Here is a 72,089-nt window from a genome sequence, read left to right as displayed (position 1 = left end):
TCCTTCCATCCCTTCTTTACATATTTTTTTTTCCTTTTTGGCCGGGTATGATTAAGTATTACAATTAAAGTATAGCTCTTGCTTTTGAAGATGAAAGGGAACTTTTGGTGGGTTTTTTTGTGTGAGAGGGGGATGGGGTGTTGTTTTATTGTTGTCTCGGAATAATTTCCTGTATTTCCACCCATTAGAATAATCGCCTTTCATTCTTATTTGGGGAATTTTATTAGATGTTTCCATCTATTGGAATGTACATGGTTGCTTTAAGTTACCTAATGACTTACACAAAGGAACGTACTCACTCAGATTAAACCTCCTACAAAGGGCAGAAAACTGCAAATGGGAATTTATCCCTGGGCATAGAACTTTAAACTGCTGAAAGTTAGACTTGCTGACTTGGCAGAGAGATTTACATGAAGGACACACAAGTACACAATGATCTCATTGAAAGTTGATGTCTGTTTGCAAGCAGGTACATTTAACACAACCAAACATATCCTTTTATGCATAAGATCTTCTTAGGTTTTCCTGAATTGTCTCAAATTCCGGACCGTTCAGCCCAGCCTACACCTCAATAGCAGTGGAGCATGGCACCAAATCTAGTTATCCCACATTGTTCATGTCACACATTTCATTTGTAAGTTGAAATATTCATTTCATATAATAAGTATTGCTTACATAATACTTTGAAGGTTTTAATGTCCCTTGTGCTGTAGTAAACTTTTTAATCCAATTTTTATCCCTTGGGTGTTGTTTTAATATTTGAACATTTTCAGAATGGTTATTTTCTAACTTAGCCTTTAATAATTTAGCCCATCAAACTATTAGAAAGCATGAGTATGGGTCATGGCTAATGTATTTTAAACTGCAGGATATGTGATAGCATACATACACTGGGGAAAATGTATTTTTTTGTTAACTCTTTGCTCCAGAGGCATTTAAGAATATAAGGTCATTTGTGCCAAGAGGATAAGCACCATTGTATTTACTGTTTTCTTGAATTTGATATGCTGTCGTCAATATAATAAATTCAAAGAAATTATTTGTGTCCCATACAACCATTACCTTTTGAGTATATTAAATTTATATAAACTATCTCTAATTTTATATTTGGATATTTGGTGTTAACAAGCTTTCAGTTTCTTCTTCAAAGACATCCAAAGTGGGAATTTATAAGTGAATTCCTTTCTGATTATTCCATGAGCAGAATGCTTCAAGGAAAGTAAAATCAAAATTATGCTCCTTATTTTTTTTAAAAAAAATGATTCTATATCTGCCTTAACTGGGAATGTGTACCTATAGTACCTGTTATTTTTAAATTATTTAACATGAGTTTACAAACCTTTAATCCTTGAAAGGAATTGAAACCCACATCATTGGCTAATGAATTTCCCACTGTGGCAGGAGTTTAGGATTGACTGGCACCCTCTTTCCGACGCCCTGACTTACAACACAGAAACTCTACACCCATGCTAAAGTAATATTTCACTGCTCTTTGCTAACAGAGAGTGGTGAAGCCTTTTCAAAGGGACCATAAAATAGAGAAATAGACAGCATGCACTACTGAAAATTTAACTTCTAAACCCTGCATCCTGTAGGGAGGCGATTTGCCATCTATAATGTGCATAATCCTTCACAATTTCGCCAAGGTCAGAGACCATTAAAAGAGGAAGGCAGAAAAAGAGAGAGAGAGAAGACATACTCGTTTAATAAGAGGCACAGAGTGGGCTGGATGGGGGAGGGAGGAAATGTACCTTTAAACCCAAGGGCTTTTTGTTTGTGTGTTGCCAATCAATCATGCCATCTGGGGTGGCAAGAGGTTAGTCCTGATGATCTATTTTCACAAGATCCTAAGAGAATTCTAACTCCTAAGTGACTGGCCCTTTCTCGCTAAAAGAGATATATGACTTTTAAAACTCTGCGTAGCCACTTTACAGGAGGCTGTAATAGTGATTCTAAGAATTACTGACGTGCTAATATTTCTCATTTAAGTTATTTCATACAGGGAAACTCCCAAGTCCCAGATATCGGGGTATCCCCATGCAGACCTCCCAGGGGAAGGGGATATTAAAGTTTTCAGGCAGTGTGGCACTGAAATGATGTTCATTTCTAGTTGCGTGCTGTCCTAGCGTGGCACTCCTTTACCTCTATTTGGATATCACCAATGGCAAAGTTCAACGGCAGAGCGCTGCCGATTTGCGGGAAATCCCTGCAGCTGGTCTGTTAGAAAGCTGGCTGTCCTTTGTGCTAGCCACGGAGAGGCAACACAGTCTCAGGATACTTCAATAAAAAGAATACGTTAAATTTCTCAGAACAATTGCTTTATGTAGGTTGTATAAATGGTATTTTGTTTACACTAAGCATCCACTTTTCATTTCCCCCATCCCCTGGGAGCTCACATAAATCAAAACCCCTCAAATGTTTCTCATTTCGATGTGGAATCAGCAGCTGTTCCCCAGAACTCCAGTTGCCACAAAAGTGTGATTTTCCTGAGTCTGGTCACACGGACAATAGACCGAGATCTTGTTACATGTCATGATACTCACTGCTCATATGCCCATTAGAGTGCAGAACAACACAGAACGCCGTTTAACTCACAACCTCGCCAAAGTCAAGCAGATGCAGCACTTACGTAACTGTCCCTATAGCACCCTGAATCATGGTGGTGGAGAAATGTAATCAATTCCCGACAAGCTCTTTTGATGTGCTCCGTTGTCGGCTGACTTAACAAATGACCCATTGAAGAGTGCGGGCTAAACTCAGCTGCTTGGAAGGAAATTGAGTGCAAGTGAATATTTCCAACAGTTTATTTTAAATGTTTATATTTGATGCAGTTCCTAAAGAATGTATAATTAGACTCTCTGCTTAGCCTTCCAGAGGAAAGAGAAGTAGATTGGAAAGCATCGCCTCAACTCTAAATGCTTGCTTTTAGTGAAATAATCATAAAACAAATGTTTTAAACACTGACTGAGCTGAGTGTTCTGCTAGGAGTGTATGAGGTTTAAGACTAGTCACCTTCTAGGATTATAGAACATTTTCAGTTATTCTAGGTTTATGATTTGAAAACCTAGCATTCGTAAGTTTAAATTACCACAATAACTTGTTGTGCTTTACACTTTATAGTTAAGGCATTTTAGCCTAGCTGCAAAGGCAGAAAACATGTTAAGCAGAAAGACGATGGCAGACCATCGTCTGATTTAAGGTCCATGGTTTGATAGTACACACAGTTGCTTGCTGAGTATTTTTTAATTCTAAGTTTTTCCAAATGGACTGCTCCGCATACCACAGGACAAATGCTGAAATACAAGTAGAAATTTTATTTGGAACTGAACTGGTCTCCTTTAAGTCATGTAAAGTAGCTCCATTTCAGCTGGAGACTTACATTAGTTCTGTGTCCAGTAGGTCCATCCATTTCAGCTGGAGACTTGCCTAAGTTCTACGTCCAGTAGGTCCATTTCAGCTGGAGACTTACATTAGTTCTGTATCCCATGCACTCCATTAACATGTCCAGGATGCTTTAAACTAGGTTCAACATATCCAGATCGGTATCAGGTCACCCCAGTGAATATCCTTTTTCTTCTGGACATAAAATGGTGATAATAAAGTCATTTTTGCCTACTCTATACAGTAATTGTAAAATTAATCACTTAAGGCTGGTGTATCTGGTAACTGTCCTGCTACAAAATTAGATTATATAAAATGTGACTTTATAGATTGTGTGCTCTAAGAAAATTAATTATTAATGGACTCTTTTTATTTACCTTTGTATGGGATAAGTGTACTCATGTATCTTACACGATATTTGTTAGAAAAGAGTATTTTACAGAAGAGGGTTCCCCCACCTACAGCCTTCGCCATGAATTGTAAAATGTGCGTCTCTTCTTCAACAGCACTGCCTCAGTCTCGCCGTGCACACTGTTTAGATAGATACAATGCTTAGTTACAGCTTCTAGTCTGGCGTATGTGGATTTCATGTTTGCTTCTGTCTTTTATTCTCTAGGTAAGTACATGTTTTCAAAATCAGTTCAATACAAAAGGCTAAAGATTTATAGAATCCAAAGGGAAACCAAAGTACAATCACTTTACTTAAAAATACCAAGATGGTTGGTGGGGTGGGGGCAAGATGAGGGGAGCAAAAGGAGGGGGAGGACTAGGAACTGGGACTGGTATATAAAATGATAAAAAATTGTTTTTAAAAATAAATAAATATAAGACATATTGTAAAAAAATAACAAAATTTTTTTTGTTTTGCCTTTATCTAACTCCATCAAAGCCTTGGTGTTCATAACTTATTTTGTTCTTTTTATTATTTTTAAAAGATTGATAAAGGATTGTACTTTGTTAAGAGCCAAATCAATTGGTTTTGTTTGTTTGCTCTATGTTTTTATTGATAGAGGATCTCATGCAGTCCATTCTACCATCAAAGGGTCTACTTTGTCTACTCTTTTCTTGCGCTCCTATTCTTCATGCTTCTAAAGCACAATGCAACAAGTGTCTTTTTGCGTTAAATTGATATAGGTTTTTTATTTTATTTGTGGATGTAAGTACTGATGAAATGACAATAAAAGACATAGGAATGCAACTTTCATTTTTTAAATTATGGTCCTGGCTATTATTTAATCATTTAGCCATCTTTCTGACACCCATTCACAAAGCCAGCATTTTGAACATTCCAGCCTGTTTGTGGGTGATTGTCTCCAAATTACCAAACTCTCTCTGAAATCTTTGCTTCATTATGATTTGGGATATGAAACTAGCAGATCATGATCTATCCCTGCTCCAGTACTGAATATATGAACACAAGTATTCTAAGTCTATTATTAATTACCCAGTACCAGATTTGCAAATTGGATCAGTATCACAGCCAGCTTTCAGTTTGTCAAAATTAGATATTGATTCTGTTTAGAAAAAACATAGTATTTCTTACAATGAGCTCTGAGGGACTAGGTGTAATTTTTGGAGATTTTAGTAAATTTCAACCTGTAATGACCTTTCTGGATGTTTGTGACTGTATTTCAAAAGCAATCAAGCATCATGAGCATTTACTAGGAGTTGGATTTGTTTATCTTCTGACAGCCCTGGGAACTAGACCAGTCACAGAAGATAAGATGTGTATACCCCTTATTATTGAAGTCTTATATTTCCCTGAAAGATCCAGTGGAAGAAGAGGGCTGCTGTCAGAAAAGAAATACCAAATCTTTAGTAAATTGATAAAAATGTAATAGAATGAACAGTGTTAAGGTAAATTCCTTGAGACAAAAAACAAAAAGAACGTATATGACATGCTCAAGAAAGAACGGAGGGAAGAAATATTGTGAGAGTTGACATAGAGTTCAGTTGGAGCACTTGCATAGCACAAGGAAGTCTGATTCCTAGCACTGTAAATAATGATAAACAGTACAAATAATATAATGATTTAAAATATCACTGAAAAATGTGAAGAGGGAAGGTTGAGTGGTAGAAGATGAGGCTGAATTTAATGTGGGAAATGTTTTTTTTTTTTTTTTTTTTTTGGTTTTTGGTTTTTCGAGACAGGGTTTCTCTGCAGCTTTTTTTTTAGAGCCTGTCCTGGAGCTAGCTCTTACTGAATATCTTAGTATACATTAACAGATACCAACATAACATAAAATTCTATCATAGGAAATATAATAGAAATTAGCTAGAGGAAAGTTTAGATATAAATGAATTAGATATAATACCAAAGTTCAATGCTGGCTTTAGGATTATAGTACTTTGAACTCGGAAACTAAGGCTACTGACAGCTTTCCTGTTGGCTGTTGTAATTTCCCAAGAAAATTTCTGCAAGTAAAACAAAATCAACTAACAACAACAAACACAGTTCAGTATGTTTTGTTGAAACAAGGAGAAACAAGGAGAAAATCAGAGGACAACAATGGGAAATAAGAACCAAAATTGGGTAGAAGATGATTTAAAAGGAAAAGATGTACTCAAGAAAATGGTATGTCAGAAGCAGAGTCATGAAAAAAAAAACAATATAGAATCGCATCTTACACACACAGAGACCAAGGAATATATAAATTCAACACTCTTTTTTTCTTTATTTATGGGACAGTATCATATCAGATTTCTTTGACTGACTTTGAACATTTGATTCTTTTACTTCAGGAATAGCTAGAATTATATCCCCATGTCCCTAGGCCCAGCTTCAAGTTTTCTTTTCTTAAAAAAATATGGTCAATTGGTGTGCTTTTCCCTTGAGAAGATTATTTACCCTCATCTTAGCATTTCTTAAGTATATATAATTCTTTGTGTAGGGTTAAGGCTAAGTAACATACAGATTAAACAGGCTGTGTTTATGAACTTATAAAAATATGTGTAAGAACAAGTAATTTTTAAGAGAGGCCATTAATGTCAAAGAGAGAAGCATGGGGCATTTGATAAGAGATACAATATCAAAAAATAAAAAAATAATTTTAAATAGAATATAGAATTTGATGCTCTTTGTATAGAAATTTCTCTTGTATAATGCTAAAGATACCATTAAATGATAGAGTATGAAGATGCTTGTAAGCACTTTCTGCTCAAGTATGAGGAAGATTTATACCCTAATATGATGCATAATCACACGAAAGATTCAGAGAGAAATGTGTAAGTGCATAGTTACTTATTTTGCAGAGGTTACCTGATATGGCCTCTAGGAATTAAATAAGGCTGGGTTGGAGGGGCCACAGCACATCTGAGACTGTAGCAATTTTACTGAAAGCAATCGGACTTTTATATCTTTATCAGAAACAGAATAGTTGCCAGGATACAGTGAAGTTTACAAGCCTTGCAGGGTACACAAGATTAATATCTAAGACCAGTTGTCCCATTAAGTTTCCATGCTTCCTTGACTGCTAACATAGGGAACATAGAGAGAAACACATGGTGGCCTGAATACTTCACGGCCCGAAGGAGTACATCAGTCTCTTTAGAACTGGAAGGCACATTGTGCCCCAGTAGCCATGGACTCTAACCTGAAAACCCTATGACTCATGATCTCGTGGCAGCTAGGTCAAGCCAGCTCTATGGTTCTCTGCAGAAGCACAAAAAAAGCCAAGCAATAGATTTTAAAAGAGAACACATAGTGTGGTCTCCAAAAGAATCAGGTTACACTGAGCAAAAATCCAAGCCTTGTAATAGGAGAAGGCAACTGAGATAAGACAGTCCTAATACCTAATATACTAGAGAGAGACAAGTATACCTGGGTACCAATTTTAAACACCATCCATAGCCTTAGACGACTTCAAGCAGAAGGGAAACAACAGTCAGACAAGAAGAGGACAAGTGTGGGGGACCTTCTCACAGTTGTGTTTTCTGTTAGAATATTAGTGGCAAGGTATGGGACATTGCTCCTTGGGCAGTGGCACTTTCTGCTCAAGTATGAGGAACATTGACACCCTAATATAATGCATCATAACACGAAAGATCAGGTTGTTCTGGAAATTTTCTGCCTGCAGTCATGTAAGGTCATGTTATTCTTGTCCACTGTCAACTAGGAGAATGACAAAAATTTAAAATGTGACCTAGACAGGTCATCAGTTGAGCATTACCTACAGTATTAACATCTCACCTAAATCCAAACTGTACCTCTGTAGATTCAGCCACAGCTGTGCCTGAATGTCTTGACTGAAATGGGGAAGATTGTTGTTGGAGACTGCTTGTTTGTTTGCCAACCGCTCAGACTCCCGAAATATTAACACAGAAATCTGTATTAATTGCAATACTGTTTGGCCAATAGCTTAAGCATATTTCTGGATAACTCTTATATCTTAAATTAACCCATTTCTATCCATCTGTGTATCGCCAGGTGGCTGTGGCTTACCAGCAATGTTCTGGTGGGCTCCGGTGGAGGCGTCTGTCTCCTCTGGGCAGCTACATAGCTTCTCCCTGACTCTGCCTACTCTCTCCATATATCTCATTCAGCCTGGCTTTACTCTGTTAAGCCACTGGCCAAAAGTAGTTTCGTTATTAACCAATGGCAATAAAATATATTGGAAAAAACTAAGGAAAATTATAACTATCTAATATTCAACTCCATGAAATACTCCAGAAGGATATATAATGATACCTAAGTAAACAGGAAGTGCATTGTAAGCAACTTCCAAAACTCGAGAATTGACAGCGACATCTCCTGCCTGGACAGTCACCCAAAGTTCTTCTGTAACATTATGTGCACCCATCTTCAGACTGCAGGCCCATAGTTTCCAGAATACTTTTCCATGAAGCAGAAAATTTCAGAGCCACCTATATTGGCAGTTTGATGGGATTTAAGAATAGATAGTTATAGTTATAGTTTTTCTTAGTTATGGTAAATATAAAGTGAAATTCCCCTCTGCCTTTCCTCCATCCTTCTCCTTCTCCATTTCTTCCACTCATATTTTACTTTCTCCTCATTGACTCTATCTCATCTCTCTTCTGCACAACCAGGTAAACACACAAACTCTCTCTCTCTCTCTCTCTCTCTCTCTCTCTCTCACACACACACACACACACACACACACACACACACACACACACACACCATACTATTTTTTCTGTATAAAACTAATTATCATCTTTACTAAGTTCAAAAACAAAACAAATAATATAAGTTATTATGTGAGGACATAGTCTTAAAATTAGGACAGGTAATGTCACATAATTAATTCTTTACTATAATTTTTATATAGAGGAGCCTTTCTCTTTATCTTTGCATTTTATCTGCAAGCACTGAGAACTTCCAAGGAAATTTCTAAATAAAATCTCCTCCAGTCATATTCCAATGTCTGAATATTTTTGCTTCCTTTTTTTCTCCAGAAGATTTCAGTCTCGTGGGAACAGAGAAAAGTACACTAATAGTCAGACTGTCCCAGTTTACAGTTTACAGAAATGCACAACTTGTTTGTTGTTGTTGTTACAAAAGAACACAAACCCTCGTCAAAATTTAAAATTATTTCAGAGAAGACAAAATATTAATAAAGCGTGTCCTTTAGGCATAATAGCTACTATACAATTAAGAAAATTGCATCAGTCATTTTACCAGAGGTTTTTCTAACACTGAGTGCTTTTTGAGTAGTGGGTATAAATAACTATGAAAGAACAATAACAGGTGACATAAACAAAATGTTCCATGTTAGTAATAATAAAATAAACTGGCACCAAAGGCGTGAGGTCATTTTGCAGGGCAGCTGTGGAAGACTAAAGGAAGCTTCACAATAACAGGGCTTTCAGGTGCACGATTAGATTGATTGTTCAACCGGGTCCCTGCATCTGGTCTCCTGGATTTCAAACACTTCCAGATTTCTATATAAGATCCCAACCAAAAAACCCTGTAGGCCAATTACAAAATACACAGGAATTTAGGAATTAAATTAGGGAAACCCAAGCTCATGGGGACACACAGACAGACACAGCAAAGTAGATTGTGGGCTCGAGGAGCTTACAGATGGAAGAGCTCTAAATGGGAGCTGAGATGCTTGTCTCCTTCCTCCTTTAGCCACGCTGTCAACTCGTACTTGAAATTTGGGAGCACATCTTTGAACGTACTGTTAGGACTCAAGGTCCCTCATTAAAGACAGCCATTCATAAAAGAACCTAAAAAAATGAGGTCATTCAAATGGATTTCTTCGTATTCAGAAGTGGATTAATGATAGGAAATTGTAGGTATCATGGGATGGTCTCTCTGGACTTTTAAAACTTTCACTAGGAAAAAAGGAAATGGAGAGGTTTTTTTAAAAGTGTGTTTTTACCAAGTGCAAAGATTGAAACATTGAAGAACGTTAGAATTTTTTATTTCTATGTAAAATATCTTGAAGTATTAATATTTTAACTCAACTTCAAAATTTTCTGTGATTGTTTAGTCTTTAAGAAAATGTAGCAATTAAGAGAAGGAACAGGGAGAGAGGGGGGGAGATTTGAGAAAATGTAGCAACTAAGAGAAGGAACTGGGGGGGGGAGATTTGAGTGGTAGTGTTCTCAGTCATTTCAAGCAACAAGAATGAACTTATTTTATGGTCATCAGAGCACAATTTAAATCAGTATTATGCGTTAAAACAAGATGATCTTAAAGGAAAGATAAATATACCTGTAAAGAGCTATCAAAGCCAGTATTCTATTAATTGAATCTAATAAAAACTTAGAACTGTTTTCCTCAAATCAAATATTTATATGTTTGATCTACTTGTGCCTTCTTTTGTAATTGAACAGCTACAAGGAAGTGATGAGGACAAAAGGAAAATTGCTAGGGGCCTCTCATGAGTTTGAACAAAGCATTACTGCTCTCTGAATGGAGATGGAGGAGAAATGGATGGGGAAGGGGTAGGTGGGAAGGGGGACAGGTCTGTAAAATAAATGAAAAAAATGTTATTTAAATGAAATAAAAACAAAATGAAAAAAATTCTAAGGGAGAAAAATTGAGAAAATTAAGACATGCAAAGTACAGAAAACCAGAATTATGGATCATGAACCTAGGAATGAGATATGTGAGGGTAGGAGTTTGTTTGTACCACCCTGATAGTGCTTACAAAATAAGAACTCTCTGAAAGATGGGGGAGAACTACTTAGTCACTGGGCATTCTATTTTTAGCACTTGTAAAGCACTCCGGCAGATCAAAGTACCTATGAAGTGAAAGGATCTGTCGGCTATCCATCAAGCATTATTTAATGTGTTCATCAACATAGAAGAACACAAGGAAAAAAAACTAATGGAAACTTGGAGATGTTGCATAGTTGAGGGAGGACTAGAGACTGTCTCCTGTGCCATGTGTGTGCCTCACTTCGATGAGGCTTGTGACCAGGAAATGGCAAAAGCAGAGAGATTGATTGGTTATGCTATCAGATTGAATATCAACCTTCTAGACAAAGGACAAAGGGCATACCTAAAATGAAGAGCAAAACTACATGAACCAAAATATTTCTAAATGTAAAAGTTGTATATATGTAATTTAATTCAGATGTGGAATTGGTCTGCTATGTATCCTTCTGAAAAAAATAAGTTGGTGTTACCGCTCTATGATGTCATATTCTTAAATTTTATATAGTGTTCCAGTGATTCACTGTGCTCTTGAAAGTTTCTCAAAGTTGACATACATAAAAAAAAAAATTTGGATAATGATGTCACCAGATGCATGTAAAAGATGAGGAACGAACATTTGTACCTGTGTCATACTGTGAATGAAGTTCATATAGCAGAATATAAAATGGCTTATAGTCATCTTTCAAATTCATGTGACTTGAAAAACATTTCTCATGTAATGAAACCCTTATGTTGTTCTGGAATTTATAAAATTAAAATCAACTGCAATTGTTTCTGTTGAGACTTGAATTGTGGTACTATTATTACTATTATCCCAATTACTCTTTTGTTTCATATGCCCATGTGTATCCAACCAGCATACACTTTGAAATCTCACACTGCTTCCTGGGCTGTGTTTTTTTGGAAATTATCCCTGGTAATTAAAAATATGTTGATTCTTCATATTGTGTTTATATTCTTCACCACATTCAAATAGGAGCTTAATTGCATTCAAGCAAGTTAGAGTTGGCTGCATCTGTATACCAGGCATATTACTGTAAGGGGAAATAATGTCCAGTCAATTGTTGCTGAATTGTACTTTCATCTACGTTTGTATGGCATTTGATACAGAAAAAGTTCTTAGTAACTTTTAGCCAATTGGGTTTTGTTACCTTTCCATAGGCTATTTCTACAAACATAAAACAGAGAAAGAGAAAATAATAGGAACTTCAGTAGAATAATGCCAGATTTTCTGCAGAGATTTCATGGGAAGGTTGAAACTCCTTTTTAATTATCTAGCAAGGCATAGATATGAAGGTCTTAGTAGGTGCCAGTAAGACTTCTCAGGAAAATGGTAGTGCACATCTGATAAATTCAGGAAGCATGGTATCATATGATTTCCTTGAGTCATATTTATCATTTCATATCTGACTAGCTCATTTAAATTTTGCAAAAGTATTATAAACTATCACTTTGGTGTACATTCTTAATTAACTTACCATATATCCACCAAATAAAGCAGGATATGCGCAATTTTCTACCTCCTTGCCATTGTTTGTCTTATGTTTCTTCTCTCTGTCACATGTGCTAACTTTAACTACTTTTTAATTTCATGTAGCAACATTTCCTAAAGTTACATTAGAATTTTAAAAATAAACAGATATAACACATTTTAAAGCTATTTGCCTATCTCTCACATACACACACACACACAAAAAAAAAAAACTGTACAGTAAGTTTGCATTACCTGACTCTTTGGAATGCCCGGGCTCACATGTGTTAGGTTGTGGGGAGACACAAGAGTTTAACAGTCTTTGCAATATATTGCACAATTTCCTGTATCCTCTCCCGTAGGATGAATTTCAAACAGTTTTGCAGAGCTAAGGAAAAAAACGGGAACTTTGATATGTCTCATTGGTCCTGCTTTCTCTCTGTTTCACAGCTTCCCTAAATGGTCCCATGGTTTAGACTGCTTTTGTGCCTCTGGGTAGCCGGCAATTCATGACCATGACAGACCAGATAGCATTCCTTGCATTGCTAATTTTAGGCACAGATTGAGTGTATGCTTAAAATGAGACACTAGCATTCTGGATTTAAAGGGCTTTCTATGTGGAATAAGTCTACAACCTTTGACCTATTTAGTAATGCTTTGGGAAATTACAACTATATACAGGTGCAGGCAATATGTTAAGAGAAAACATTGCAGGCCTTGGTTTGCTTTCCATGATTTCACATTCTTCCATGGGGGCTATAGATTTTAAGTCAAGTGAGTGTGATATTTAATAACCCTTTCTCCTTTATGCTTTTTTTACAAGTAAAATATTACCTTGAACAGCTAGCCCTATAGACTTCTGAAAAGAGTACTTTTGAATGGCATGCCCATTTATAAATCAATGTGAATACTGAATTATAATTTTATGTGTTCATTTATCAATATTACCAACTATAGTAATATAGTGATGTAAAAAAATCTAGTCAAGCTTGTTAGCACATAAATTTTTTCATCGAAAATATTTTAAATGGAAATAAAATTTAAAAACTGTTGTTGCAAAATATATGACTAAAGAGTCCCTTTTCTCAGTCATGTTTTCTCACCTGCTCTAAATGTTTTTAATAATTAAATTTACTTAAAAGCAGCATTTCATCACCCTTATCGAAAGTTTTGCTCTTCAACATCTTATTGCTGTTACAAGCGAGAATTCACAGTTTAGATTGGTGAATTAATAATTTATCATTTTGCTTATATTAAGAACAATCTCCTCTCCTTCTAGTACAGAAGTATTTCTGGTTTATCTTGGTGGTGTACAGCTTTACTAATTAAACACAAAGTCTGACATTAACTTTACATTAATTCTAAGTAGGATTATACTTTGAAACTATTCCCATCCTCAACACGTCTTTACAGAGTTATGCCTTGGCAGTCACCAAAATGTGTGAGAGATGGTATAATGTTGCATGGAGTGAGGGATTTTCACTATAAATATGGAGTTTTTTTAATCATAAAGAATAATTCCCATATAATGGGTTTATGTTCTTTATAAATATACATTTAAGAAATATGCTGTGTCATTGCATAAAATTCTAGCAATCACTCTATGTACCAAGAAAAAGTAGACATATGTTAAATATATTGATTTAAAAATGTCATGCTTTTCCACTGTGGTCACATTCTTAATTGATCATAAATCAGGAAGAAAAATTCAAACATCTATCTAGAGCAATAAAATGGATAAATATAAAAAAATATTTTTCTGGTCAGGACAGTGCATGCTTAGATTATTTCAAGTTTAAGATTATATATATATATATCCAAATATGTTCATGCACCATATGAAAAATCATACCAATGTTTAGAACTTCAGACAAATTAGCTTCTTAATAACTTGTAATTAAGTTACAATATTTTAATAAATAATAATGTTTTCATATCCATCCTCTGAAAAGTATGTAGAGTTTCTTCTCAAAGGTAATGAAATGAAATTGAACAGAAAAATCAAAACAAGAATATTTAATTTTTTTATTTAACATAGTAAATGTGTGTTTCATTTTGTTGGCAGAGGCTGCTTGTTCTTTCTGGCCACCCAGGCCCAAAATAATCACACAGAAACTATGTTAATTCCAACACTGCTTGGCCTATTAGCTCAGGCTTCTTAATAACTAACTCTTACATCTTGAACTAACCCATTTCTATTATTTTATATCTTACCATGAGACTGGTTTACCAGTAAGATTCCCATGGCCTCTAACTCCTTCAGTAACTACATAGCATCTCCCTGACTCCATCTTCTTTTCCCTTCTATCTCTGTTTGGAATTCTCACCTTGGTTTATTCTGTGCTGCAACAGACACAAAGCAGCTTCTTTAGTAAACAATGGTAATAAAACATACTCACAGCAAACAGAGGGAAACTCCACATCACCTCCCCTTTTTTGTATTAATAAAAAGGAAGGTTTTGACTTTAACATAGTAAAATTGCATATAATAAAACAGGATCAAGCAAGAATTACAGTTACAATATTTATATCTACTTTATCTTTTATCATGACTAAGGAAAACTATAGCTATAAGTTCTTCAACTCCATCAAAGACTCCAGAAGGATTCATTATTACCTAAGTAAACAGGAAGTGCATTATAAGCAACTTCCAAAACTCTAGAATTGACAGAAACATCTCGCTGCCTGGACAGTACCCAATGTTCTTCTGTAACATTGGGACATCCACCTTCAGCCTACAGGCCCATAGTATCTGGCAGACTTTTCCATGAAGCAGGAAATTTCAAAGACAGTTCTTCCTATATTGGCAGTTTGTCAGCCACTTTCTTCTGACTATTATAAATGATTATATCTTAACCTATATTTCTTAATTATATATTAAATTTGTAAATGAACTGCACAAACATAATACCTTAATCAAGAGCAGAAATATACATATAATTGACTTTAATTTTGTAAACCAAGATCCATACCAAAGCAAAGTATTCATCTCTATATCATATCCCCCTTTAAATGTAACCAAAATTTATAAACAATCATTTAGGGAATCTGAGCTTTGTTCCCTAGACTACTTCCTACTGGTTGTGTGCATCGTTAATCCGGTCTTTCATGGGTTATCCTGAGTGGTAGGTCCATCTCAGCCAGCAGTCCTGAAGCTAAATTGTGAGTGTGTGTCTCTGTTAAACATTCTCAAAGCATAGCAAACTCTCAAAACCTCTAAAATTGTTTTCTTCTTCTTTCCTATTATGTTTCCCTGGCTAGTCTGGAACTTGTTATTTAAACAAGATTGGCCTGGAACTAACAGGGATCAGCCTGCCTCTGTCTCCCAAGTGCTTAGATTAAAGGAATTTGCCACAACATCTGACAATTCTACATTTCTGATGCCACATCTTGTTCTTTAACATCCACGCATTTCCCTGGGGGGAGAAAAAGACCTCTGGCTCCTGTTAGGCTTCTTGTTTTTCCCAATGCATACAGATCTAATCAGTCAAAAGCATGACACATCTTACTTATGAACACATTCTTATCTTCCACTTCTCCTGTCACTTCCCCTCTTCATGTTCCCATTGAATCCTTCTTGAACATTGCTCTCACCATGTCCTATCAGGAAAGCTCTTCATGAGCAACAGACTCTTATCGGTCTCATTCACTCAAGTTAGTCCTGAGAACATACTAGATGCCCAGAAAACATTTTGATTGAATGAAATGTTGGGTGGATAATGAGGATGGTTCTATTTCGGGTGCCTGCACTTATCTTGCTTATTCTGTAAACGTTATCTTGAATGTCCTTTATTCTTCACCATTGCCATACCTTCTAAACAAGATTTTACTACCCACAGAAATTCCTCTCTGAATATTTCTGATGAACTAAATGTCTATACTGTAGTAGTGCATGCTATACATATTTAAATGTGAGGCACATTAGAGGTTCTAAAAGTGATAGATATAAATTAGGGATTGCTATTAGAAATTGATAAAATATATTTGCTATACATTGCTTAATATCTTGATATTTGTTTTAAAATATGCTAGCCTATGCTCTCTTTTAACATACTTTTCATATAAGTGTTTTGGTAATATATTTTAGAGTGCATGTGCTAAACTAGGTTTATTGATTTTGAAAGTTTCATCACCAAATTCATAAAATTTTAACTGTTGTTTATTCAACCATTTTTATTCAACAACTCTTAATTTAGTAATATTAATGACCAAGTTATTTTATAAATGGTGTTTCTTTGCATGATAAAAAGAAACTACTGGAATGTGTGTTTCTATGTGTGTGTGTGTGTTACACTGTGGTGTAACAGGGAAAAGAGAAACTGGTTCCCTTCCATGGCTAATAAAGATTTTGAACAAGAGGTCGTATGTAACTTGAATATTCATGGGAGTTTTCTCAGGAGGAAAGAGGGGAAAGCCATCCTAGGCTGAAAGAAAGTGAGCAGTGTTACTTTAAGAAGTTTTTAATTATAGCTTTATTTTCCTTCTTGATATTTCTATTATATAAGTTTATGCCAACTGTTTTATGAGGGCAAGACGCTTCTGATCCAAGGGGATTGTTTTACTTGGCCAACTCTGGGTCAGTGCCAGCTAAGGAGTGAGCATCTTACAGGCTTACCTGTAACTTGAAGATACCACTGCTTTTATGGCTAGTGTGATACTATTGTATCGCTGTTTGATGTGCTAAAATCCCCATTTCAAAAAAAGAGGAAAGACAACTTTTAAAAATTCCTTGGAAACATACAACACCCATATTCTGAAAGAGAGTAAGAGAGAGAGAAAGAGCAAAGAGTGAGAGACAGAGAGAGACAGAGACAGAGAGAGGGAGAGAAGGGAGGGATATATAACTTATCCAGATTCCTTAGTGGATATCAATGGTACTTGTATGTGCAGTCTCATGTCTCCACAGTGGTTTGTTATCCTTTAGGGAAGTAAAATGAAGCACAAGGTGCCACACAGTTACATAGGCATTTTCAGACACTGGCTGTGTCATAATTAATGTGCTCCTTCCTTGGCAATTTAAAAACTAGTAACTTTCAGATAACTACACTTTTTAGAAACTATTTAGATATATTTATATCTATATTACTGAAAGCACCCCATAAACACCAGCAGTGTATAACTGAAATATTTTTTGGTAACCATGCTGTTTTGAATATAGAAATGTAAGTGGGGATGGATCTTTCACTGTTTATGGAAGATGTTTGGTACCGCGTCTCTTGCCAGAGCAAACACATCTGCAGCTTTTAGTATACAGCATCTCATGAATAAATAGTCTCGAATTTTGTTATAATCCAGGACTACTTTTATTTTTTCTTCCATGGATTCCCTTGAGACTTCACAGATATATTTTTAATTTTCAATATATCTTCAAGCTTGCTTATAACAAAATGGAGAAGGGTGGAGCTGGGGAGTCTGCTCAGTGGGTAAAGAGTCTGCTAAACATACCTGAGGACCTGAGCCTAGATACCCAGTACCCAAGTTAACACACCATGTGGGTGGCAGCTTCCATGTCCTTCCTGGAGGCTGGAGACAAGTAGGTCTCAGAAGGTCATTGGCCAATCTATTCAAACTGACAAACACTGAGTTCAGAAAAAGAACTCTATCTCTGTTCCAAGGGGCATTCTCACACATAGAAATCAGCAAATACAGCATACACACACACACACACACACACACACACACACACACACTAAATGTGCCATTATAGAACCTCAAAAATGTTCTGAAGATCCAGTGTTTTCAGAGTCTTTATATTATCAATATTAATTTCTCATAAATGCTATTGTTCTAAGAACTAGCCTAACTACATATTTCTTAAGCAATCTTGAAACAATAATAACCTATGTTTGCTTATTATTTGACTATACTACATAAATGAATTTAAAAGAACTACCACGTTGCTCCATAAGTACAAAGAGATCCATTTGCTGACTAAGTTATTACATGTACTCTGAGACAAGTAGCATACTAAATGCTTAAAATACCAAGATGAATGTGTTATTAATTCTGTCCTCTGGGTGAGCATAAAATCCAAACAAATAATATAAATTACATTATTTAAGGCTTATTTTAGATGCCATTTTTGCACATACCTGGTTTAACTATTTGGAAGGAAGGCCTGTATCCTTATAACAATCTAGAATATTACTAAATAAATTAATTATTGTGAAAGTGGTTAGCATTACAAAAAAGGAGGCTAAATATACTGTAGTTCATACATAAGAGAATAAGAGTTAATGAAATGCTACATAGTATTTTGAAATATATATGAATACTTAAAAGGTTAGATAATAGACATTTATGTTGGCAAAATAGCTATTTTGAAATAAAAATATGTCATATTCTTTTAGCCTATATTCAATCCTCATATTATTCAATTTTCATATGCAAATATGACTTATTAAGACACTAGGAATATCTTCCAAGTAGTTAGATGCAGTACTAGTGAACAGGGTATATTGTCAGGATAACTCAGCTGTATGATTCTCTAAACACACACATAAACGCAGAGAAAACAGTAAATGTCCAATCAGAATACATTGACTTGAACTGTATCAAGAAGCTATCTTTCACTTGACTCAGACATGAACTGAGACAAAAGAGTAACTTTAAACCAAAGATAATGTGTTAAGAGATATAGAAGTCCAAACCATCAAGGAAGATGTTTTGACCAAATCTCTTTGACTACATTCATTAAGTAGCACAGTATAGTAGCACATTAAGTAGCACAGAAAAAAAAAAAGCAAAGTCATTCTCTGTGTATGTGTATGTGTGGTGGGAGTGTGATGTGGATGGTGGTGGGGGACTGTGTGAGGTGTGTGTGTGTGTGTGTGTGTGTGTGTGTGTGTGCGCGCGCATGTTGGGGTTAAATCCAGGATCTTACATTTGGTAAACAAGTTCTATACCACTGAGTCACAGCTTCAGACATGACAAATATTTAAATGGATCAAAGTTTTTCCAGATTTATTTATAAGATTGGATGTTTGAGTTTGAGGCTCATGCATGTCTCATGTGCCTGTAAAAGTCAGACAAGAGAGTTCCGTTTCCTGGAACTGGAGTTGTAGCTGCTTGTGAATCACTATATGGGTGCTGGGAATTGATCCCTGGTTCTCTGGAAGTTGGAGAGCAGTCAGTGCTCTCAACCACTGAAATATCTCTATAGCCTCTTAAATACCTTTCTGAAAATTAAAATATATAGGTCTTAATAACCCTTAATATCAATTTATATGCAAGTTCAAATCTAAGAATTAGAGATCTGGTATCTCAAAATCCATATTTATATATATGAATGATGATATAACAATAAAACCAGATCATAATAAAAAAAATCTCCTCTCTGTTCATGATTTGCTGCCAGCTGAGTGAAAGATGTCAATCATCTTCAAACTGAAAGGCACAGTAAAGTGGCTTTGCTACTGTCTACCTATGATTGATTATTTTTTCTTTGAACAAGATTTTTTTTGTTTTTGTTTGTTTGTGTGTGTTTGTTTTGAGACAAGGTTTCTCTGTAGCTTTGGTGCCTGTCCTGGAGCTAGCTCTTGTAAACCAGTCTGGCCTCCAAATCACAGAGATCTGCCTTTCTCTCCCTCCCGAGCACTGGGATTAAAGGCATGTGCCACCACCACCCAGAAAGATTATTTTAATTATTATATATTATTATAATAATTATTATTATTTTGTTTTTTCATAAATAGTCAATGACCATCATTCTCTTAATTTATCCTAAATCTGATTTTAACAGGAGTGACATGTAAATCATTAATTAGTTTGCATTCTTAAATGAGTGACTGGCACTTAACAGAATTTTATTTGCTAATGCTTGCATTCTTACATCACAACAAACATTAGGTCATATCAATTCAAAATTATATTAAAAAATAATAAACATGATGATGGAAGCCACAAATCCTGCACTAGTTCAGAATTATGAATAATAAAGGGTTATTTATTTAGGGAAGAATTACAGATCACTGTCCTAGAAAACAGTTCTCTGAATGAATTACAACCAGCATAAACAGTATTAAGCAAGGAACATATGCTAAATGTTTTAATAAATATTCTATCCTAAGGAGTCTAAGTCTTGTATTGGAAATAACTTGGCTAGATCATAAGAGGATGGTAACTGTGACTATCTAATCTTTAACCCCATTGAAGGCCTGAGAAGGTAGATAATATCACTTGAGTAGGCAGAAAGTGCAATCAAATAGCTTCCAAAGTGAGCAATATATGATGGAGACAATTAGCTACCTGAGCAATTACCTGAAGTCTCATTTGCAACATTGAAGCAACCAGCTTTGGCTAAGGCCTAGCATAACTGACAGACCATTTTCAGAGGCAGGAAATTTTTTACAACCATCTTATCCTGTCTTGACAATATTTGACAGTCTTTTCTCTTGTGTCCTGCTTATCCATTTCTGGATACCATGTACTTTGTCAGTGGTAGGGGTATGGGCAGTTCCTTGCCCAAAGGCCAATTGTGCCAAGAAGAAAACAAAATCTGAGTGGAGTGTCTTTGGTGCTCAACATTCTCTCAAGAGTAGATTGGTGCTGTCAGGAGTAATCATGTCTCATGTCAACAGAACCCTATGTTATTTAAATGCCATGTTCTAAAGATCCTTGAAGTGGTTGAAGATTACCTATCTAGACAGAGTACAATCTCTATGTATCTAAAGAATCTAATGATCTGACTGTATGTACAACAAGCATGAACAACTATTGACCTATAATAATTAAGACTTGTATAACTTAAAGACAAAAATTGCATGTCAGAATATTGAATAATCTGTAAACAAATGTGCAACAAATGAGGACAATGACCTCAAAATGCAACCAATGTATAAGTATGTTGATCAGAGGTAGGAGTAATATATATTGCAATATGAAAATATATCCTAAAAGTTGTATCAATATACAAAATGCCCTAAACAGAGATAGAAGCATGCATATATACAATCTGACAGAATAACTTTGCATAACAAATATAATTTACCAATGTAAATTAGCCATAATAATAGCTTACAAGTATTCACTCTATTACCCACTATTATTATCCCTTTTTAAAAAATACAAACATAGTTTTCACCCCAACCCTCTATCAAGTACAACTAATAATCAACAACCATTTAATGGTATTCCCAACCTGAGGACAAACTTTTGGGGGGGGATAATTTCAATAAAGGCAATACAAAACTCAAAGTGATTAATTTTGCACGCAAGCTTCCCTCCATTGCCTGCCACACTTTGAGCAGTCTTGTCTATGTTAGCAGCTTCCATACTTTCATTATCTTTATAGCATTTATTATTGATAAGAAAGAAAACTCAATCACAACTTTGGTCAATGTAAAACCCTCTGTCAGTCTGAAGCAGCTCCTTGTCTATTCTTGATCACTTTATTTCTAGAAGGTATTTCTGTTAAAAAAAAAAAATAGTTCAACTCAGAACTCCATGGCAAGACTAACTAAAAGCATTGCAAAAAAAAAAAAAAAAAAAAAAAAAAAAAAAAAAAAAAAAAAAAAACTCACAGCCATAAGCAGGACAGATCACAAATTTTGTATGTATTTCTCTGTATCATATGTAGCCTCTCAGAACAAAATCCTGTAGAGTATTTTGTAGTGGTTGAAAAGTAGAGTCACACCACTAAATCATTTGAAATAGCCTGTCGCTACATAGTAAAATGAAAAATTTACGTTATATTTTTGTCACTTAATGAAGCATATATGGAAAGTGGCTGCCATGCTGGATGAAGTTAAGTATATAGAGTTCACTTCCTTATCTTCTACCATCAAGAACCATAGAAACACATAAAAAGTGTACATGAAAGAATGCATTATAGAAGAAACTTCAAGATACATTAGAGGCACATTCATTTGATATAACATGGGCAATAAACACCCAAATAGTTATTCATTTTAGCAGTGTGTATGTAAGATACCAGAAGTTGAAATGTTTGGCTAAGTGAACACAAGGTTTATATTCACTTTGATGGGGCCACTATGCTTAGGACACCCTTTCAAACAGAAAACCATGGAAAGACTATGACTTCAGGCTGTTGTTGTCATTCATCGTTATTGGACACCAACCAAACAGCACAACTTAGTTTTGAGAAGCAACTTATTTTATAGCAGGTAATAGTAAAATTATATTAATACTGATATATCATTAGTAGAAAATAATCCTTAGCCTTGATTGCTGTGCCCATGATTAAATACATCATCTCAATTCTCATACACTGTGAAATGTTTAGGATTCTTGAAACAGTTAACTACAGCAGCCACCATCCCTAGGAAAGAAAACGAATGCACATATCACTATTTAGAGGCTAAAGTGATATTTACTGTCTGCTGAAGACTTATTCCCACATGGGAATGCTTACAACTGAATTTAATAATTATCACACTGCGTAATAGGATGTGATCATGACTTCCTTTCATTTTGCTCTGGTCTAAGCAGAATTCTTATAGATACAAATTACATGGATTTGAGCACTCACTTGGTTCCATTCTATTTCACGTGCAATTTACATCATGTATCCTTCAGAAAAATATCTGTAGCAGGAAGCAGATGTGTGAGGAGAGCTTCCAAGCAAAGAGAAAAAAGTATTATTTATATACATATGCATATATTAGTCTATACATTAATACATTGATTTGCAATGGTGCATTATAAATAAGGGCATTCTAAACATTAAGAAGAAAACAGCAACATTTTATATTGAAGGGGCGTGGTTGATCGGCAGTTATAATTAACCAGACTAGCTTTAATATATAATATTCAGCTTTAATAAAGGAAAGAAAAGGGAACTTACAAATCCAAGGTTACAGCGAGGAGCTCAGGAAAACAAAGAGAAGGCGGGCCGCATGCCCTCAAGATTTTATAAGTAAATATTAGCCTAAGGGGAATACGCCTTACAAACAAGGTGATTGGCTGGGCTTCCCCTTCATTATATCTTTATCACAAGCCTTGCACACATTTTTAAATCACATATTCTTTGTGATATTTTGCTCTTTTGCCATGGATTAGTGTAAAGGTGCATTTTGTTATATTGTAAAATATGAATGTCATGATAACAATATATAGAACCATTGAGTCATAAGGTTTTTAATTCAATAAAAAATATACAGAAAAACAATGACCTTAGAATACATTATTTATAGGCCAAGCACAGTAGCACAAAATTTTAATGTCTGCACTTCAGAGGTAGGGAAGGGCATATCTCTGTAAGTTTACAGCCAGACTGGTCTACATAGGGAGTTCCAGACCAGTCAGAGTTACATAGAGAGACTTTAATATTTACTACAATTTTTTTTTTAAAAAAGTAGTTGAGATAATTTTTCTAAATGATAACAGCTATTCTATCCCATAAAATTTATTACAAAACCCATTTATATATTAGTTTTGCAACTAAAGAGAATATTTGAATGAACATTGATATATTTTATTATTTTTATTACTATTATCACAAAAAATATTCTAAAAGCTCTTCCATTAGCCTCTTTAAATTTTCTGTAATCACTAAAATACCTTTCTTACAATGTCCTTAATACAACTTATGACAATTACACATAACTGTTTGTGTGTATTTTTACACATTTAACTTCTACCTCCCCTCTAAAAACTATACTTCACTAAAGCAGGAGTTAGGCTTGCTTCAGTGATGTTAGCTATTTCAAAGACACCTAAACACCTATATCTCAAACCTTATAATAGTCATGAATATAAAGACATAGTTTCTTTCTTATTTGGACCTTAAATATACTGAGGAAAAATAATCCAAAGTTAATAAAAGGACAATTAAATGGATAAAGAGAAAGACATATATGACATAAGCATAAATTATAAAAAACACAACCAAATAATGCATTATAATGAGGATATGAACAGAAAATAGGACCTCCAAAAATTTTAAAAGATATATTTGAATTTTACAAGACTGGATTAAGATGGATTAAGATGTATTTAACATACAAAGGAATATACATGCGAAGATCCTATAGTGAAAATATTTGTCATGTTAAACTATATCCAGCTAATGGAATGTGGCTATAATACTGTAAAAAATGCAATAAACTTCCATAACCAAAGCTTGGTAAAAAGCTTAGAGTTACAAGATGCCAGCTTTGTCATTTCAAACCATTATTGTTTGTAGGGCATTATGGAAGCCTGGGACTACTTAGTGTGTATAGCTGTCATCTGGACAAAAGATGGTTCAAAATGGGGAAGAAGGGTTTAGATTTTGAAAGTAGAAAGGCAATAACTTCATAACAAACAGAATATAGGGAGTGAAAGAATTTAAGTAATTAAAGATTACTAACGGGCTTTTTTTGTTTCTTTGTTTTGTATTTTTCTACCGGTTGTGGTGGACTTTTGTTTATTTGTTTACCTTGTTCTGTTTGTTTGTTTATTTGACTGTCACAACCTCATGGACATGATATTGGTAGCTATCACTTGCATTATTTATTAAATAACATTTATATGTTTATTTGTAAATTTGTAGTTAAGAAGAGAAAGAAAGCAGAGTTGAATAGAGAATACAATGAGAAGGAATCCACTGGACAGATATCAAGAATGATAATGGAGAAAATAGTAAGAAATACCAGAAACAAAATCCCTGAGCAAAGAAGAATGTCATTAAGTACATATGTGGAGAAACCAAGAAACAAAGAAAATTTTCTTTGTTATAATATATATACATGCATACATATATACATATATACATACATGTATATATATGTTTATATATCACATTTTGTTATAACAGGAAAAGTTCAAAAGACAAATATAGAATCTTTTGAAATTGGATTCAAGAAAATTAAAGTGTTCTTAAATTATTGAACTCAATTTTCTCTAAGAATTTAAGATAAATTCCTAAACTGAGAGTACACGTTAAAAGTAGTTACAAGAAAATGGAAGACATTGAGGCCTTGTAATCAATACTATTGAAGGGTATTGAAGAAATCCTACTGAGAAAGCAAACTAAACTTTTTAAAGACATGGAATGTCCATTTGGAATCTTGAATTTTAAGCACTACCGTCACTAAAGCTGGAATGTCTTTTACATTGTCACTGATCATTTTTTGACTCAAACTATGACTTTTACAATGGCTGGTATCATTTAATTTGATGGATTTCCCCACATTTAACTTTTAAAGTTGAATTTCAAATCTTCCCTCTTCTTTCTTTCCCAAAAGAAAAAATAAATTCATATTTTATTAGCTTATCTTATATTAATATTTCTTTATCCTTCAAGTATAAAGTACATTTATTTTTTGTATTGAGAAAATGTTTGCACATAGGACCTTTTAAATGGAACTATTTCTGTTGTTTGAAGGACCAACTTGTAGTGAATCCTATCCAATCTATTTATACTATATATATGTATAAATGTAACATATATATATGTATATGTTACATTTTAAAACTTTTTATTCCACCAGCATTCTCCCTTATGAAACAGTTTTCTTTTTAAGAACAAGTTTCTTAATGAAGCAGCAACATACTGCATCAAAAATCTTGAAACATTGAAAAGTCATCTTTTTGTACATGTCAAATTCTTATCAGCATTTTTATACCAAACATTTCAATTCCTTAGAGTTTCAAGCTGATAACAGTACAACTTCAATGTTAGGAAAGTTCAACTCATCTACCAAAATACTTTTCCTTCCCATTTCTGATTTCAAACTTTGCTTATGTGAGTTAGATATGTACTAATCTAGTCCCTGGTCATTTTATAGAACAATGACTTGAAAGAGAATTAAAAATCTCCAAGGGGGGGGGGAGAATGTCAAAGGGCCTATTACTTAGAGACTTACTATGTGTTACCAAAGAACAGTATTTTTTGGCAGCATTTGTATTGTTTGTTTCATTTAATATTATTGGGATTGTTTTTTCTCACTCAGATCATAAACAATGCAGCATTTCAACCAAAGAGACAAAATTTTTAGAATATGTAGGTCCCATATAATTAAATTAAATCTTTTTCTCTGATATCAAAACTTCATGTTTATCCAAAGAGTGGACTTTCTAATCCTCAATAGAATTAGCACTAACCTACAGGGTCAACTACAATATGAAATAACTGTGGAGTATTCTACTCAACTCATACTCAAAGTAGGTGAAAGGGCACTCATCCAGCAACATGTTTTGGGCTTATACAGTATTCCAATCAACTTATATTGATTCCCTTTTGAGTCTGAAATGAAATAAATACCTCTTCTCTCATAGAAAGGGAGATCCATAAGAAATATTTGTGAAAGAATTACAATTTTGAATACCACAGCAGCCTAGCCAATAATACAAATAATTCAAATCAGGCAGCCTCATATATATCTATATCTATTATTTAGATAGATGATATATAAATATGAATATAGATAATTATCTCAATATAGATATGATGGGATGGAACTATATCCAAAATAATTAATACAAACTCAAGAAAATGGTTTTCAAAGTACAAAATGGAAAACAAGAACATATATTCATCTAAGTTGGAAAAAATATTTTTATACAATCCATTTTTGTTTTATTTTTATTTTATTTATTTTATTGGTTTTTCAAGACAGGGTTTCTTTGTAGCTTTGGAGCCTGTCCTGGAACTAGCTCTTGTAGCCCTAGCTGGTCTTGAACTCACAGAGATCCGCCTGCCTCTGCCTCCGGAGTGCTGGGATTAAAGACATGCGCCACCACCACCCAGCTTGATTTTTATTTAAACAACATTTTTTTTCATTTATTTTACATACTGACCTACTGCAGTTTCTCCTCCCCTCCTCTTGACCTGTTACCCTACCCCTTGCTTCCCATCTACCCTTCCTACTTCTCCTCCATCTCCATTCATAAAGGGGTAGGCCTTCCATGGACTTGAACAAAGCTGACCCATCATGTACACAAATCATTTTAAAATCTTAATACTACTCACTTTGTATATCAACCATCCATTTCAGCCAAAAAAAGTAAAACAAATGTTACTGAAGCTATTCTACATAATATAAAAATGGTTCTTTGGAAGATTGTATTTTGACCTCCTTTATTTATCAAAGTAACAAGGTAGAATTAAGGGGAAAAAAACTATCTTGCTTCCTAAAAGTAATTGAATTTGTAAAATCAACTACAATACATGGAGATTGACTCACTATTTCCTTGGGTCTGTGTAGTCGGAGGCTGTCTATTTGTTCCCAGATGCCCAGACCCGAAATAATCACTCAGAAACTATATTATTTGCAATACTGTTTGGCCAATAGCATAAGCATATTTTTTTCTAGCTCTTACATCTTAAATTAACCCATTTCTATTATTTTATATTTTAACATAAGGTTCATGGCCTACCAGCAAGGTTCCAGCTGGTGTCCTGTGTCTTTCACCTCTGGCAGTCACATGGTGTCTCACTAATTCCCCCTTCCTCTTCCAGCATTCAGTTTAGTTTCCCACTACTCTGCCCTATCACAAGCCAAAGTAACTTCTTTATTCATTAACCAATAAAAACAACATATATGCAGAATGACTACCCACATCAGGTCTGTTCAATGGAGAAAAGGTCAGCTGGTAAAGCCTGTGAATAATGGCGATTTTAGACTCTAAGGATTGTGGTCCTTGATTTCTGTTCTATTTCTTTCCTTTTCAAAGATTTGTTCTTTATGTGTACATGTATGTGTGTACCTCCTTGCAGGTATATGCAGGTGAGTGCAGGTGATTGAGGAGGCCAGAGCCATCACACCTCAAAATAGAGTTCAGGATGGGATGAGAGCCTCATTTTGTGGTGCTGGGAACTCACAACTTATCTTCTAAAAGAGCAGCAATTGTTCTTAACTGTCGATCCCACTACTTTTTAAAATATTCTATATAGGAAGTCTTGTTAAGCTAAATATAAAATTGAATGGACATCATTTCAATTGAGTAGATTATAAATTCATGAGCACATTTTAAAATTTATTAGAATGAACTTTATCATGCAACTCAGATGGAGAGTTGATTGGTTTTGAAGATCAAATTCATGATTTGGGTTACAGATAATTCAATGAACCACTTAAATGAAAAGATAGTTTTATGAAACATTTCAGTAACATTGCTCATAGTTAACAGAAGGCAGAATGGGTCTTGTTAGTGTTCTAAGTGACAGCTGATCCCAGTGGGCTGTCTCCCTCCTCTGACTCATGTTTTAAGAATGTCGGAGAAGCTCCTAGTGAGTGGGCAACCAACACTCTCTTACATGTTGTGAAGACATTATGTTCAGTAGGTAAGGCATACTAAATACATTTTACTTACCATCTATAGAACTCACTGTGTTTTCTTCCGGCTGTGGTCCTGTTATAAAAATTGGCATTTCTCTATAGCCTCTGTAGAATGTTGGACTGGGGCTTGGCTTTGACAATTTTGCAATGACAAATTCTGTGCTTGTCTGTGTTTGCATCTCCCTGTGGAAACTGAATATTTAATATATAAAAACACTAGCCTGGGGAGCTGAGTAATTGAATCTCAAACTGTACCTCAAGCCAAGGTAGTGATTAATTTGTGCAGGAATTCACACTGAAGCTCTGTGTCTCCTTCTCCACCACTGTGATATGACACAAAATTTTTTTTTTTTTTTTTTTTTTTTTTTTTTTTGGTTTTTCGAAACAGGGTTTCTCTGCAGCCTTTTTAGAGCCTGTCCTGGAACTAGCTCTTGTAGACCGGGCTGGCCTCGAACTCACAGAGATCCGCCTGCCTCTGCCTCCCGAGTGCTGGGATTAAAGGCGTGCGCCACCACCGCCCGGCTATGACACAAAATATTAATGTGAGTATGGACAACATTAAATTAAAATGTTTGTGAAAAATTTTGTATTCAAAGTCAAACTGAGATGTTTACAATATGCGTAAATTAGATCAAGATGAGGTAACAGGGAATAACAATATGAAATAAATTACATCTTAAGTTTTTAACTGGAGAAACAACACACTAAGTCTATATATGTCAGCCTCATATTTGCATACCTGGTCCTAATTTAAGAATGTAAATAGATATTTGCTTGTGTTTATGAAGTAAAACATATTTCACATATGCACACTACATTCTTTCTGAGGAGAAAGTATTTAATTGACAGCATTTAAGTCAAGCATCAAATGTTTGAAATAGCAACAGCAAAGATAAAAGGAAGTCAGTTGTATGTATAAGAAATAGAGTAAGAGTATAAAATTCGATATGCAGAGAAAACTTTTTCTATTTAATTTGGCATCTGGTTGAAGTTGTTGCAGCTAAATGTTTAAAGATGGTAAGCACATTTCAAGGAAGAAGGAAAAAAGCAGAGTGAGAGAAGTAGCTTGAAGGCAGAAAATGAGCTAGTACCTACCTGGAGTTCAGATTATGGCCTTATTGCAAACCAGCATAACAATTAATGTGAAGTTCAACCTATACTTTTAATAAGATAGAGGTCAGAAGTTAATGTGGCTGCATCTATATCCTAAACTCTTGTTCCAGTCATCATCTGTGGCTTAGAAGAATTAGTCCGCAAGTCATCTGATATAGAAAAGGAACATTGGAACATAGCATTAACAAAAGTACAATTGAACCAGGATTCTGGTGTCGGTTGTACCAGTGCCTCATAAATGACCTAGTGGAAGTCAGCCTTATCATCCAGCCCCCTTTTGTTACTTCTATGTAATAAAGGACACATTTCTTTGCTAGCGTGTATCTAAAGATCATTATGGAATCAAACCACTAAACAGATTTGACAAACTTCTATAAACTAAAAGCCAGCCAATCAATAAAGAAAAAAGTATTACACTAGACCAGACTAACCAAGAATTCACTGCAGGCCTATAACCACACTGGTAGAAAGAGTGGTAGGTTCCAATTTATATGATTATTTCAAGGTCTGTTCATATACTCCATCCCTGCCTCCAAGTCAACTTCAATTTGTACTTTTGAGTTGCACAGAACATTTCTACCAAGTAAGAAGGTCTTGGGGCATTTCCTTTCCCTGGAAATATAAATTCTAACTTTCTCTGTAGTGCACAAGATTAATTAGAAATCAATCATAAATCTAGAAATCAAGTTATATATTAGTTCACCTTTTGCCAAAATCTACAGAACAAAGATTTAAAAGTATTTTTAAATAAACACAAATTACTTCAAGTTGTGTTTAGCATTTGTTTATTAATGTATCATTCCCCGAGGACTGTTATAAAAAAATGCAACTTCAAACCGTTTTTTTTTTTTTAAAGTGACAGAGTTTCTATGTTCCTTCAGCCTTGGAAAGTATAATTTGAAAAGGCATAACCTATTTAGCTCAAACACCATATGTGCCTACAAAGAAAGAATGTATCTAGGAAATAAACGACTGATTTAGCTAAAACTAATAAATTCCAAGTAAAAAACTTTGAGTTAAAATCTAGAAAAGTCAATTTTATTTTGACACATTCTATTACATTTGGACTTGTTGCCAACAGCAAACATTGCCTAACAAAGGTGAAACTTGACCTACTTCATCAGAATAATCTGGACTTCAATTACAAATGAACTACATTTTAATCCCAGAACTCAGGAGGTAGAGGCAGATGGATATTTGAATTTGATTCCAGTCTGGTCTACAGAGCAAATTTCAGGACAGCCAGGGCTAAACAGACAAACCTTGTTTCAAAACAAAAACCAGACAAACAAACAAAAACAAAAACAACAACAACAACAAAAAAAAAGCCTAGCTTTAATGAGACCAGAATCTACCACTAAAGCTAAACTTCCTTGGAGAGAAGCAACCAACAGACACACCCAGCTATAATGCCTAAGATCCGCAAGGACTAGCATGGCAGAATAATCCTAAGGATGTGGTAGCAGCAGACAAAACTTGGAACTAACCAACATCTTTCTACTTGAACTTCAGGCAAACTCAAAAAGAGGAACATTATTTCTGATACTGGAAACCTAGCCAACTAGGACAAGTGACTCTAAAATCTTGAAGGAGAACCTACAACTACCACTTTACTAAACCATAATAATCACTAATTAAATTGTAGATATTTATCATTAAACCCACGGATATCTGTAGTCTTCATCCTGCATCATTTTCACAGAGTTCACTTTAGAAAACCACAATCTACTGAAATGCAATGTTGTAGAGCCTGGTTCCATCTGATAAGTCTACAATAAAACTGCTTCACTAAAGCTCAGGAATCATTGTGGGAGAGTATGGCAGAGGGATTTTAAGAACCTGAGGAACAAGATTTTGATGTCAGATCACATAGCCTGGTAATATCAGAGAATCTATATACATAAAGTCTAACTAATATAGATATCTAAAGATGAATTGAACAAGGATAATACTAATAGACGTTTCAATATGGAATGAGGGATGATCATGAGGTTTCAACCCTAGACAAAGAATGGCAGGCACGTAAGGAACACTGAAAGCAAGAAAAATAGTCTTCCCCAGGGAATATCACACCTACTTGTTATCCAATATCGCATTGTTAGCCCTGAAAACATACATACCAATAACATTATATGGACTCTGCAGGCTGTATTTCTATATTTAGAAATACACACACAAATGCATAAAAAATTCAAGAAAAGGAGACCATGAATTTGAATAAGAAGAGTGGCATGGAAGGCACTGGAGGGAGAAAAAGAAAAGTGGGAAATGAAATAATTATACTGTCAAAAATCAAAATAAAAAATGGCACATTTCCTTTTATTAGTTACATTTCTTGTTGCTCGGGCAAAAAAAAATTGCCTGGCAAAAGTAACCTATGGAGTCAAGGATTTGGATAGTACGGTCAATCAAAGGTATTATAGCAGCATTATGAGGTCACATTGTGATTATAATCAGGAAACAAAGAGACATAGATATTACTTCTCAGCTAATTATCTCCACGTTCAGTCCTAGACCCTGATAACTGGTTGATGCCACCTGCATTCAGGGAAGAACTTACTCTTCAGTTAAAGCTCCCTGAGAAAAACCCTCATGGATACTCCCAGTGGTATATTTGTTATATTCTAAAATCCAGTTAAGTTGACAGTAGATCACACAGACATATACAAATAAAAAACATGATACTGGCTATTTGACATGTGGCTTTATTCCAAACACTAGGGACACAGAGGCAGGCCGATCTCTTTGAGTTTGACATCAACCTGAGCTACGGAGCGAGTTTCAGGACAACTAGGGCAACACAGAGAAAATCAGTCTTGAAAAAGCAAAACAGAAAACAAACAACAACAACAAAAAGATATTGATGGTTCCTAGCCTCCATTGCTAAATTACCATACAAATTTAAATTCACAAAAAGTAAATACATGCTATGGCTTTTGAAAAATCAAGCCTAATGCTGAAGTCATAGAATTCCTTAATAAGAAAATTTACCTGAAATCAAATGTTGAGTGAGTGAAGATCCTGACACCTTTATGGATGGTAATGGTTGTAACTGCCTCAATGATGCTCAGTCCATTATCCGTTAAAAATGGACTGCTAACTCTTCCTCCCACATCCTAATACATAAACAAAGAGATCTCTTTCTGAGTCTATGGAAGATTTACTCCTTTCCTTCACATTACATGTTTGTTAATACCATCTTGTAGGCAGTTTTCTGGTGGTTTTAATCAATTGCATTAGCACGGTCAGGCTGTTTCCATTAATTATGATCCCAGCCCTGTCTCCTAAACTGCTTCATATTGTGAGGTTAGTAATGGACACATGTGCCACACACCTGCAGGCTGAGGGGAAAGGAAGACTCTTCCCAATTAGGACCAAAGAGAAAGAAACAAAGTTTTATTTAAAAAAAAAAAATCCAGAAGGGCATTATTTAAATCAGTGAATGGAAGCGTCTTGTTTTAAAACATATGATTTATCATTGTTCGTGTTTAAAGGAAAATCTATTATAATGGAAATTGTATGTGTTTCTTAGAAGACTTCACTCAATGCAGACAAATAGTGTGCCAAAGGATGTTTGCTTTGATACCTTTTCCACGAGAGTATACATCTGATGTCCTGAAAGAGCCCTCGGGCTAAACTGTATGCCTCTCTTCTATTCCCTAAGAATGGCTCCTGCTGAAGAGAAGATCCAGCCTCCTTTCTAACCCAGCTTTCTGGCAGATGTTAGCTCACTTACAGGGAAACCTTTCTCCTAATGCTCTTCTTCCTGCTGTCAGTATATTACAGGGAGTGGGATGGGAATGGAGGAAGCTGAGAAATGATGAACTTCTGACATTTTGCAGTTTTTAGTCTAAGTTCAGACTACTGAAATCTTTCAAAGGCAAGGCTAAAAAACTAAAGTGTTGTTGTGGGTGTGAGCTCCTGTGTGTGCACTTGCCTCCATTTCAAGAGCAGTAATTTGCTCGTACTTAATAACTAGGAAAACACAAGGACACTAGTGATTAAGATGCAGAAGAATTTTGCCTTGCTTAGATAACCACAACTTTATTGACAATACAAATAGATTGCCTAATACAGCCATTATGTGTGGAGGCACACATTTGCTTGGCTCAGCAGTAAAATCAACTGCAAAGAACAATGCCATTTTGCCTGAAGACTAAATTGCATCTGGGTTTGTGGAAAGGAGCCTGACTAGGAGACCGACTAATGAGGGATAGGCTGCATTTGAGTTGTGGCTTCATGTGGGTGAGGGGTGAATGGCTTCAGGTATTGTAGTATTCTCTGTGTGTGAAAAGAAGATAGTACCTCTGGAGGGTATGCTCTGTTTCTTGATTACTCTTTAAATGAATATAATGATATTTTACCTATTTGCTATTCTCAAACTGTAGTCAAATTATTCTCTGTGTTTTCACATGCTATTTGATTATCATTTAATTATCTATCCCATGTGTAAGTATCACAGTGTACACCTACAAAAGAAAGAATGAGGTACATTTATTGAGAGAAAATAGAAGGGATAATTGTGTGCAAAAAGAAATGACTAATAAATGAGTGCTCAGGTATTTCAAAGATAATACGTTCCACACATGTAACAGATGAAACCTCCTGAGCATGTATAATAGTTTTCCAGAAAACAATGATGTCCTTTTCAAATCAAGAAAAGCATTTTAAGAAAATCAATAATGTTTTTAACTCATTCCAGATTTTCCAAACCAGGTAAAAATTCCTCCACCAGGGGCACTTGAGAGTTGGATAATTTCTCCACCAGGGGCACTAGAGAGTTGGGGGAGATTCCTCCACAAAGGGCACTAGAGAGTTGGGGATTCCTCCACAAGACACACTAGAGAGTTGGGGTAGGGATTCCTACACAAGGGGCATTAGAGAGTTGAGGGGATTCTTCTACAAGGGACACAAGAGAGTTGGGGGATTCTTCCACAAGGTGTCCTAGGAAATTGAAGGGATGTTAAACCACATGGCAACTCAAACCACATAGTGAGACAAATGACTGATCTGGAAATACTTACTAGTCCCACTTGGCTTTAATCACTTGAAAAACAATCCAGACGGCTCACACATGTGAGTTTTCAGTCATTCGTAGACTGCCTAGGAAGGTAGAATGCAGAAGGTCTAGGTTTTAGAATCTCAGGTGTATTCTTTAATTATACCCTCTTCCTATCACCTTCATTAAGATTTAGCACATGCAGAAATTTTGTATCTTAAACAAGTCTATTCACCCAGAATATATCAGTTTGGTCCCTGGTTTGCCGAGTCCTTTTAACTGTTAATATTGTTTTCACCAATCCTTGTTATAGCCTACATAGGAGATTATGACTTTCAGAAGACCTTAAATTAAAGGACCATAAGTAGAAACCTTTAGTATTACAACAAATCCAAACTATAGGTGGCTAGATCAACACCTCCTTACCATACTTCAATAACTTTTTTCTGAACATGTTGAATGATAAGTCAGAAGATATGCTCATGAAAATTAAATATGTTCTCATGATTATAAGATCCACCCATTCGTTCCAAAGATACTTAGAATCCTTCTAAATGTCCAAGCTAGTGAAGGCTTTCCAAAAGTTCTTTCCAATGGCAATATTGAAGGTTGTTGCTAACTAAGAAATCATGCAAACATATTTCCACATTTTTTCAGGCTGTGTACTTAGACACCATATGGTTTACTTTAATACCTATGAAATTTCATCCAAGCAATTTTTTCTTGAAATGAAAATTGAATATAAATTTGTGTTGAACTATTTATTTCATACTTCATTCATAGGAACTCATACTATGAATTTTTCTACACAGAAAACAAATGTATTTAACAGCTAATAAAGTGTATACTGTGTTCATAACTACAGTGTTGCAGACCAGTTTCATGGGCCAATAAGTTTGAGAATATGCTAATTTAATGTAAAACTTTTTCTGTGGAGAAATGCAAAAAAATACACATTGGTGAGGTGATTTTGCATGTGTGACTGTTTACATCTACACCTGGGGGATTTTATGATCTACATACTGACAATAAAAATTCAAATGGGGACAGACATTTGTGCTACATTTATGCCATGAATAATGCCATAAATAATCACAATAAGAATGTTTCACGTTTTCCTGAATATAATACTTTATACAGTATGATTACTTAATAAAACTCTCATTTCTATTATTGTCATAACTGTATGAGTTTCTTGAGGCTGTCATTACAAGCTCGGTGATTTAAATGACCGAAATGTTTTCACACAGTTGCTATAGACAGATATTTTGATTCAAGGCAATAGAAAAGCTATAATCCGGCCCCTGCCCTCATCCCAATGGTTCCTTTCTAGACACCAAAGGCTGATGCCAGTACTTGATGTTGCTTTGTTTGTAACAACAAAAGTCTCTGCTTCCTTCTTCATTTGATGTCCCTCCTCCATATCTTGTGTCTCTAACTTCTTAATTCTTAAAAAGACATATGTCTTCATTCAGTGTAACTTCATCTTAAGTAAATTTGCATACCCCTCCTTCTTAATGAGGTCATATTCACAAGTTCCAAGTAGACATCAATTTGGAAGATTACTTCCATTCAACCCAATGCATACAAGCTGTATGTATCTTATTTCTAATTAATTTAAAGATTTGACTGTAAATTAATGGAACACGTGTAGCTATGTGATCCAAATGATTATTTTTCCATGCAGGTCTCCATGCTGAGATACAGTATGCCCACAGAGTCAGTAGCCTGAAGAATACCACTTAGTCTTTCATGTCTTTGACATGCTCCATTTTTGACCTGGACCGGTTCACCCCTCCTTAGGGAACATGGTGGTCCCCTACTCCTAACAGGTTACCATACTGATGCTAAACTTACTGTGGACACCCTGTAGGAGTAGCATACTACAGCCCAAATTACCTTGATTCAAGCAGTGCTGCTGCCTCATCCTCCCCAGTTGCTGGGGCTAGAGGTGTATGCCACTGTACCTAGATTCTTCTATCTTTAGTATTTCATTAAGTACTGAGTCTCTTTAAAATATCTAATTCTAGCCGGGCGGTGGTGGCGCACGCCTTTGATCCCAGCACTCGGGAGGCAGAGGCAGGCGGATCTCTGAGTTCGAGGCCAGCCTGGTCTACAAGAGCTAGTTTCAGGACAGGCTCTAGAAACTACAGGGAAACCCTGTCTCGAAAAAAAGCCAAAAAAAAAAAAATCTAATTCTATTAGTCACTTGAATTTTTAATGTACAAAATGTTTGTGCCCAATCTGTATATTTTTGCAGTTGCCAGTTATGACTCTGAATTTCTCTATAAATAAGCAAATAAGCAATTACTTTATTCCATTTTATGCACTATTTCAAAAAGTACTAATGTTTAAGGAGCAATACACTGTATCCGTGTTACATTTTCCCAACCCAAGAACAGGAAACCATCAGAAATATTTTCACTTTAAAATAAGATAGTGATTTTGAAAATCACTGGTACATGTATATTAGAAACTGTCACTCAGAATACATAAATAGTAGTTTATGTATTTAGCATAGTAGATTTTCAATCTACTTTTAAGGTAATTATTGATAAATATTCAAATTATCCTGTTAATTTCACATTTTTTCTAAATGTGATGATAAAATTAGTACAGTATAGATTGATTTTAGTATTTAATTTAAATAAACTTAATACAATGAGATACTAATTCTCCATACTGGTTGGTAGATATTGCCAGATAACTTTCCTTAGACTGGACAGTTTCGAATCATATTTCAACATCTAAACATCAGTTTCATCCTCAGAAGATAAGGAAAGTACAAAGAGCCTTTTGACTTAAGAAAGGACCCCACAGCACTACTTACAAGGAATTTTTAACTTTGTAACATGACTGTTTTGAGCAGTTCTGTCTTCCCTTGAAAGCTTAGTTCATTTTCCCTTAGCAGCTGCAGGATGTGTGAAACAATGCCTGACATTGTAAATCAAACAGAACAGGACTAACGTCCTAATAAGTCTCTTGGAGACTGTTTGTCGAAGATTCACCACTGCATCTAAGTGCCAGAAGAAATGACAAGATGAACATTAAGCTATTGTCCATATTAAAGCCAATGTGAATTCAGTAAGGAAAGATTCATAATTAAGTCTGAACTTAGTTTTCTCTGTACCAAACAAATAAGCAAACATAATGCTATATAAATGTCAGTTGCCATTTGTCATCTACTTTAAAAAAATCATTTTTTGAGATTATAATTATATCATTTCCACTTTCTTTCCTCCCTCCAATGCCTTTCATGTACTCCCCTTTGCTCTCTTTCAAATTCATGTCCTCTTATTTTATTAATTGTTGTTATATAACATATAACATATATTATACATAATTATATATAATTAACACATAAATATACCCTGTTCAGTCTATTTCATGTTACTTGTATGTATATTTTCAGGGCTGACAGTTTGGTACTGAATACATTGTCAGTGTGCTCCTCTTTGTGGAAGACTATTTCTCCTGCTTTCAGCATTCCTTAGTTACCTGTAACTCTTTGTGTAGTGTTGAGGCTTCTTTGTGGGTTTTTTCTGTTCTGTTTGGCATGTGTATTGTCATTCTTGTTAAACTCATATTGAGGCAGTCATGTTAGTAATCCTTTATGAGTGTAGCTTCTGACATTCGTAGGAAATATAAAATTGTCAATACTTTTAAAAGTCTTTCCCTACGTGCACACCCAGCAGCTCTGTGGATACCTCATGTGTAAAAACCATATCATAGGATCACTTTTCACTCTAATGAGAAGGACAGGAATTTCGTCTGTTTTAATCGAGTCTATTTTGACAACTTTACAATATTTGTTTTCATTTTGTGTATGGGCCCTGGGAAAGTATTGCCACCACACAGGTGTGGAGATGAGAGTGCAAGCTTTAGGATTCTGTTCTCATCTTCCACCATGTATACTTGGGGACTGACCTCTGGGCAGGTCAGGCTTTCTCAAGCATTAAGTCCTCTTGTCCACCGGGCAATCTCATCAGCCTTTTTGGTAAATTTTTAAAAGACAAGCAAGTTTCAACTACAAGGAAATATGTCCCTTGTGTTATTGTTGTTGTTGCTGCTGCTGTTGTTGTTGTTACAGTTTCCATATAACCCTCTTGTTTGAAACTCCTCCTGGGGAGGTGTTATTCACCCCAGCTAGGCAATTGATGGCAGAGCAGATTAAGTATACCACTAAAGTCCAACTTGATGAAGCCATGGACTTTACTGGACTTACAACAACTTGAGGGAAGGGTTACTTACAGGGGCAGAAATCATAAAAAAAAAAAAAGACAGCTGTACCACCAAGTACATACCCAGCATGGCTGATGGCCCAGAAAGATGAAAACCTGGACTGCACTGCATGACCTCCAGGTCAATAGACAGTCAGAAACTACCTTCTCCAGGAAGATCCGCTGTTCTCTGCCTCTTCCAAACAGTACAGCTAGCCTAGGAGTGTCTTTCAGCGGTCCTTACTTATATGTGTGTGTGTGTGTGTGTGTGTGTGTAATCTGTAAATATGTGTGTATATATATATATATATATATATATAAAATCTTAGATAATAAGAGCACTAGTGAATCTGCCAGTTTCAGCTACTTCCTTAAGCTATTAAAAAGTTTACTTCCTGAGCCTAAGAAGTTACCTTGCAAGATGTGCTACGTCACCTTTATTTTGACATCTTGTATCTCAAGGAACTTCCACTAAGATGCCAAGTTATTTCTCAGGAGGATATTGGTACACACCACCCAGACTGGACTTAACTCACTGTGAGGCTGGGTGTGACCTTAGACTTCTGCTCATCCCCTCTGTGCCAACAGGTCCATTCCATACGCTGCTGACAAACAAACCTAAGGTTTCAGACATGTTAAGCAAACTTACTATTTATGCTGTGTATCCATCCCCCAAATAAGTTCTGCCAATATTAGGGTCTTGCAGATTGAACTCAAATCAACAGGCAGTGCAGCAACTATATTTATGCCTTTCTTACTGGCATCAAAATAAATTCTGACAATAAGACTAGAAAATCTTAGTGTATCCGTGAGCATATATAATTTCCTATGGGGGAATATCCTGTGTCTGGAGTTCAATGTGCTTTAGGTGGAATCATATCCCTTCCACCTTCTCCCATACCCGACTCCCTTAAAATTCAAACTGTTCCTCAGACATAGTTATAACATTATGCATTATAGAAACCTCAGAGTGGTTATGATTTGTGCCTTTCCATCGGTCTCAACACTGAACATGTCAGCAAGTCCTGCTGATCCTCTGAAATGTTCTTGAATTAAAGGTTTATCTCACTCTATTTTGTCATCTGACTAGGGCCAGCCACCCTCAACTTTTTGTTCAGTTCACTGAACCAAAAGATTAACTGGTCTCCATGCTCCCACTGCACCCGCTAAGCTTCATGCTTCCACTATACCCCGAAAGCTCCAAGCTCAGTGGTTCATCTTCACCAAAGTGATCTCTATTTATTGAATAACAATATTTCTCTTTTCAATCCTCCCAATAACTTTCCATCTGACCTAAAATAAAATTGAAAATAACTCTTCACGGCAAAGCTACACACAGCATTATTCAACAGACTTTCTGTCACCCTTCTGCTTGACCTCTTCTTACTTCTTACAGAAAAAAAAAAAAAAAGAAAGAAAAAGAAAAAGAAATTATTTTTCTGTCTTACACTTTTCCCCCTTGGTTGCTTCGTGTCCCCTTTACAATATGAATTAAATTTATCCCAAGAAATCTATCAATGAATAAAATTCCTAAGCTCGTAAAAGTAAGCAAACAGGAAAACAGGACCAAAAAGTCTTTCTATCTTATTTGGAAAAATAAAGGTGAGAGCTGATGTCGGTAACATTTTCTCCAAAAAATCGTTCCAAAGTTCCCTTGTGGCCGTTTCTTTATCCCAAAGTAGATCACAGCTTCAGCAACTGAAGTGGACCCTCTCTTTCAAACCACCAGGAGAGCATCGTTAATGTTTAATATTTGAGCACAAGCCAGGGTTTCTGTTTGTAAGTCTCAGGAGGAAATCATTTTGATAATTGAATGATTTCCGGCAGGAGAGCACACTCCCAAACCCACATGCACTCGTATCTGTTCCCGACTCCACTGCCAAGATGCTTATTTATTCTATGTCTGGGGTTTTCCAGTTTAAATAAGTCCTTCTGCTTCGCTATTATGTCCACTTGTATTTGGTGTACAAATTATTTTCTCATTGACTCCATGCCGTGGTGTGCTCCTTGAGGAGTAAGTCTTGCAGCTCACAGGAGTCCGGAGGTGTCTGTGAGCACTGCAGCATGGAGTCCTAAATCAAGTTTCCTGCTGCGGACTGGAGCTTACAGAGCAACTTAGGCTTCGGATGATGAGCAGCTGACAAGCTTTGGTGGGCAGCAAAGGCAAGTTGGTTAAATCCCCTTTTTGCTCTCCCTTCTCTGGCCACATACAATAATGTTTATTTTGTGTTGCTTAAAGCAGGGTTCGCTCAGTAAATGCTTTTCCCTACTTACTTTTGCAAATGTTGTGCCTGCCAAGCCCCCAGAGCTTTTCCCTCTCACTACACCGGGTATTTTCCTTTCTTCTTAAATCTTCCAAGCTTTCTGAAAAGGAGGCAATTAATTAACTGCTACAGATGATTCGGGTATGGAGCTCACCAAACCAACAGCAGAAAGCTGTTAGCGTTTTAATATTGACTATTTTAGAGCATATGCACCTTGGAACAATTTTGCTGCGTATATATAGGAAAAAAGTCTATACTACTTTAATACTCTAATGTTTTCAAAATTCTGTCCTGATTCTTGCAAAAGCTGAACAGGACACAATGTTTTTATGTAAAATTTTCCACAATAGTATAATGTGCAAGGTCTACACACATCACAGGATAAAAGATGATATGAGCTGAGGACTGGCCAATAATAACTGGCCTGCACTTACTACTTTCTGCCAGATAGTATTCTAAGTTCTCTATATGAAAATGCTGGTCTCATTCTCACTGAGTCTCTGTGGGATTAACTCTGTATGTGATATTGTTGATTTTGCATGATTCAATGAGACACACAGGACTTAACAGTGGCTCAGAATCAGACAGATCATGTGGAACCAAGCCTGGCTTTCAGTATAAAGACTGTTAGACCTGAATGAACAGATGGAAGACCTTAATGGCTATGAAACTGTTGTCTGAGGCAATAGAAAAGTTACTAATAGAAATACAGCTACTGTTCAAAAGTGCCTAGTGAATGCCTGCTTTTCCAATGGAATCAAACAGTATAAACGAACAGTGTGACATAACACTGGCAGAATTCCTAAGACAGCAGCTGACAGCTAGCAAGATGGAGAACATGCCCAAGATAGTTAGGTGAGTAAGGAGATTTCTTGTGTCCTGGTGAGGACAGCACAAGATAGACAACGTGAGCTTTCAACATGTGGAATGGTACACAGCTGAAAATTTAATTTTGAAGCATTTCTGGAGCTTTCCACTTCATGTGCTTATAGTCATAAACAGAAACATTTTTAGAAAAAAATCATAAAGAACATATTTGCAAACCAGAATGAGGTGTTAAGTGTCTTCAACTCTCTCAAAATCCATCAGAATAAGAACGAGTATCTCTAGGGGCAAAACAATTATTATTAATAATATTAATTTGGATATAGGAGGAGCGTTGTTCATACCAGACTCCACAACTTAGAAGTCACAGTCTCTTAACTGGCCTCAGTTTTTGTATCTGTAAACTGGGATCGTGTCAGAGTCTGGCTCACAGTGTTGAAAGGACTTGGTAGGCTTAGAAACATAGGAGTTTGAACAACACCTCACACTTGATTTCTTAGCGTTCTTATTTCCAAGTGTGAAAACTGAAATCATTTGAATCAAGTCTGACACTTGTCCTCACAGGTTAGCATTGGTGACTGTCATCACGCTGTTTATAAAGCGTAGTCGCCGTATTTCCAGTATCTGGATCCATAAAGAAATTTTTAATTAAACTTTTGTTGAACTCATCTCTGGGCCTCAGTTAACCTAGCAGCAACTGAATCAAAGGCACAACCAGATCTTACTGAAGATTGGAAATACATAAGACGTTATCCCATGATGATTACAATTCTATGACTGAGTCTGGGTTCTACAAGGAACATATTATCTGCTAATAAAATATAAGATTCTTTCATTATTGTTTCAATCAATTTAGGATAAACCAATCTCATTTCCTTTGGCTTCTGTGTAGGTTGCCTGTCATTTGGCATGATAAAGCGCTTCCCCCAAGGTCTCCAGGACATGGAAACGACAGTTTTCATAAGGAATCGTCTTGTTTTCTGTGCCTTCTACACTTGGCCTTTTTCCCTTTGCAATCCCTTTCCCACAATTGGTTGGAGCCAGGACACAGTTTTTTGTTGGTGGTGATTTCTTTTTAGCTTCATTGTTCTCTATACTATCTTGCTCAGCATTCCTGCCCCCAACCTATTCCAGTTTTATGTCTGAGAAAACATTAAAAAAAAAAAAATAGCTGGCCCTCTATAGCATAGTCAAATAAGGGACCAGGCTAACCAACACATCCCTTCACTTAGGTAGGCAAATGAATAAGTGCGCCCTGGGAATGACACCAACGACTTTGCATTTCTGGTCACATTCACATAACCCTAGTATAATTTGAAACGATCCAATACAAATCCTATATGAAGTATAAATTCAAAAGAATATGTAGATGTCTCCCAGTAGTTTTCCATGGGAAAATATTTTGTTTGAAATTCAGTACTAAAGAGTATCTGGAGTTAATAAAAAGAAAAATTTATTCTGTACAGATGAATGAATTTAAAACCAAATTTTCTTACTAAAGAATAACAGAGTATATGGTCTTTTGGAAGCTGTGTTAAATAGATCCAGTGGCTTTAAAAACATATCTGTTATGACTAGTTGAAAATTTTGCATATTAAATTCAAACATGTTCATCATGCATGGTAGTTAATGTAAAATTCATCTGATGGGCAAATCTCTCAATATCATCATTTGTTATAACCAAACTGTATTCCAGAATGCTATCATTTATTAAAGGAGTACAGTGAAAAGAATTTTTAAAAATGATAAAATAGACAAGAAATGGAAAATAACACATTAACCTTTTCTATAATGCACGTGTGTGTGTGTGTGTGTGTGTGTGTGTGTGTGTGTGTGTACATATATAACTCTTTATTCAGGTACAGAACACAGTAAACATTTTTATCCCAGTAATTTATATTTATTAATGTCATATATAAACTTTTAGTATGGGTACCAAAGTCCTTCCAAACTGTCCATTAAACATGCCTGGCTCCTATCTACTTTGAACACAGGTATAATGTTTATGGGTATGCTAAACTATGCCAGTGCTGAAGACACATTTTTTCTTTATCAAAAGCACATCTGACAACACTTTCTATGTAACCAAAGCAGAGCAAATTTACTGACAGATGAAGGATTTTGCAGTAGACCTCCTGATTTCTAAAGACCACACCAAGGATGTACGTTTGTGTATTGCTTTCAAGTTGATTCTCTTTGCAGAGGTGTTCTTTCCAATGGAGGGTTGCCGGAGCAAAATTCCTCTCGACACCTTCTTTCTTGTATCTTTTAAATTCATATAGTTCATTAAGTGGCAATGCAAGAAATTTTAAGGGACTCATAATTTAAACTATAATTAGGAAAAATGATAGTTAAATATATTAAATAACTTCCCTGATACCCCAAATGGGGGGTGGGTAAGAAAAAATCAGCACATGGCAAAATATTGAACCCAGCCGAAGGAGCTCATCATTGTACCTGCAGGACATCAGGGAGTCAAGCCTGGGCTGATCTTATGTACAAGACTTCAGAATCGTTACTTTAGCAATCAAACACAGGGGATTTAAAACATCTGAAAAAAATCACACCTTAGTGTAGTGAGAAGCAGCGGGGCTGCGTCCCACCACCCGGCCGCCCGGCTAGCTTTACACCCGAAATAATTACACGGAAACTGTATTCTTTTAAACTGCCTGGCCCATTATCTGTAGCCTCTTATTGGCTAATTCTCACATCTTTCTTTAACCCATATTTAGTAATCTGGGTAGCACCACGAGGTGTGGCTTACCAGGAGAGATCTTAACCTGCATCCATCTCGGAGAGGAGAAGCATGGAGACTCACTATGGCGACTGCCTGAAGCGTCTCCCCATTTCTCCCAGAATTCTGTTCTGTCTATTCCACCTACCTAATTTTCTGTTCTCTTAAAGGGCCAAGGCAGTTTTCTTTATTAATTAACCAATGAAAGAAACATAGACAGATAACTCTCCTCCATCACCTTAGTCCATAGTCAAGGGGAAAAAAACATAACTTGTTTAGATAAGAAATTGTTATATCTGAAATTGGGAAATCTCAAATATACTTAGAAACTTTACTAATGAAATTTAATTTTATGGATCTCTGTCACTTTGTTTCTATATTTAATGGGGCTATTTTCAGATTTTGGGGTGTATTTTGGGGGTGTGGAAGAGAAGGCCCAACAATGCATACATCAAGAGGAATCAGGTTTATAATGCTATTTATTGATCCGTGTAGTCTTGCTTGGCAGAGACAGTGCATTCTTGACTCAAGGTCTTGGTGATATTCTATCTCAGAGTATGTGTGTCTATCATTCCAATTCTTACTCCGTAGGCATTCTTTTACTGTAATCAGAAAAACTGAATAAAGGTGTTCTTGTTGCTGCCATTCTTTGGATCTAAGGATTGTAGCTGATACATTTTTTTTCTCAGCAACATTTATTCACTTTTAAATCTTTGCAGTTAAAAGTAGCGACAGACTACTCCTCAAAAGCACCTGACTCTTTAACCTCACCTGGTAGAGTATTTGGCAAAAATGAAGTGTGTGATTCAGACAGAATGATGAACACTTGCAAAATTGACTCTAGAACTTTCAATAATGTCTAAACATGAAGACAAAAGTCATTTTCATCAAACATAATATTTTTTCTTTTGGAGCATTTTTATTTTCAAAGACTTCTGCTTCCCTGAGGGTGTTTTTTATTTTTCAAATCATTTTCAAAAACATTATCATAAATAAATAACATAGTGTGTTCATTTTTGAAGTTCCACATTTCATCTCTCCTGTTGCCTGTTTATCTTCCTGGTTCTTCAAGAAGACAGTGGTGTGGGAGGTACTTCTGTCTGTGTTGCTTTTATTGCTTAATGAATTAAGAAACTGACTTGGCCTGATAGGGTAGAACAGAGCTAGCCAGGGAAACTAAATGGAATGCTGGGAGAAAGGAGGAGGGGTCAGAGGAGAAGTGATGGACCCACCAGAGACAGAGGCTGGAACCTTTAGCCAATATGCCACTGTCACGTGGTGATACACAGATTAATAAAAATGGGTTAAATTAATATGTAAGGGATTAGCCATAAGAAGCTAGAGCTAATAGGCCAAGCAGTGTTTTAATTAATACAGTTTCTGTGTGATTATTTTGGGTCTAAGATAGCCAAGAGGCAGGGAACCAACAAGCTGCTCTCTCCTACTACAAGACAGCAATTTTATTCTACTTGAGTTTGCTTTGTAACCTTGTTTTCTTTTCTAGCACTTTTTGATAGTGCTCAGACTCATATTTTTAATAACCAAGCTGATGCCAAGGAGGATTCCTGACACCGTAGTAAAGTTTAGCATGTATCCAATATGCTTTCCCCATCTGTTTTTATTTAACTTACAGTGTCAGACAATTGAATATGAACAGTCTTTAATTTCAAATAATTTATAACGTGCAAATTTTTCTGCTCTCTCATTACTACTCCTTTTTTCAAAGAATTGAGTTTCTACATAGCATAGATGTTGTGTTATGTTTTCTTTTTAGGAGGATCTCTTTCCAAATACAACAAGTGGGTACATTGCAATCCTTATTCCAAAAATATTTTCCCTAAATAATATCTAAAAGACTAACAGCAAAGTGACCCCATTAAAATGTTATTTGTCTAATGGCAATTTAATCTGTTGTTGGTCAAAAAAGAATTCCCTTTTTAATCTAATGGCAGTTGAAGGCACTGAGTTAGGGTTCTATGCATAATGAAAATTAAAACTATCAAATACCCATGTCCTTTTGAGACTGAGTTGGGGAATCAATCATTGTGTTACTAAACTGGCAATATGAACCTGAATTCCCATGATGCAGTAAACACAAAAGGATCAGGAGAAATAACAAGTAAAGGAGTCAAATAGAGAATATTTATGCTTTAGATATACTTTGAAACAGAGGCAAATCAGTAGATAGTCATGATTTTCTGGGAATTTTTATATTTTAAGTATGGAAATGAAATTACTTACATATTATTTTTATTAATCTTTTTGTTTTTATTAATTATTGTAATAGTTATTCTTATCATGACTGCAACCATATTAGAACAAAGTACCTTAAGAAAGGAAGAATTTACTTTGACTCTTGGTTCAGGATGCTGCCTGCTGATATCTCAGTGGAATAGGAGGAAGCCAAAGAGAATAACACCATTTGCTTGCCTTTCTCCTTTTTTCCCTTCTTATTCAGTTCAGGAACCTGTCCCACAAGTTGGAACCACCCGTATTCAAGTCAGGTCTTCTACATAAAGTTAATCTTCTCTGGAAATGCCTAAAAGACACACAATTATGAGCTTCAGTAATGCCCTATATGGCTCTTCATTTCATCAATTTGACAATTAAAATTAAAATCATAGGTGTATGCATATACTTTTAGAAAAGACCTGCAATTTAGAAAAGGATGAAATATACCAGAAAGATACTTCAGTAAAAAATGATCAAGTAACCAAATAAGCTTAGAAGCAGAGGTCTCATATACAGCATTATAGGGAGGAATGGGGGAATGGGGGTCTGTACTGTGGTAAGGGGGAAGGAAGAGAGGACTCATCTTAAAAAACACAAATCTGTAGCTATGAGGTTAGTAATAGATGCAAGAGTGCCTTCTGTTATTTCTAAACTGATGCTTCTGCTCGTAAATGCAAAATAAACAGAAGCAGTCTGAGAGAGTATCAGAGTTTAGAAGGGAATGGGATATACTGGAAGCAGCTACGGTGAACATGATGTAGTAACCTGTACCAAGTTATCAGTACCCAAAGATGGATTTACTTTTCAAGTAAACAATTTAAATTTTACGAAGACACTACCATACACACACACAAATATATATATATATATATATATATATATATATATATATATATTACATATTATGGGGAGAAAATCTAAGAAAGTACAAAATAAACCTGATGTGGGATTTCCCTATGTATGCTGTGATTACCATTAATGAAGGAAAAAAAAACTAGCTTGGCCTGTTCATGGGGCAAAATTTAGGTAGGCAGGGAAAACTGAAAACTAAGCTGAATGCTGGGAGAAAAAAGGGTGGAGTCAGAGAGACACCATGGAACTTCTAAATAAATAGTGTTCTCAGAACTGGAAGCTACTCTGCATGGTGCTGCATGTGTGCCTTTTTCTGCTCCTTTTCTTTTCTTCTATTCTTTATTTTAGTTTAGTTCTTTATGTTCTTTTTAGTAATAAGAAAAATATATATTATATTCAGAAAAAAATAGGATTTTCAACTGCTTTCTAATAAAACATTATGCTTTCTGTATTTCTCTTACCTTGTCAACTTTCTATTAAAACTCCTGGACTGAAACTGGTTTCTTTTTCCTACTTTTCTGTTTTTGGGTTTGGGTTTTTTGTTTGGTTGGTTGGTTTGTATGGGGGGGGGGGGCGGGTCATTTTTTTGTTTTGTTTTGGAGACAGGGATTCTCTGTGTGGCTGCAGCTGCCCTGGAATTTACCCTATAGAATAGGCTGACCTTGAACTCTAGTGCTGGGATTAAATTTGTCCACCACCAATGCCCAGTCCAGGTTGACTTCTGAATGGGGATTTCCTTTTTGTTTTCTGTTTGTTTGGTTTTCATTTTCAGGGCAGGGTTTCTGTAGATTTGGAACCTGGCCTGGAACTCACTTTGTAGACCAGGCTGGACTCAAACTTACAGAGGTCTGCCTGCATCTGCCTCCGGATAAAAAACTAAAAGCGTGTGCCACCATTGCCTAAAGTGAAGTTCCTCTTTTTGACTAGTATTTGTTCTCCATATTGTTCACCTATCTTTAGAGCATAATTCATCAATTTCTCTTTCCTTCTTTACTTGGGTAGTATTTTGTTGTGTGCCTCTTATTATCTTCTCATTTCTTCATCTGTTCCTTTATTTTTGCTTTCTTTGTACCCTCAAGTAATGCTATACAAAGGTAAATGTGAGCAAATTTTTCAAGAATATTTTATCTTAAAATGTCCCAATGGTTGATTGATGCTTTGTGTATATTAAATTTTCCTAGTTACTATTTTCCCTCCAAACTTAGAAGACAATGCTTCATTGGCATCTGCTGTGAAACTTACTGTTGTGAAATTGAACCACCTTTTGTTTATAGATGCCCCTGCCCTGGATGTTTTTAAGGTCTCCTGTAGAGTGTGTATTGTTGGTTCTCTACTTAAATCCTGCTGGATACATCATAACAATTTCAGGCAATGTGAAGTGTAACATTCTTTCAACCCTAAGAACTTTGACTCCAAGGCTTTTTTCCCAATGAGTATTGTCTCTGATCTGATACAAAAAAAAATCTTTCCAATCAAATCAATGTCTACTCAAGTGACTCCCACTCTCAGTTTTCTCTCATATTTCTAGATTATCATTTTACTAATATAGCTAATATGTTGCCTAAACTCTGTCTTCACATCACCTCTTTATCTGTTTTTTTATTTCAAAGTCTAGAAAATTGCTTTAACTTACTTTACCAGTTTTCTGTGTGGTAGAAGGAAGGAAGCATTTCTATAAAATGCTTCTGAGTGTCTTTCTTTCATTTAAAAGAATGGGGAAAACAATACCGTCTGCAGCTCAATATTTACTTGGGAAAAATCTATTGGTAATCATGGCAATTCATCTAATTCACCAAAGCCTAATGACTCTCAACAACAAACTTTACCTGACTCATGTCTTTGCAGTGATAAATTTGCTCTAGGTTGTGTCTCTGGCCTGGATAAAACTCAGTTGGTCTTAGCGGAGATCACTAGAGCTTCATCATTTAGCTTGGATTTAGTGGAATGTTGTTGGTGTCTGATAACTTTCTCTAGTGCTGTTACAGCAGCACTGGAAGCAGAAGATTTTATCCATCAGCAACTTCATCATTCTGCTGACTCCCTTAGGCTTGTTTAGATGTGTGGGCTGGATCCAAGAATAACTAGAAAGGCTTAACCCACAGGAGAAACAGTTTTTCATCCTTAGTTTACTGAATATGTTCTATTGTCACAGTGACCAAAGTAAGTCATATGGGCAAGCTCAGGATTAGCACGGAAGAGACTGAACAAAGACCTGAATAGAAAAGAGGCATAGGAGATGTTATGGCTTACAGTACCTTTACTCAAAGACTCTACTGGAAAGATATATAAGAGCACAAATGTGTTATATAAGAGAACAGATAATAGAAGTGCTGTAAAATGTATATAAATTCATGGGAAATCTGTGTAAGATTGAGTATGTGCTTAAAAACTACAGTGCAAGAAATAATGAGTATGAAAATCCTTGGCAAAGCTTTATATGAGAGATCAGGTTTTAGCAGGCCATTAAAGACAGTAGGTGAATAGGGAAAAGCCAAAATACATGTGGAGGAGTGTGGGTAGGTTTAAACTATGAGCACCCACGGCTCAAGAAACATCATAGAAGACAGGGTGGAAATATTGTGAGAGCTGGAAGGTCACAGAGTTTGCTGTGAGATTATATCTCCTAGTAATAGAAGCTAGCCCCATGAAATTTCACCAGTAGAACCTGGCAAACCATGAGTTGAACAAGGGTGACAACAGTGACCCTGTCGACGTGGACGGTGAAAAGCACTTGAGGCCTGAACCCTACACAAAGAACTACAGGCAACTGAGGCAAGCTGGGAGCTGGAGAGGTGACCTTCACCAGGAAAGAGCATACCAGTTGATTGTCCTGTGCCCAACTTTAAAGCATTCATTCAAGTAATATGATATTGACTGAACAGATTAGAGGTGTGTGTGTGTGTGTGTGTGTGTGTGTGTGTGTGTGTGTGTGAGAGAGAGAGAGAGAGAGAGAGAGAGAAAGAGAGGGGGGGGGCTGAGAGAGGGGGGAGGCCATGAATTTGAAGGAAACCAGGAAAGGGCATGTGGAAGATGTTGGTGGGAGGGAAGGGAAGGATGGAAATATTGTAATTATACTATAATCTCAGGACTAAAAAGTAGAGCACTAAGCTCTTTTGGTCAAAAACCAGATGAACATCTCAATGTACTAGGGCATTACCAAAGCTCAAATGATTTTTTTTCAGCTGTTCGTTAAAGTGAAACGTAGCCCTCCTTGATATCATTCACACTAGTACTGTGTCTCCTGCAAACCATTCAGCTCATTTCATTTATTTATGAAACACGGCGGTAGAATTATGATTAAGACTAAAACCAACTAAAATAAAATACAAAAGAAATTTAAATTAAAATAATCTATCAAAAATTATTAAAATGTTTAATTTATAGTGACTAAAATATAATTATTTCACTGTAAAACAACAAATGAATAGTAATAAATTATATGATAAATAAAGATAAATGCAAAATATAACTTAACTCATTATAGAAAGAATAGGTTGGATTTGTCATGTTTTACCTACATCATGGCTATTTGGGGATCTTCATTTAAGTTAGAGTTCTGAAAATATGCCTTTCATGATGCCAACTTAAGATTATTGGCATGAAAACTGTTCTGAATTCTAAAAAACCATTGGTTTGGAGGTTTGCAGGAGTTCATCTCCAAACTGATATAGTTATTAACTGATTTAGTTCTGAGAAAACTGGACTGAATGCTGGGAGAAGGAAGGCAGAGAGAGAGAGAAGTCACATATGCCCTCTGGAGACAGATGCTGGAACTTTAGGCAGTAAGCCACAGCCACGAGGTGATACACAGATTAATAGAAATGAGTGAAATTAATATGCAATAGTTAGCCAATAAGAAGCTAGAGCTAAGGGGCCAAGCAGTGTTGTAATTAATACAGTTTCTGTGTGGTTATTTTGGTTCTGGGCAGCTGGGACGAACAAACAGCTCACCCCAACAGCAGTCTTTGAAAGGATGTGTGGTACATGAAATACATAGTTAGAGAACCTCTCTGTGTATTTCCTGAGTCTGTGTAATTAGCAAATCATATAGTTAAAATAATCTGAATTACTGTCTATTTTCAGGCAGAAAACTCAACGCTCTCTTCATTTGGAGGAATATCTGTGGTCACCCATGACATTCTGTGAAACCATAGCTTTTATGTATGAACAGATTGTTTTCAGTCATGCTGACAACTGCAAACACTAGTAATCTCCTGCAATAAATCTTAAAGCATAGCAGAGTTTTATCTCACAGTCTGAATGTTCCACATACAGCCCCCAAGGGCCCTTTCATTTTTTTCTTGTCCTTATCTGAAGACACAGGATACTCTACATTTGCATGAACTGCATACTTTTTAGGGTGCTGCTGCTTCAAACAGTTCTGCATGGCTTTACCTCCTTGTCTGCACTTGCATAACTCAAGTTCACCCTTCAGAATGTAGAATCCACTATAATACTTGTAAAAATCACCCATTTGTGCTGTTGACCTGTTTCTTTTCTACATCTTTCTTACAACTTCCAATGGGTTCTCTTGTCCTTCAATCTGCCCTCCTCCTCCTTTTCCTCTATCCTTCTTTATCAAACACTCCCTTGCATATATAACCACATGCGGCACACAGGTAATTAATAATAGTGACATTCCTCTCTTGTTCTAATAGTAGTGAAATTTAAAAAATGGCTCATGAATCACTTACTTTAATTCATTTAAGAGTTAACAAAACAGCATTAGATTGTCAGAAAAAATAACCTTTGTCAACATAAAACTAAAGACCTTTATTATATATTATATATTTTTATATTATATTATATATGTAGACATTTATGTAAAGAATAATAATGTACTACATCATTCCATAAATAATTAATTTATATAGATAAATAATTTATATAGATATAAGTTTATATCTATATAAACTTATATCTATATAAATACATTTATATATTTTACATACATTATGTTTATATATATTAATATATTTATATATTTTATTTTATATATTCATATGTAATATATTTTATATATTTATATATATACACACACAGATATATACTTACTTCACTTGAACACTGACTTTTGAAGTATATGTAACAAACATTAAAATGTAAATGTACAAGATTTTGTGTTATTATAAATTAGTTAAAACTAAATGAAATTTGAGCTGTTGATTCATGCCATAGTCCCAGCATTTGGGAGGCATAGACTGGAGAATCACCTATAACTCAAGGACAGACTGATTTACATTCTAAATTTCCAGACCACACACTACATAGTGAGTCCTTATATAATTGAACAATTTGAAATTAAAAAAAATAAAAAAATATCATCAGTAGAACATGTTCCTTGAATTTAGGATGAATGTCAAGTAAAGGAATCTATGAGATTGAATAAAATCTCAACAGAAAAAAAATGTTAGTTTTTCTTCTATTTCCTTGAATATATAAGAATAATTAGTAATAAATTTATATAAGAAGAATAATATTTTATCACAAACTACATACACATAATTTACATTTTATATTATGCCAAAACCTGATCTAATTAATATAAGTATAATTTGGGGAGTCAAGGTGACACGATTCTGTAATGAATTGAATATAGAAAGTGAGTCAGATGTCAAAACCAAGGATGACTGCTAAGTTACAGGTGTGAATCTCTCAATTCATGATGTTATTCACTAAACCAGCCAAGGATAAAAGACCAGGTTATGTGGAAGAGGATCAAGAATTGAGCTATGACAGATTTTCTTCCTACATATTTGGAATATGGTACTAAATCAAAAATTGAGACATAAAGAAAAGTTTGAGGTCGAAATGATATTCTCGGTGTAATTTATTTGATGATATAAGAAATCTTGAGTGTGGAACAAAGTTCCCAAAAAACATTCTAAAGAAAATTGAGAAAAAAATACCAGGATACCAGGCATTAGTAGCCTACACCTTAAAGGATTGATGGATGATTAGACCACCAAGACACTTAGAAGAAACTGACCCAAAAAAGGCGGTGTAAAAGCACAGAGAGGTATCTCAAAGAATAGGAAAGAACATACTTACCAAAACTGCGAAATAGTCACCACTTCTAGAGACTGAGATGAGGACAAAGCAGCTGAACATGAAAATGACCTTGTGTTACAGTGTTTCGGAGCTGTGGTTTTTATTCAACACATTTTCTTGTTAAGACGAATGTGAATGACAGACTGGAGTGTAGTCTTGAGATAACTGGTGGTGAGAAAAGCAAAACTCAGGGAAATGTTTTATATAATGACTGCCGAGAAAAGATGAGTAGCTGCAAGTGAAGTTGAGAGAAGCTTCGGTTCAGCTGAAAACATCCTATCAGAACTACTTTAACAGCCCGTGGAAAGCATTAAGCAGAGAAGCTGGGTCTGAATGTATGCATGTATGAAAAGCAGAGGGAGGTGGTCACCAAGAAAAACGAGAAGGGCTTGTAATTCACACTAAGAAGATACCTGTGGCCTCAGATATGGAATCGACCTCATGTCATGGTTTTGAGGAAGAGGACAGAGAGGATCCTTAGTGCGCAGCTGCAGACTTGGAAGCAGAGGTTCAATAATTGTCACTGTTAAAATATCTTTCTAAAGTAGACATTTTGCATTTCAGTGATAATCTGGGATTGTCACAAGAGCTCAGCAAAGTTTTGCATCTTAAGAGTCACAAATGGGAAAGAAAGGTCTTTCCAACACTGTAGAGTACCTCTCATGTTTGCATATGTGAGCATGCACAGTGTCATACTGCAATGATGGGAATGTATGACTATTAACCAGAGGCCCCAAGTCATGTGTCTTCCTCTTTCATATTCCACCATATTTTTTTTGAAATACAGTCTCTCACTGAACGTGGAGCTCACTGAATCAGCTAGTCTGGCTGACCAGAAAGTCCCCCAGAGAGCCATCTATCTTGCTTCCATAAAGATTCCAGGCATGGTCCTGGCGAGAATAAAGCTCAGGTCTCACAATTATGGAAACAAGTGCATTACTAAAGCATCTCCACGGCCTTGCATAGAGTCTTTTGAGATGGAGGGCCCATGTTTATATCGAATGTTTCTCAGAAATAGATGTCTGTCTCAGAACAAGCTCGAGAATGGAGATAATTCACAAAGAAGTTTGAAAAAGCTGGTCTGATACAAAAACAGGGGTGTCAATAATCTAACAGAAATTTTGAAATGATGGCTCCCTAAAGACAGGCTGAAGACTAATGGAAATGGATGTCTAAGAAAGGTGGGTTGAATGAAATAAAACAGACGTTGTTCTGATTGGATGAAAGAGTTCTCATGAACTTTAAGGGGAGAAAGATTTGTTTCAACCTCCATTTTTAGATAGACAAAGCTAATGCGGCAGGAAGAGAGCAAGGCTGAATGGTAGAATGGAATTGGAATAAATGTCCCCCATGATGATACCAAGCTCCTAAGAGACCAGGGCACATGGCTGTTGGAAACACCCCAAAAGGAAGAGTAATTGTAGATTGTGAATATGTGGAAGCTATTGCTGAGAAATTTAATAAATACGTTAGACACATGAGTAAGGCTTTCTGTTATGCTCTTGTTCACTTTCAGCATAAGGACACAGAGGTTATATAGTTTGAGGTGATAAAGGAGAGTACGGAGGAACCATGCCCTAGACAGCCCAGAGATACATGGAGCACTACAAAGTAAATAGGATGCTACAGGCAGAGTTCAGTCTGCAGGAGACTCATTAGAGAAACAGTCCCTGTACACTGATGAGTAGGAAACCCAGAAATTGACGACCTTCTTATGACAAAACACTGAGTTGTCCTGTAGGGCAAGTGAATTCTTTCTTACTGCCTAAAAATGAACTGCTACCTTTCTGCTCTATTCCTAGTTTGAATTTACCTCAAATAACCATCTTATAATTCTGTGCATTTTCCAGAATGTTCTTGCATAGACTCCTTCTTTAATGGCTCACTCTCGTACTGTCATCTTCAACACTTTCTCAAGTGACAGCCTTTCAGCAGAGGTTCTTCAGAAACCATCCACTTTTGAGAATTTGCAAGCCCCCCCAACTCCATTTCCCTCTCCAACACTTTTGTTCCCCTGGTGTTTGCTTCTTGCTTCAGCTCTCTCCTCACTCTGAGGGACAAGAACCCAAGTACCTAGTTTTACATCCATCTCTGATTCACAGCCTTATTATCATCAGCAAGAAAGAGACCTAAAACATTGTGGGGGTCAATAAATAACTGCAGAAAGACTGAGTTAGTACATGGACAAATTAATAAGCAGAGAGATGTAATAGAGTCTACAGACAATTCCAAAGAGAAGTTATAAAAATATCTGGATCAATGAATACATTGTTGAAATAAATGTGGGACCCTCCAGGGTAAGAGGGTTCAGTGCACATGTGGATGAATAAATTGTACTACGAGCAGTTTAAAGTGGGTTCTTTATTTCAGTCACCTCCGGATCATAGGATGATTTTAATGTCACTTGAGAACTTAATTCCCGATCAAGTAGCCCCCTGAATAGTCTCCTTTTGGTTTAATTTTCAAACCCAAATAAAGTGCAGTGCTGTTTCCCTGCATGAGCCTCGCTGCAGCTGGGTGCCTCAAGGCGTGTCAAGGCCTGGACTTGGACTGACTGCCAGATCCTGCAACTGAAAAAACTAAACTCCAGGAACTTTGAAAGCCTGAGGATTGAGGAAAGCAAGGCTCCCTTTCACAAAAAAGGATCGCCATCCCACCTGGAAGGCAATTAAAATTCCATTGATTAAATGGTGGTATCAAATACACAAATACTTTTAAAATTATTTTTAATTGATCCACTCATGGTCAAGGCATTTTCATCTCAGTGCTCACAGTGACAGATTCTGCTTTTTAGATTTACGATCCATGTTGAGATGGTTTCCCTGCTTTTTTTCCCTCTCATTTTTATTACATTTAGTTCACATGTGTAGGGAGCAGTCTGGTAAAGCAAGGTACAGGTGTAGAGGTTAGAGGACATCTTGTGACAGTTTGTTCTCTTTTACCATGTAGTTCCTGGAGCTCAAACTCATACAAGTCCCTTTGCCCACTGATCAGTTTCATTGGCCCCATCTTCTCATTTATTGTTTGTTTTAAAATTATATCAGTAAAATCCACACATTATGTTGTTTGTTTACAAGTAACATACATGCATACCTACGGAGAAAACAAGGTCATATACATCTTCTGAGTTTTTCAAGAAACTATCTCTATCAAGAATCATTGGGTTTCATGAAATTGCTGACTTGTTATACAATGTTCCTTTAACTAGAAAACCCCTGAACTTCACATCCTTTAGGAGAGGTCTCCATAACCCTCACTGATGTTAAAGTAGGAGAGAGCGTAGTGATGGTAAAACTATAATGATTGACATCCTATCTTCCACCCTAGCCTCAGACCTAAGGAAATAACCACCACCAATTTCAAATTTTCCTTTGAAATGAGTGGTACTAGATTGTTAGCATATTGTGTGTGAATCAATATGATGTCTTCCCCAATTATGGGAAGATAAATATGGATGAGTCTGAGGCCATCAATCATTCAGCAATTGATTTTATAAATATGTGGACTTAGGAGTTTTTCAGAGGAATGGGGATTGGTCCTAAAATACACATACTGCTATCTTTACTCTTCATGAGTCAAGGGATAGATGATACTCTACAAATTTGCCTATAGAGAGACTGAAAATGTACCTAGACAGTTTCCTCCAGATTTTACTAGAGTAGTCACCAACAATGATTGCCAAGTTGAAGGGGGAAAAAGAAAAGAGGAGGAAGTAAACAAGGAGAGATGATATAAACTTCACATTTAGGGTGGAGCATTCTCTTATTCTATGCATGTTGATCACTGGCTACTTAAAGTCTTTCTGTTGCTGATTAAGAGATACACTAATCTATGTGTATAAAGACAAGTACCCAGGAGGCATTTGAACACTAGGTCCATTTAGCAGAGTAACAAAGGCAGGTTCCCTCCTCTCCAGTATGGCCTATTGGCATTAATAACTGCTGGACGAAAGGTTTTCTTGACAGATACAGCTCCTGAGAAGGTACCCATATTCCAGCAGATGGCCCTATCTGTGCCGATACTAGCACTAAGAAGAACTGAATGAATTACCTGTTGAAGGAACACATAAATTTGAGAGGGAATAATCATGTGGAAATAAGTGAATAATTGAAGAAAGGGATAAGAGTTGATCAAAGCACAGGATATGCATTTATAAAACTTTCAAGCAATAAGGGAAGAGGAAGGTGGATTTGAGATGCATTCAGGTCTTTGAAACTTCTAGCTTTGCAGTATTCAGATGGATATGCTCCCCTCAGAAAGCCCAACTATTCCTTTTGTATGGCTTGCTTCCTGGTTGCTTCAAGGAAAGTGCTTGAAGGTTTAAGAAACTTACCTTTCCAGCAAAATTCACAGTCATAGTGGGAGGCAGCTTTAAAATAGACTAAGTTTCCTTCTTGGTGTTTTTGTTCCTCTTCCTTTCATTATGGACATGATAACATGTTCAGTTTGCCACTTTTATAAAATATCTCTGATTCTTGTGTTAGTCTATTTATAGATAATAGCTGAAACACATTTGGAGAGCAGAAGGTAAATCGGAATAACAGCAATAGCTTCCAAGACTTAGAAGATTCTTTCTGATCAAAAGCAGCTCTCATTTTATCTCACTAAGTATGATAATTTAGTGTGACTTTTGAAAAATTATTCACAGTAACACCCAAATACTTTCATAATATGTATAATGGTAACAACTCTATTCACACATGGAATGTAATTACATTGGGCTTAGAAATATATTTCTGATGCATATATACATATACATCAGTGTTGCACTTCAGAAATAAAGCCATGTATTATGTTGATGATAGAAGAGTGTATGCTTCTGAGTTTTATTAAAAGTCTTTTAGAGTTCACAAATCTAATTGTTTCAAAAGATAAACTGTTGGAAAAATTAATGCCCCAATAAAACTGTATGATGCTAAATTTATAGTAAAAGTCATTTTATATTTTATAATAGATTTTATATATACTTATATGCTAATATGTTACTGTAATACCTTTATGAAGGGAGAAAAAAGTGCCAAAGTAGTCATTCTTGTGAATAAGAATTTTTGCTCTATTAATTTTACCCTACTGCTGAATGAAATGAATATTAATTTCTAGGTGCAGCTTCGTCTTACGTATGAAATCCTGAAAAGGGGTATGATTTGATCATTTTCATGTGTCATAGGTGTTTATATCAATATGTAAAACTTCCTTCACACTCTTGGGAAAGATGCAGAAGCAAGAATAGCTAGAAATGGTGATGATGATGATGATGACAATGATGATGAAGATGATGAAAGGAAACAGATGATATCTCCTGAGAAGAATGAGGATAATGAAAAATGAATCTAAAGGTAGAGGTTTGGCTTTGTGCTGGAGACTATGTTTAGCGTTCTTGAGATTGTTCATCTCCCAGACCAGCCAGCCCAGCAAAAAATATCTATAGAAGAGGCAAGAAGTCAGCAGATACTCAGCACAATCCAGACCATTCCGCTGTTAAAGGTGCCGGCATTTTTGTCAGCTTCCATTTTCTAAGCAAGATTTTATTTACCGTACCGAAGATAGAATAAATATGTGACGCCACGTATGTGAACAGTATCTATATACATAAAGACTGGTTTGTTAACCGCTATTTCTGTCTCAAGGAGATCCATATTATATCCAGACAAAGGCGCAGTAAAATTAACATAATCAAAATAATCTAGAGAACTATTAGTTGCTATGAAAATTGTAGATTCTTAAGTTTCTTTGCTCCAAGTGGACAGTGTTATTGGAAACAGATTCCTCAGAGGTGTAAAGGGTTTGTTCATCGCTTTCACTTCAACCTGTTAGCTTTTATGTAAGATACTATAAGGGCAAATTATTTAATTTTTAGCAGTGAAAAAAACTCATGAGTTTAATTATTCAAAAATTACATTAATTAACCCAGACACTGATCATTGAACTAGGATCCATAAAGCTATAATAACTTCAGAAAGCATAATTGACTAACTTAAAATAGTTAAGTAAGCCTCCATGTGAATATTTAGCAGACACATTGAGTGTGGCTGTTGTCCCCTATGGCTGTGCTCACTCTAGTCTATACTTCAAACATAGAACTGGGTTTGCTTCTGATTAATGGCTGAGAAAGGCTGGTCTGCTATGAAGAAAACCTGAGAAAACTATTTAAAAACCCATCAGCTACCTAGTTTTCATCTGAAAAGAAATACAAAAAAAAAAAAAAAAAAAAAAACAAGGAGAATCTATCTACTCTGCTATGATTTGTATACACACCAGAATCATTGACTCCTTTATCCAAAGAAAAATCAAAGTCTACCCTTACTTCAGGATACAAAGCTAGGTCAATATCCTCCACTTTCCTAGGGAAAACACACACTCATGCACAGAAGTGTGCATGTGTGCACACACACGCATGCATGCACACATACCATGGTAAATACAAGTAAAGCCTTACCAACTTGTTCAACAAGTGCCCCATTGCAGGATAATTGACTTTGTCTCTTCATGAATATCAGAAAATTTAAGTGATAAATAATTGACAACAAATTAATCAGAAAAAGAAGTGATCATTTCACATTTCACTCATTAATATTTTTTGCATTAGAGACATTTTTAAACATCACAATCTAAACTCTTGGTGGAGGCATATCAAAGACCAAATGCAAACTGTTATGTAGACTAAGGAAACTAGAGAGGTAGTTGAGGTGAGAGGAGAGGAATAGAAAGGAGAAGAGAGTGGAGAGAACTAAAAGGAGAGTTGCAATTCAAAGAGAGTTTTACTTGCTCCTCACCAATGCCGGAACGCTATTACTATTCTGTGAGGTTGTATCTTTCCTGATCACTAACCCCAATTCCCCCTTTCCCTCATCCAGGGGTGTATTCTGTATTCTGGAAATGATTATGTACATAGTATGTCTAAAGCTATACTTTGGGTGTTTTTGTTTTTCTCTAATTATTTTGTCAGGAGAATGTTACAACAAGATAAAATAAGCCACATATAATTCAGTGTTTTATAATAGGTAGTGGACAATAGCTTCTTATTCAAACTTATAACCAAAAGTTCTTGTTCTTGGTTAGAATGGTTATGCTACACACTATGGGAGCCTGTGATAAAGTCTAAAAGTGGGAAGAAGGAAGGAGAGGGGAGGGGAGGGGAGGGGAGGGGAGGGGAGGGGAGGGAAGAGGAGAGGAGAGGAGAGGAGAGGAGAGGAGAGGAGAGGAGAGGAGAGGAGAGGAGAGGAGAGGAGAGGAGAGGAGAGGAGAGGGAAGGAAGAAAAACTATTCAAAAGGAAAATTCTAGGTCTAAATATTTTGGGAGTTTTGCCTTCTCTTACAAGCATTATTGACCCTTCATTTGTTTACTTATAATTTAAATTCTTTATTATTATTATTATTAAATTTTTTATTAAAAATTTCCATATCCTCCCCTCCTCCCACTTCCCTCCCCTCCCCTCCACCCATACCCCCACTCCCTCCCTCTCCAGGCCAAAGAGCAGGCAGGGTTCCCTACACTATGGGAAGTCCAAGGTCCTCCCAACTCCCCCCAGGTCCAGGAAGGTGATCAACCAAACTGACAAGGCTCACACAGAGCCCGTCCACGCTGTATAATCAAAGCCCAGCGCCATTGTCCTTGGCTTCTAAGTCAGCCTCCACCGTCAGCCACATTCAGAGTTGGGTTTGATCACATGCTCCATCAGTCCCATTCCAACTGGCCTTGGTGATCTCCCATTAGATCTGTCCCACCATCTCAGTGGGTGAACGCACCCCTCACGGTCCTGACTTCCTTGCTTATATTCTCCCTCCTTCTGCTCCTCATTAGGACCTTGGGAGCTCAGTCCAGTGCTCCAATGTGGGTCTCTGTCTCTATCTCCGTCCATCACCAGATGATGGTTCTATGGTAATATGCAAGATAATCATTAAATTCTTAAGCTTCCACCAAAATATACATACAATATTCTATTACAACTCTTATTCAGAATTATTTCCTTGCAAAATTTATATTCTGTTCTATTTTCTCTAAAACCAGAAAAAATAGGCAATCCCTTCCCCTTTTCTCACCACATGCCTATGTGTCATTAAAGTATTTTACTGATGGAGGATTCCCATTGGCTAATAAAGAAACTGCCTGGCCCATTTGATTGGCCAGCCCTTAGGTGGGTGGAGTATACAGAACAGGAAGAAGGAAGTGAGGTAGATGGCTCAGTCAGATGCTACGCCTCTCCTAAGTTAGTCAGACCGCCGTGCCTCTCCTCAGAGAGATGCCAGATGCGATGAAGCTCCAGCCCAAGATGGACACACGCTAGAATCTACCTGGTAAGGCACCACTTTGTGGTGTTACACAGATTATTAGATATGGGTTAGTCAAGATGTGAGTAAGAGGCTGGAACTAATGGCCAGGCAGTGTTAAAAAGAATACAATTTGTGTGTTGTTATTTCGGGTGTAAAGCTAACCATGCGGGAGCCGGGCAGGACGAAAAGGAAGCCGGCCTGCAACCCCACACTACAGAATGGCGCCCAACGTGGATAACTGTATCCACAGAAAGCCTGAGAAAGCTTGGTAAAGACTAGAGTAAAGCATGTTTTGAGAAATTCATAACAGCAATTTCTCGGGTCTGTTCTGCTTGCTAGAGGTTATCAAACACTTTCATCTAAGAGAGGCTTCCTGACTCAGCTTTAGCTGCAAAACCCTGCAGCTCTTTTAAGAGGTCCTGCTAAGAAACACTTAAATGGCGTTGATAAAAGCTGAACGCATGCTTGTTTTCAGCCATAGCAGGAAAAAAGTTGTGCTGTTTTAAAATGCTGGCATTCTGGTCTGTACTGCCAGGACAAACTCTGACTCTTTCAAGCAGGCGGTCCTGACTACGGAGCTTTTGATTTTTGTTTAACACTGTTGCAGCTTGCTTGCTGGCAGGGACCTTGAACGGCTACAGAGTTGTGGTGATAAACATGGCTATAGCCCGTACCTCAGCCACAAGGCTGGAATCGTAGAAAGCTAAGGAATGGGCTGGATCTAGCCGCCAAAGTCACGGCTTTAGTCCTACTGATATTGTTTGGTAAAGTAAAGACTCATGTAGTCAGAAAGAGAGATACACAGTAAAAGAAAAATTCAAAGTTGAAGAAAATGTCTAAGTGGTTTACAATGTATTAAAAGTATATGCAGGCTAGTTAAAGTTCTTAAAAGTAAAAAAGAAAAAGAAAAAAGGAAGTAGTTTGTTGTGGTGGTACACACCTTTAATCCCAACACTTGGGAGGCAAGGTAGATTGACCTCTGTTACTTCAAGGTGTGGTAGCACACACCTTTAATCCGAATGCCTGGGAGGCAGAGACAGACAGATCTCTGTGAGTTCAAGGTGTGGTAGTACACACCTTTAATCCCAGAACTTGGAAGGCAGAGGCTGACGGATCTCTGAGAGTTCAAGGACAGCCTGGTCTGCAGAGTTATTCCAGGACAAAGATATACAAAGAACTTGTCAAAAAATAAAAAAATAAAAGTAAAAATAAACGAAATAGAGGTTAAAATAAAGCCGTACAAAGATGGAAAATATACGGAGAATCTTGATACTGTATACTATTATACTCTCTTTGAATTGTTTGAATGCTGAGGAAGAAGCAATAGCTGCTAAAAGATATTTGTTTACAAATGCTGCTGAACTAATCCAAGATAGATATTTTGAAAATACCTTGACTTCAGAATTTAGATCTAAGGATATGATGCTTTGGAAAGGAGTTTCTTTTGTTTTTACAGAAAATGAGACCGTGTGGATTGCTTCTATCCCAATATGGTATGATAGACCACGCCCTCCTGAAAGGTTGCTGTGAACACCTTCAGAAAATTACTTCACCCAACTGATGACTGAGATGAACCTGGCACACAGGTTACACCATGAAAGACCTAATTAACAGCGTCCCCATTCAGCAGGAAGCAGTTTGGAGAGAAATAACTGCGCCCATGTTCCCAAATATTGTTTATAAATGTTCTTTTACATTTAAAGGGGGATATGATATAGATATGAATAATTTGCATTGGTATGGATTTAAGGTCAATTTTGTTATATGTATATGTATTTCTGATACTGATTAATGTATTGTGATTGTGTAGTTCATTTAAAAATGTAATGTATATAGGTTGTTAATGGATAGTTATCAATATTAGTAAAACTTGTAGTTATGTTAGTTAGATTTTCTAGCTATATAGAGATATATTTAAGTTACATAGGCATTCTTCATATCTTTCAAAGACTACAGAATATCGCATTTTAGATGTTTTAATAACTTAAGGCTTTTCATGACAATGAGACATGTCAGCTCCTGGCAGCACCAATCTACTTCAAGAGGAAGATGGGCATCGAAGAGGATCCTTATGGAGTTTGATAGCCACTTGGGCAAGAAACTGCTCTTGCCTGGACTGTTGGCATAAACTGGACACAAAGAACCCACAGAGAGAGGACTAAATATGAGATGATCTTTTGGGGTTCCTGATTCAAGAAAGAGTCTGCGAGACATTCTGAAGGACACAGCAGATAGTGAATGAACTGCCTTCGAAATTTCCTGCTGCATAGAAATGTCTGATGGATATTTATGAGCCTGTAGGCTGAAGATGGATGCCCCAACAGTACAAAAGAACTTTGGGTGACTGTCCAGGCAGCGAGATGTCTCTGTCATTTCTAGAGTTTGGAAGTTGCTTATTTCTTGTTTACTTAGGTAATATTATATCCTTCTGGAGTCTTTGATGGAGTTGAAGAATAGATAGATAGTTATAGTTTTCCTTAGTTTTGATAAAAGATAAAGTAGATATAAATATTATAACTAATTCTTACTTGATAACTGTTTTGTTATATGTAATTTTACTATGTTAAAGTTAAAGCCTTTTTTTTTTTTTAAACAGAAAAAGGGGAAATGATGGAGGATTCCCATTGGCTAATAAAGAAACTGCCTGGCCCATTTGATTGGCCAGCCCTTAGGTGGGTGGAGTATACAGAACAGGAAGAAGGAAGTGAGGTAGATGGCTCAGTCAGATGCTACGCCTCTCCTAAGTTAGTCAGACCGCCGTGCCTCTCCTCAGAGAGATGCCAGATGCGATGAAGCTCCAGCCCAAGATGGACACACGCTAGAATCTACCTGGTAAGGCACCACTTTGTGGTGTTACACAGATTATTAGATATGGGTTAGTCAAGATGTGAGTAAGAGGCTGGAACTAATGGCCAGGCAGTGTTAAAAAGAATACAATTTGTGTGTTGTTATTTCGGGTGTAAAGCTAACCATGCGGGAGCCGGGCAGGACGAAAAGGAAGCCGGCCTGCAACCCCACACTACATTTTACATTCATGTAGTTGAATGAAGGAATGAGTTGGCTGGATCAGCCTTGTTTCCCTGGCTGAGTCTTCAGTGCACCACACATTTGAATTTGATTTTAAATTGCTAAAGACATCTACATTTTTAGAGAACGATATGCCTTACATTTGCACTTAATAAACAAGTAAAGAAAAATATTTCTATATAATGACTTTAGAATATCAAAACACATTTATCACATTTGGCACAAATAATTGCCATCCCCAGCCTTCTGAGTGCTTTTATCGTACACCTATCAAAAAGGCTTTCGTGATAAAATTGTAAGAGTTGTTTGATGGCAGAGTAGAAGGTTGCCATCTAACCAGTCAAGGTACAAGTTCTGTAATTCCTGTGAATCAGCGGGTATCATTGTGCTCTTACTAGAAAAATGAACAGCATTGTTCACAGGAGCTAGGCAATTAATTAAATGATATGCTTGTTCATCTTGCAGGTCAAGCAGATAATTGTGCTGAGAATTGCTTTGAAATCACGCATGGTTCAACTTAGCCCTGTTGAATCCCAGGAGAGATTTACAGGTCACACTGCATATCACAGTTCTAGTGGATGGAGGATTAATATGACCTAATCCTGTTAGCGTTCAAAATGGCATGAGATAACTAGACAGTCCATTTACATACTACAAGCTGACTCGAACACTACAGGCTCGTCCTTCATTTTTTTAAAAAATATTTAACTCATATACAAATATGTTACCTGACATTCGTCACGTTTTTTAATATCATGGCACTAAGTTTATTTTAATTTCTGTAATTTCATATTGTTACTTCTCAGGTAAAAACTGGTACTAGCTATACAACGCCCCCCACAAAAATCCTTTTAATAATTGAAAAATGCAGAGATATTTAATTTTCTTTTAATATTGATACATCAAAGAATTTTTAAGTAAAGATCTCATATCAACAGAAATATTCAATGAAATTATAAGGGAAATAAATTGCAGAAACAGATTAGTCAAAAGTTATTCAACATTTCATTGAATAAATTTATAACTAAAATGGTATACCATCTTTATACTTTTTAAGCAGCTCAATGGATTATTGGTTAGTATATTCTTTCTATGAGAAACTCAGAAACTAGCATTTAAAATGTCCCATAAAATTAGATAAGTCTTAATCTATTACTAATACTACTTTAGCAAATAATTTGTTACTAATATCTGTAATATCAAGAGGAATGAATTTACATATTTTGGCACTGCAAATAATGAGTTGTGTTAGTGGAAATGCAGGTCTCAAGAATATTCTTTTTATAGCATATTTATTTTTATTATTTTAATTGATATAGAAATATAACTCTCCCTTCAACAGCACTTGAATTTAAACCTTTAAAGTATTCAAGGATGTCCTTTTGTCTACGACTTTCTAAAAATAAAAGACTTATTTTTTTAAAAACCACTTTCAATTATACCTCTTAAAAACTAGATTTTCAGTTTTATCCTGATATTCTAGAATTCTCTCCTGCAATAAATTTTTTGCGATCATGTTACAACATGGACGTTTAATTATGTACTATAAATTTATTCTATCCTTTGCAATAAAGTGGTATTCAGTATAAGAAAGATGCATTTTTGGACTCTATCCAAACAAGACTTTATTTATTGTAGTTGGGAAAGGTTTGGAGCATCATTGCCTACAGGGTCCAGGCAGGTCCTGTGCATGCATGGAATGGCCTTGGAGTACGGAACTAGGAAATGGTAGATGGTGGCTTGTGCGTGCTTCCTAACACAAATCCTTTCCATATGGGAATCGCAGCATGTTGCTGGAGCTTTGGATTTTTCAACAAACAACAATAAATATGATTCTTAAATTTTTTTTCCAAATGGTGGATTGCATGATTATTTATCACAGAATAGACACAAGTATACTTGAAGGTCATATGCAAGATTCAAGCTTGCATTTACTTGTAAATAATTGAAGAAAATGAATCTTAAATTGTGTGTTAAGATTTCAGTATCTACTATTTATCTGTATGTACTCATTTTTCTTCTGTTTGCCTAATATATATAAAAAATGGGAATTTCCCAGTGTTAACAATTCATAAATCTTCAGTCTGCCTCATGTGACTTTTGCATCAGGTTTCAAAACATTTTTTATAATTGATTTTTTAATTCTGTTAAATGTGACTATTTAATAAGTATTTACGCAAAACAGTTTTTAGCAAATATAACTAGAAAAACAACAGAAAGAGTATGATTTTAATTTTAGGTATCTCAAAATAAAAATAAAATTCCACACCCACTAAAAATAACCTTTTTAAAAGTGGATTTTCTATGTTTATGTTTTATCTTTTTGCCACTTTTTCAGTGGCAACTCATGGATCAAGAAAAAATGTACACTACAGAAATACTCAAAGTGTGAAATAGTGTAACTTAACACCCAAGGACCTAGCCTAGAGGCTGTTGAGAATGACTCTGTTGGCAAAACAGACAATAATTAAGAACTCCCTAAGAATCAGGGATAAAGCAAAGTTGGTCCAAGAATGTGGCAAAGGCTAATTTCCCTAGAAGAAACCCGTTAACATGTCAGATCTGAAGTGTGATGGTCAAAGCCTTTGCTGAATAGTTTTTCTAAAATTGTACTCATCCTACAGAAAAAAAAAATCTGAAATCAGATGCTAATCCTGTGGTTAATTTTAGCTAAATTATGGAGTTTAAAAAATGAGTTGGAATTTTAAGAAAAAGCCTATCTACTAACTACCTCATATCAGCTTAGGGGATCTTGCAGCTGTTCATATTTCACTTCAGAGCACGTGTCACTGGAACAAATGAAAAATATTTTCATCCACTAGGATTATGGGGCTGCTGAAAAGCAATAAACAAAATGTAACAAGAATTATGAATGTAACTGACAGCTCATCAGACTATTCACTGCTAATGAAGAAAATGAAAAGATTCAATAGTGTTTTCTGCTGACAAATGGCTCAGGTTGCATTAATAATTTATTAGCTAAAATGTGTGATTGTTTCTGCTTAATGTGGTAAGTATTGACTTATTTTAATGATTTCACAAAAAAAATAGGATGCAGCCATTAGACAATGCTCCCTTTGAAATGATCTTTTTAGTAGCTTTTACACTTTCAAAGTGAGTTTCTATCTGGGGTCTCTCAGAATGGGAAATATGGCTGCTTAATAAAGTGTCCCCACATTTTCACCTTTGACCCAAGGAAAAATAATGGACAGTTGTTTATAAACCACTTTTTCCTAACTCAATATTCGAATGATGAAAAACTGATTTTGTTTTTAATGCCTTGAGAAGAAATCATTAGAAAGACTGGTAAGAAAAGAAAAGAAAATATTACCCAAAACTATGCTTTGGAAATACTCAACAGGAACTGGGGGAAGGGGAGAATTCCTTCAAACAAATGGAAATGATTCTATGTATAATTTTCCACCATCAGAAAACACAGTGGTCAGATGATGTACTTAATTCGACATATACCTTCAACACCATCTCTTCAAACAAAGCATAAAAAGCAAACCAAGTATATTAAGAAAATTCTAGGATAAATCATGCATGCATAATTTACATTACTGTATGGGAATATTAAGTATAGGTCCCACATAAAAGGAAACATGAGTAATGGCCACCTCTTCCTGGCCCTGAAGTGTATCTCTGACCTAAATTGCCCCCAGATAGATATGAATCATTTCCATTCTGATAATTAGCTTTCTAATTAGCTTTTAGAAGCAGTTGTCTAAGCTACTAGACAATAAAATTTCCTTTTAAATCTGCTTGATTAACCAGATGTGCTGGTTCATGCCTAAAGTCCAGCACTTGAGAAGCTGATGCAAAGGGAGTTGTGACAAATTTAAGAACAGCTTGGGCTGCACAGTGAATCTTCGGACAGTGTGGGAGAGTAAGACTCTCAAATAAAGTCAGTTTGGTGGAAGTCTACAACAGCATGTGTATCAAAAACCAAAGTTTATTTCATCAGAAAAGAATCATAAAATTAACAAACACCTCAAATTTTGAAAATTTTGAAAAATAACGAAAATTCTGACTAAAGAGTTACAAGAAAAAAATTAAAAGGAAAACGGCATTGTTTGCCTTCCAAGAATATTTGCAGATTAAAAATTCATCTGTAGATTTTCTAACTATTAGTACGGTAATTTTTTCTTAATAATCAAACCAACATTTTCCTCCTTAAAATGTGTTCATATTTTAATCTATTCACTATAATATTCTTATAGGACACATAACAACAATAAGGATGTGAGAATCATTGGTATCCTTTACTGTTTAAAACCTTTAGGTTATAGAATGATTACAGATTAAGCTATACACAGGAGAAAACAGTTTAACAAGTGTTGCCAAACCAGGAAAAAGAAGGAAAAGACTTCTACCCATACTGTAATCACAGGCATACACACCAATCAAACTAATTGCTGCGCATGTAAAGGGGTGAACTGAGATTGTATGTCTATTATCCAAACAAACCTTTGTCTTGTCAGGCAGTGAAAGAGACAGACCTTAATCCTTAGTGTCCTGGAGAATGTTTCCTGGTCCTTAGGGAGTGACTGTCATTTAATTTAGGCGAGTTAGTGTCTGCCTTAGGTCTGTGTATTTACATATAAATTGTTTGGTAGGGTGGGGGAGGCAGCAAGAAGAGACACATAATCAACTCCTTCCCCACGGTTATGTTATGTCTGCTTTCATGTGGAGTGTGCCTCCAGCAAATGAGCAGGATAGAGAAAACAAAGGTTGTTCCAGATGGAACTCTCTTGTCTCACACATGTGAGAAAGAAGCCTCATCCAAAAGGAACCTGCATTGTGCTCAGACCTACTCCCACACTGTACCCAACAATACTCTTAAATGACTTCACACTTTGTTCTTCCCAGAGATAAAAGTATTCAGTGATCCACCTAATGAACTAGATACCAACCAAGGGCTCTTACAAAAAGGTGTGTGTGTGTGTGTGTGTGTGTGTGTGTGTGTGTGTATGTGTGTGCGTGTGTGTGTGAGTGAGTGTTTCAGAAGAAAAAACAGGGGGTTGACAAAGGCTTTTATAAACACTATCTCCATTTTTCAACATGGGACTTTAAGCATCACAATTCAAAGACTCCTATATCAGATGTTTAAAAGATTTCTTTTGTAATAAGATTTAATAAAACTTGAGAAAACTAATTGATAGCATGATGGATGTAGTTACAATGGCCCCATAGGCTCATGTATTTTGATACTTGTTCATCAGGGAGTGGCACTATTTGAGAAGGAGTTGGAGGTGTGGCTTTGTTGGAGTAAGCAAGTAAATGGAGGTGGACTTTGAGGTTTCAAAAGCCCAAGACATGGACTAAAACTCTGAGCTTTAAGTCAGTCCCAGTTGAATGCTTCTCAAAGAGTTGTCATGGTCATGACATCTCTTCGTAGCAACAGAATACTAAGAGAGATAGTTAGACCTCATTAAAAATAATGCTTGCCCAAGACTGGATTTCAAGAGAAATCAAGAAGGGAATAGCCACAGAACATACTTATGACTCCATTTTCCATAGCATGACATAGCATGTCATGACTTTTTCTCCTTCCACCCATTCTCTGTCTCCAGGCACACTTGAGACCTAGTCTTTAAGATTCTCTTGAATATCATTTTTAAGTTCTATTGGCTTAGATTTGTTTGTCTTATATCCCATTTGCTTTCTGAGTGAATGTGGAGAAAACAAGAATAAAAAGTTCTAATATAACAGGAACTTTTTTAATATAGAGAATGTAAAAATTAAAATGTTAAATGGTGATGTGGAAATATCCATGTATAGGCCAAGCTGACTATGTCTACCAAATAGAAGCTTATGCCAGAAGTAGTCAGGGAATATAAATTATAATATATTTCATAATCATTTGTTGTTTTGTTGCTGTTATTTTTATGAGAAAACACCATGACTATAAGCAATTCTTATAAAAGTAAGGATTTAATTAAGGGCTTGCTTATAGTTTCAAAGTGTTAATACATTATTATCATGGTGGGAAACAGAAGGACATAGAATAGGAGCAGTAGTATGAGCTTTACTGATCCATAAGCAGCAGGAAGAGAGAAAGACACCAGGCCTTGTGTGGACTTTTGAAACCTCACAGTCCTCTCCCAGCATATACTTTCTCCAACAAGGCCACACCTCCTAATCCTTCTCAAAGAGCTCACAAGCAGAGGACCAAGCATGAAAACCTATGAGCCAATGGGAGCTATTTTTATTCAAACCACAAAACAGATGAACAATAACAATATCTATTATTCAGCAAAGATGAATTTCTCCATAAGTTTTGTGAGAAATAATTGCATTACCTTGATTTTTATCCAAAGGGCTTTGATAACCTGTAGGTTATGTTAACATCAGTAATAATTATTAAAAGGCACAATTAGATTTCAGGTTTTGTTTATCTCAAATGTAACTTGAAGCTATATTAGTCATATGTATATCTTCTACCAGTTATCATCTCCAGACTTTGAAATTTGCCAATATTAATGATTCAGATAACATTAGTAAATTTTAATGTATACTCTAACATCAGTTCCTGAACCTACAACCATCATTCTCTCTACAGGTTAGGTTAATGCTCTTCAAAACCTTTAAAAACACACATGTACACATGCACACACACACACACACACACACACACAGAGAGAGAGAGAGAGAGAGAGAGAGAGAGAGAGAGAGAGAGAGAGATTCTGTTTGATTTAAGTTAGCAAGAGAGTTTTCTTCATTTTACCTTGACTATATCTTACATAGTTATGTATCTATTTCACATATGCATCTAACTATGCTTCTGCTTAATTGAAAGCCTTGAATAGAGAGTGGTGTATCATCTATCAAACAAGAAAAACACGCAGCTGATAAAGCTCTAAGACTGGATAGAATATATCTTGGAATTTCTGAACAGCTCAAAATGCTTTAGATAAACTTCAATTCTGAGCTGCTCTTTCGTCTCATTTCTTAATCTAGTTATCTCCTCTCAACAGGTGTTCTTCCTACACTGAAACATTGATGCCCAGGTAGTATCCATAGAGGGAACAGTGCTTTCCTTCCACAGAACCAAAAATAAACATGTTCAAGTCAATAGTCACCTTTCTCTGGGACGGGGAGAGGGTGGGACATGGGAGGTTCTTAGTCACATAAGAGTTCATTGCTCTAAGTTCTGAGGATGATAAAGAGAAGAAGTTTTGATTGGTGCTTTTCTACATAGAACATAAGTTGAAATTGAATTTATCACAAAATAAAACTAATTTTCATATTGTATGCAATTATATTTTATTGTTAGATTTCACCACATAGC

Source organism: Arvicola amphibius, chromosome 10 (assembly GCF_903992535.2).
Source record: "Arvicola amphibius chromosome 10, mArvAmp1.2, whole genome shotgun sequence".
Classification (NCBI taxonomy): Eukaryota; Metazoa; Chordata; class Mammalia; order Rodentia; family Cricetidae; genus Arvicola; species Arvicola amphibius.
The sequence above is the reverse complement of the archived record's forward strand: the minus strand, read 5'-3'. Positions refer to the sequence as shown.